At 54.5% G+C, this 69,728-nt stretch overlaps 1 protein-coding gene across 2 annotated transcripts; it reads left to right on the top strand.

Annotated features, from left to right (window-relative positions):
* The first annotated feature begins 2,982 nt into the window (after nucleotides 1-2,982).
* On the top strand, nucleotides 2,983-32,876 carry GFRA2 (GDNF family receptor alpha 2). 2 transcript variants are annotated; one of them, XM_036396757.2, is made up of 9 exons: nucleotides 2,983-3,097; nucleotides 9,972-10,259; nucleotides 13,639-13,722; nucleotides 18,800-19,148; nucleotides 30,662-30,771; nucleotides 30,846-30,986; nucleotides 31,063-31,238; nucleotides 31,995-32,048; nucleotides 32,176-32,876. In XM_036396757.2, exons 1-9 carry the CDS (start codon nucleotides 3,058-3,060, stop codon nucleotides 32,302-32,304), a joined length of 1,371 nt encoding a protein of 456 aa, XP_036252650.1. In that variant the 5' UTR covers nucleotides 2,983-3,057; the 3' UTR covers nucleotides 32,305-32,876. The 2 variants fall into 2 exon arrangements, with proteins under 2 accessions (XP_036252650.1, XP_036252649.1); XM_036396756.2 differs by lacking the exon at nucleotides 2,983-3,097 and having other exon boundaries at nucleotides 9,700-10,259.
* The last annotated feature ends 36,852 nt before the right edge of the window (nucleotides 32,877-69,728 follow it).

The following is a 69,728-nucleotide window of genomic DNA, read 5'->3' on the forward strand; positions in this document are numbered from 1 at the left end:
GCTGTCCCCTGCGTGTCCCCTGCGTGTCCCCTGCGTGTCCCCTGCCTCTGGAGAATCCAACCTCCCCTGCCCCCAGAACCCGCCGTGAGGAGGGACCATGAACCGCGGGGTGCTGCCCCCGGTTTGAGGAGCTCCCAGGCTGCAAACTGGGCTGGAATAAAGAAATTTAATTTTAAATTAATGGAATAAATTCGGGCTGGCTCCCCCAAATGAGAGGCCAGGGAGCTGCCGGTTCCTGGACGGGGAACACTCCGGGATTAACCCCTCGGAATCCATGACCACGATCCCACCCCGAGCTAATTAGCGTGCTCGGGTAATTAGAGGGGGTGTTTCCCGCTGGATCCCACCCCCGGCAGGCTCTGGGGCGGGGGCTGAGGGAATAAAACCGGGGAAAGGCCGGGTGGAGCTGCGCCTTCCCTGCTGGAGCAGCTGCGGGGACAAAACCCCTGCGGGGTCACCTCGGGGGGACTGAGCCCCCTCTGGCACAGCCCCGAGGAGGGGATGGAGCGGGAGAGAGGATCCCGGTGGGATTTATCCAGACATGAATTAACCAGGGGTTATCCAGGCAGGAATTATCCAGGTGGGAATTATCCAGACATGAATTTTCCAGGGATCCAGGTGGGATTTACACAGGGATCCAGGCAGGAATTATCCAGGTGGGATTTATGCAGGGATCGAGGCAGGAATTATCCAGACATGAATTATCCGGGGATCCAGGCAGGATTTTTCCAGGGATCCAGACAGGATTTATGCAGGGATTGAGGCAGGAATTATCCAGGTGGGATTTATCCAGGTGGGATTTATCCAGGTGGGATTTATCCAGGGGTTCAGACAGGAATTAACCAGATTTTTCCAGGGATTCACGTAGAATTTTTCCAGGGATCCAGGTGGGATTTAGCCAGGGATCCAGGCAGGAATTATTCAGGAGGGTGTTACCCAGGGATCCAGGCGGGATTTATCCAGGGATCCAGGAAGGAATTATCCAGACATGAATTAACCAGGTGGGATTTACCCAGGGATTCAGGCGGGATTTATCCAGGAATTATCCAGGCAGGATTTATCCAGGAGAGCATTACCCAGGGATCCAGGCAGGAATTATCCAGAGATCCAGGCAGGAATTATCCAGGTGGGATTTTTCCAGGGATCCAGGCAGGAATTTTCCACGCAGGATTTTTCCAGGGATCCAGGCTGGATTTTTCCAGGGATCCAGGCAGGGAAGGAGCAGGAATTTGCTCTCCTGAGGAAGAGGCAGAGGGGCCTGGCCATGGCCTGAAGCAGCTCCCACTGCTGGGATCCCATCAGAGCGGGAAGGGGAGGGAGAGCAGCGGGATCTGTGTCCCGGGAATGGATTTTGGGAAAGCCTGGCCAAGTGGAAATGTCCTGGTCACTGCTGGGGAACGGGGACACCCCCAGCACTGGGAGCCCCTCCTGCTCCCCAGGGCCTTCATCGAGGTGATCCCAGTGGAGCATCCTCCTCCTCCTCATTCCTGCTTCCCACTATGGGATCCACATCCCTCGGGCTTGGGGGGTCCTGACCCCAAAGCAGGGGCAGAGAGAGGGGTGAGGGGTTCCAGCACCGCACCCTGTTGGGGCTGGGGGATGAGGATGAGGAGGATGAGGAAGGCTGCACCATGGCCCTGCAGGAGGTGGTGGCCCCAATCCCACTCCCAGTGTGGGGCAGAGGGTTCAGGCACTGGGAATGTCCCATGGGAATTTGGGGTTCCCTGGAACCTGTGTGGGTGTGACCCCCAAAAACCCCGCAGTGGGGAGGGCCCAGCCCCGGCTGGGTGCCCCTTTTGGGTGGGGTCCCCCCGGCACCGGGTGGCACTTTGTCCCCTTGTCCCCCTCTGCCACCCCCACCTTGTCCCTGCAGCCCCCTGGTGTCCCACTGTCACCCCCGTGGCTGTCACCCATCCCGGGATGTGGCACCTTGTCCCAGCGTCCCTCTGCCACCCCCAGGGTGTCCCCATTTCCCATCCCCACGGTTCTCACCCACCCATGGATGTGGCACCTTGTCCCTGCAGCCCCCTGGTGTCCCACTGTCACCCACCCAGGGATGTGGCACCTTGTCCCAGTGTCCCCCTGCCACTCCCATGGCTGTCACCCCCCCAGGGATGTGTCACCTTGTCCCTGCAGCCCCCATGGCTGTCACCCATCCTGGGATGTGGCACCTTGTCCCAGTGTCCCCCTGCCACTCCCACGGCTGTCACCCACTCTGAGATGTGGCACCTTGTCCCTGCAGCCCCCTGGTGTCCCTCTCCCATTCCCACTGTTGTCACCCCCCCAGGGATGTGGCACCTTGTCCCATTGTCCCCCTGCCACCCCAGTGGCTGTCACCCCCCCCATGGATGTGGCACCTTGTCCCTGCAGCCCCCGGGTGTCCCCTCCTCTCCCCCCCTCGGCGGGAGCAGCACGGGGGGCCCGGGGGTGGAATTTGGGGAGGGCTGGGGGGGGGGGGGGGTGGGTCTCGCCTTGGGCTCTGCGGCAGCGCGGGAGCCGCGGAGGGGCCGGGCAGGTGCATCCCAGCCAGGACGGACGGACGGATGGACAGATGGATGGATGGATGGATGGATGGGGGCACGGGCATGGAGGATAACGAGCGCAGGTCCGCACCGAGCCCCCCCCGACCCCCGCCCCGGGCGGAAGGGCGGCCCCGGCGGAGGGGCGGGGAGGGGACGGCGGCCCCGCCGGCTCTGCCCCTTCGCCGGGGCTCGGCGGAGCGCAGCCGCCCCTCGCCGCGCCCCCTCCCCGGCAGCCGGAGCTCGGCAGAAGCCGGCGGGAGCCCGGCGGAGCCCGGAGCGCGCAGCGGAGCCCGGCGGGGATGCGGGAGGCGGCGAGCGGCTGAGGACCCGGCTCCGGCCGGGCGGAGCAACCCCCCCTTCCTTGCCTCCGCTTCGGATTTGGGATCTACCTGACCGCCTTGGGAATTATTACATTTTTTTCCTCCCCCCCCTCCCCCCCCTTTTTTTTTTCTTTTTTTTTTTCTTTTTTTTTTTGCGCCTGATTTTTTTAACATAATTTTTTCGCACACGTGGAGGAGCGCGTGGATTTCCTACCATGATCTTGGCAAACGCCTTCTGCATCGTCCTCTTCGTAGGTGAGTGGCCCCGGCGGGGGTGCCGGGGGCGGGGTGGCGGCTGTCGCCCGGCCGAGGTGGCGCGTCCCCCCCTCCCTGGGCGAGGGGCTGCGGGGCTGGGGCGGGGGGCGAGCCCCTCCGAGCTGGCACCGCCGCTGCGGCAGAGAGAGAGAGAGAGAGGGGTTCAACTTCATCCCCTATTCCCCGTCAACTTGAAACGGGGAGGGGGGCTCGGGGGACACGGGGGACACGGGGGACACCAGCCCAGCCGCCCCCTCGGGGCCGGAGCGGGCAGGATCACCCAGCAGCGCAGCCCTGCCCGTCTCCCATCCCCGCTCCCCTTGGCAAAGCGGGATTTGCCTTTCGGGGGAGATCTCCCCCTCCCGCTGCCCTCCGTCCTCGCCCCGATCATTCCAGAGCTTGGGAACGCGCTGTGGGCACTCGGCGGGCAAAGTTGAGCTCGGTGGCTCCGGTTCCTGCCTGGGGAAATCGCCGTCCCCGCGCCCGGATCGAGCCGGAGCCGCGGGCTCGGCTCGGAGCTTTGTGCCCGGAGAACGCCCCCGATCCCCGGCAGCAGCCGCTGGCAAGGGGAGCACCCGCAGACCGCGCTGGGTTTGGGGCGAAAAGGAAAAGAAACGGGCAATGCTGGGGCTTCGCCCTCCGCGGCTCGGGCGTGCCGCGCTCCCGGGGCCGCTCCCGGTTCCCGCAGCCCCGCGGCTGCCGGGGATGCGATCCCGGCTCGCTGCAGCGCCCGGAGAACTTTGCGGAGCCATCCTGGGCTCGGGGACAGGCACAGGGGACAAGGGACGAGCGACAGGGACAGGCACAAGGGGCTGGAGGCCGCTGGGGGAGACTTGAAGGTTGGCACAGCCTCGTCCCGGGGGGCTCCCGGTGGAACGGGGGGCTCGGGCTCTGCCCGGCTCCCAGCGATGGACGGGCGCCCCCCAAACCTTTGGGGAGGGGGGACCGAGCCCTGGGTTGGGGGAGCCCCTGCCCGGGGGGTGCCGGGGTCGGGGGGCTCGGGTGGAGCCCTCAGACACAGAGAAAGGGGCACTGGGGTGGGGACACGAGTGGGGACAGCCCCGTGCAGAGCGGGGGAAGAGTGCTCCAGCCTGGCTGGGGGCACATCTGGATGGCTCGGGGGGAAATTTGGGGCACAGGGACCTCCAGGGGGACAGGGGTGCCCGACCTCAGGCATCCGAACCAGGGCCCACCCGCCCTCACAGCGGGGTTGGCATCAGAGCGGGACCCTGCACCCCCATTGCTGGGTGTCCCCCCCACATCCCTGGGTGACCCTGAGCAGGGACTCTGCACCCCCAGATCGAGGGATGGGGTGACCACGGTGTGGCCTCGCACTGAGGATCCTGGAGCAGGGAACATCCAGCTCTTCCCAGCCGGGATCCTTCTGTGGGGTTGGCATCAGAGCAGGACCCTGCACCCCCATTGCTGGGTGTCCCCGAGGTTCTGGGGACCCCGAGCAGGGACCCTGCACCCCCAGATCCAGGGATAGAGTGGCCAAGGTTCTTTCCACGGCTTGGCCTCGCTCTGAGGATCCTGGAGCAGGGAACATCCAGCTCTTCCAAGCCGGGATCATTCCCGGGAAGCCAGAAAATCCCTGGCTGGTCCTGGCTGGGAATCTGCGTGTTCCGGCGTGATCCTCGCCAGGAGAAACATTTCCCTCTAAAGCTGCCGAGTGTCCGGAGGTCTCCGGCAGCAGCAGAGCAGGAGAACATGGATTAGAGCTCGGGAAGAGGCTGCTGGAGCCGGGAGAAGCGGCAGGAAAAGAGGCCAGCGCCTTGTGCAAATCCTCGCTGTGCTCCGGCACCCCCGAGCCTGCCGGGGATTAGCCGGGAATTCTCTGCAGATGTTTCAGCGCCGGGAGTTCGGCTCTGTCGGGAAGGGTTAATTTTTATTGGGGATAGAAAATCATCCCCCTCCTCAGCTTCCCCCTCCGCACAAACTGCTCGGTGGGAATGAGGAGCGGGGGGCTCCAGGGAAAGTGGCCAGGCTGGGAAAAGCCCCAATCCTGCGGGATTTGGGGGCAGCACAAAGGGCTGAGCCTGCCCTTCCCACTCCCGGCTCCGGCGGTGCCACCGAGGGGCCGGCAGGACCCCGTTCCCTGCAAAACTGCGGGGGAAAAGTGGGAAAAATGGCAAAAACCAGGAAGATTTGGGCCAGCTCGCCCACACAGCTCATCCCTGCTGCTCCCCAGGGTTGGATTTCTTGTGGGGCTCCCAACACGGCCCAGCTGGCACCGGGAGGGCACCCGAGGATGTTCCAGGTGGTGCCAGGGCGAGGATGTGGCCCTGCCCTGCCCATGGGGACAGGAACGTGGCTGGAGGAGGGGATTTTTGGGGAGAGGCTTCTGGAGAAGTGTGAGCTGGAGCTGGAGCTGAGCTGGGAGAGGTTGGAACGTGGTGGAGCTCTGGAATGGTTCTCCACGCCCAGCAGAGCTCTGGAATGGTTCTCCACATCCAGTGGAGCTCTGGAACGGTTCTCCACATCCAGTGGAGCTCTGGAACGGTTCTCCACACCCAACAGAGCTCTGGAACGGTTCTCCACATCCAGTGGAGCTCTGGAACGGGTCTCCACGCCCACCGGAGCTCTGGAACGGTTCTCCATGCCCAGCGGAGCTCTGGATGGGTTCTCCACGCCCACTGGAGCTCTGGAACGGTTCTCCACACCCAGTGGAGCTCTGGAACGGTTCTCCACGCCCACCGGAGCTCTGGATGGGTTCTCCACGCCCACTGGAGCTCTGGAATGGTTCTCCACACCCAGTGGAGCTCTGGAATGGCTTTTCACACCCAGTGGAGCTCTGGATGGGTTCTCCAAGCCCAGCAGAGCTCAGGAATGGCTCTTCACGCCCAGTGGATCTGTGGAATAGCTCTCCATGCCTGGTGGAGCTCTGGGATGGCTCTCCATGGCCATGGAATTCTGGAATGGCTCTCCACACCCGGTGGGGCTGAGGGATGAATCTCCAGACCTGGTGGAGCTGTGGGATGGCTTTCCACACCCGGTGGAGCTCTGGAAAGGCTCTCCATGGAATTCTGGAATAGTCTCCGTGCCTGATGGAGCTCTGGAACAGCTCTGCACAGCCAGTGGAGCTCTGGAATGGCTCTCCATGGAATTCCGGGCCAGCTCTCTGTGCCTGGTGGATCTCTGGAATGTCTCCAATGCCCTGGAGTGGTTTCCCTGTGGCCATGGCTGCAGCAGGAGCAGTTTTTTCCAGTTTCTCATTTTTTGGATGCCTCAGGATGGGATTTCCTGGTGTGTGGAAGCGCAGAGTCCCAAGGCATCACCCAAAGGCATCACCCATGGCGTGGTGAGGGTCTGGCACTCCCAGCCCCGGGATCAGCGTTTGGGGTCCCTCCATGGATCCTGTGTGGAATACAATCCTGCCAGGCCTGGCCTGGCCTGGCCTTCCCAAGGGGGATCTGCTGCTCCAGCCTGGATCTAACGTGGCTGTGGGGGCTCCTGGGCGCTCTCCAGACCTGCCAGAACCCAGCGGGGCCCGTCTGGGGACATCGGCCGGACACCGGGATCTGTGGGATCTGCTCCTTGGAGTGACCGCAGCCAGCGGAGCTGTCCCCACCTGGGCACTGCCCACCCTGCTCCTGTCCCTCCTCAGAGGCCCCCGAGGTGCGCAGAGCTGCCCAGGGACCAGCTCCGGTGCCAGGGACCCGCTCCGGTGCCAGGGACCAGCTCTGGTGCCCTCTCCAGAGCCAGGGACCCTCTCCAGAGCCAGGGACCCACTCCGGTGCCTGCTCCAGTGCCCAGGGACCCTTTCCAGTGCCCGGGACCCGCTCTGGTGCCCAGGGACCTGCTCCGGGACCCGCTCCGGCGCCAGCCGCTCCCGAGGGGCGGGCCCCGTGCCCAGCCCCGGGGGTGGCAGGGGAGCCGCCCCGCCCGCTGGGGGGGACACACGGGTGGCCCCTGTCGCGTTCCTGTAGGTGTCACTGTCCCCCTGCCAGACCCGGGCTGGGAAGGGGCTGCCAGCGGTGCCAGGCGGGAGGGGACAGGGACGAGGGGTCACCCGTGCCCACCGCCCTCGGGGGGCACCAGGGCGGGCACAGAGAGGGGCCCAGGGTCCCCTCCAGGTCCTGTCATTCCCATTTTTCCCTGCTCCAAGGCGGGGGAGCTGTGGGAATGCGGGGCAGGGTCCGAGCGGGGACAGGGACAGGAGCCGGCCGGGCGGGCACAGAGAGGGGTCCCCTCCCCATCGCCCCCGGAGCAGCTCAGGGTCCCCTCCAGGTCCTGTCATTCCCATTTTTCCCCGCTCCAGGGCTTTCCCTGGGAGCTGGGGGGTGGAGGAGGGGCCGGCAGTGACAGCGGGTCCTGTCCCCACCACCCTGGGGACGTGGGGGGACCAGCGCTGCCTGTCCCCAACCGCGCCGAGAGGGGACAAGCCAGGCTGTGCCTGGGCTGGATTTAGCAGCAATATTTTATTTCCAGGGGGAAAAGCAGATGCGGAAATGCTGGGGATGGCGGGGGAGAGGTGGGAATGCGGGGGCAGGGTCCGAGCGGGGACAGCGACAGCGACAGGAGCCGGCCGGGCTGGCCCGGTGCCACCCGAGGGGGAAGCGCCTGTTGGGAGCCGCAGCTGCCCCGCGGCCCTGCCAAGGCTCCAAAAACCATGAGTCAGATGCCCTAAAAATCCCGTGACGGGGATGGGAACGAGGAGCAGCCAAAGGCGGAATCGGGAATCGGGATGGAGCCGCTGCTTCCCGGGAACGGGTCGGGGCCATCGATCCCTTTGGATGGAGCAGGGAACATCAGATCCCCCGGCTGAGGCGCGGGGTTAACCCTGCACCTTCCCACCCCCACCGGGGAGTCTCGGCTGTGGGGAGAGCAGGAGATTCCACTTCCCTGGAAGTGCTGCAGGACAGGATTTTGGAGCCCCGCGGCCCTGCCAAGGCTCCAAAATCCGTGAGTCAGACGCCCTAAAAATCCCGTGACGGGGCTGGGAACAGCCAAAGGCAGGATCGGGAATCGGGCTCGGGATGGAGCCGCTGCTCCCGTGGCTCCGGAGAGCTCCGAGAATGGATCGGGGCCATCGATCCCTTTGGATGGAGCAGGGAACAGTGGTGGAGCAGGGAACATCAGATCCCCCAGCCGAGGTGAGGGGTTAACCCCGCACCTTCCCACCCCCACCAGTTTTTCCCAGTTTCCCATTTTTTGGGAATCTCGGCTGGGGGGGAAGCAGGGACATCCCTGGAATTGCTCCAGGACAGGCTGGAGGGGGCTCCCTGCCCGTGCTGGTTTTAAGGTCTCTTCCAACCCAAATCCTTCCAGGATTGTGGGGTCTCGTTCCAGCCCCTGCCATGGGCAAGGGCACCTCCCACCATCCCAAGGCGGCCTCGAGCACTTCCAGGGATGAGGCAGCCACAGCTCCTCTGGGAATTCCATCCCAGACCCTCCCAGACAGGAATCCCTTTCCTTTCCCCCCTTTCACTTCCTCCCCTTTCCTTTCCCTGTGTTTTAATCTGAAATTCCTTGGGGTTTTACCCTGAAATTCCTGGGATTTTCATCTGGGGTTTTAATCTGAATTCCCTGGGGTTTTAATCTGGATTTCCTGGGGTTTTCACCTCAGGGTTTTAATCTGAATTTTCTGGGGGTTTTTATCTGAATTTTCTGGGTTTTTAATCTGCATTTCCCTCCCATTTTTTCCTCCTGGAGGTCCCCATCTACCCTATCTGAGGTGCTCATCTGAGGGTTTTAATCTGAATTTCCTGGGGATTTAATCTGAATTTCCTGGGATTTTCATCTGGGCTTTTAATCTGAATTTCCTGGGGTTTTAATCTGCATTTCCCAGTGGTTTTAACCTGAATTTCCCGGGGGTTCTAACCTGAATTTCCTGGGATTTTAATCTGGGGTTCTAACCTGAATTTCCCTGGGTTTTTATTCTGAATTCCCTGCCCATTTTCCCTCCTGGGGCCTCCATCTGCCCTATCTGGGGTGCTCACGTGGGTGTTTGAATTTGAATTTCCCGGAGATTCTAACCTGAATTTCCTGGGGATTTTCCCCTGAATTTCCCGGAGATTTTCACCTGAATTTCCTGGAGATTTTCACCTGAATTTCTTGATGTTTTCACCTGAATTTCCCGGGGATTTTCACCTGAATTTCCTGGGGATTTTCACCTGAATCTCTTGATGTTTTCTCTAAATTTCCTGGGCTTTTAACCTGAATTTCTTGATATTTTCCCCATCTACCCTATCTGGGGCGCTCCTTCATGTCAACGCTCACCTTCCTCCCTAACCCATTCCCTCCTCTCCCTCCCCGTCCCAGACGAGATGCTGCACTCGCTGGCTGGGCCGCCCCCGGTGGTGCCCGTGGACTGTGTGTGAGCCACGGAGCTGGGCTGGATTAAAACCCCCCAGATCAAACCTGGGTGTTTTAATCTGAACTTCCTGGGGGTTTTAACCTGAATTTCCCAGGGGTTTTAATCTGAGCTTCCTGGGGGTTCTAACCTGAATTTCCCTGGGTTTTTAATCTGAATTCCCTGCCCATTTTCCCTCCCGGGGCCCCCATCTGCCCTATCTGGGGTGCTCACGTGGGCGTTTGAATTTGAATTTCCCGGAGATTTTCACCTGAATTTCCTGGAGATTCTAACCTGAATTTCCCGGAGATTCTAACCTGAATTTCTTGATGTTTTCACCTGAATTTCCCGGAGATTCTAACCTGAATTTCCTGGGGATTTTCACCTCAATTTCCTGGGGATTTTCACCTCAATTTCCTGGAGATTTTCACCTCAATTTCTTGATGTTTTCTCTGAATTTCCTGGGAAAATTCAGGAAAATTGAAGTTTTCCCCATCTACCCTGTCTGGGGCGCTCCTTCATGTCAACGCTCACCTTCCTCCCTAACCGTGCCCTCCTCTCGCTCCCTCCCCGTCCCAGACGAGATGCTGCGCTCGCTGGCCGGGCCGCCCCCGGTGGTGCCCGTGGACTGCGTTCGAGCCACGGAGCTGTGCGTGGCGGACGCGGGCTGCAGCTCCCGGTACCGCACCCTGCGGCAGTGCCTGGCCGGGCGCGACAGGAACACGCTGCTGGCCAACCGCGAGTGCCAGCTGGCCCTGGGCGTGCTGCAGGAGAGCCCCCTGGAGCGCTGCCGCTGCAAGAGGGGCATGAAGAAGGAGCTGCAGTGCCTGCAGATCTACTGGAGCATCCACCTGGGGCTGGCAGAAGGTACGGGGGGGATGAAGGAGGGGTTTGGGGTGAGGGGGGAAATGGGGAGAGCCCGATGGATCAGCGTGGGGTGACGGGGATGGGGAGACCCCAAAGGAGAGTTTTGGGGTGGGGGAGAACCCGAAGGAGTGCCCTGGGGGTGATGGGGAGATCCCAAAGGAGCATTTTGGGGTGTGGGAGACCCTAAAGGAACACCCTGGGGGTGATGTGGAGATCCCAAAGGAGCGTTTTGGGGTGGGGAGATCCCAAAGAAGTGTTTTGGGGTGGGGGAGACCTCAATGGATCAGCGTGGGGTGATGGGGATGGGGAGACCTCAAAGGAATGTTTTGGGGTGTGGGAGAACACAAAGGAGCGGTTTGGGGTGATGGAGAGATCCCAAAGGAGTGTTTTGGGGTGATGGGGATGGGGAGATCCCAAAGGAGCACCCTGGCAGTGATGGGGAGACCCCAAAGGAGCGTTTTGGGGTGATGGGGAGATCCCAAAGAAGTGTTTTGGGGTGAGGGAGACCTCAATGGATCAGCGTGGGCTGATGGGGAGACCCCAAAGGAGAGTTTTGAGGTGATGGGGATGGGGAGACCCCAATGGATCAGCTTGGGATGATGAGGATGGGGAGACCCTAAAGGAGCATTTTGGGGTGGAGGAGACCCTAAAGGAGCACCCTGGTGTGATAGGGAGACCCTAAAGGAGCGTTTTGGGGTGGAGGAGAGCCCAAAGGAGCGTTATGGGGTGGGGGGAGTGGGGAGACCCCAATGGATCAGTGTGGGATGATGGGGAGACCCTAAAGGAGCACCCTTGGGTGACAGGGATGGGGAGATCCCAAAGGACAGGCCTGGGGAGACCCCAAAGGAGCACCCAGGGTGGTGGGGATGGGGAGACCCCAAAAGAGCATTTTGGGGTGTGGGAGACCCTAAAGGAACGCCCTGGGGGTGATGGGGAGATCCCAAAGGAGAGTTTTGGGGTGGAGGAGGCCCCAAAGGAGCATCTTGGGGTGATGGGGATGGGGAGGGGTTTGCTATCTCTAGATAGAACAGACGTGGAGCCCAGGGGGGAAAAATGGGCGCCGCAGGAAATTCAGGTGAAAATCCCAAGGAATTCAGATTAAGACTCCAGGGAATCCAGATGGACACCGCAGCCCCAGCACCGAGCCCCCAGACCCACCTGTGCTCGTGCCAAAATCCCCTGGGCTGCTGGCAGAGCTCCCTGCCCGTGGCAGGCGGGGCTTGGGATGAGATTTTTAAGGCCTTTTCCAGCCCAGATCAGGCCAGGAATTCTGGAATCCTGTGGGAAAGGTGTGGCTGAGGGTGGGGAAGCTGGAGCTGAGGATGGAGGAGTTGTGCCTGAGGATGTGGGAAAACTCTTCCAGAGGGTGGGAAAACTCTTCCAGAGGGTGGGAAAACTCTTCCAGAGGGTGGGAAAACTGGGAAAATCTGTTCCAGAGGGTGGGAAAATCTGTTCCAGAGGTTGGGAAAACTGGAAAAACTCATCCAGAGGGTGGGAAAATCTGTTCCAGAGGTTGGGAAAACTCTTCCAGAGGATGCGGGGGAGCCGTACCTGAGCCCAGGCCCCCCCTGGGTGAAATTCCCCCCAAATCTGGGTCAGTGCAGGAATCAGAGCCCCAAACCCCGGCCCAGAGCAGGAATTAGGCCCTGATTGTTTTTCCCTCTCATTAACTGCCCTCATTGAGCAGCTTCCCAGGGTTTTTTTTGGGAGTGAATGAGGGAATTGGGATGGCAACTGCACCTGGAGGAGGAGGAGGAGGAGGGAAGAGCAGCGATTAAACCGAGGTTTAGGGAGGCGGGGGGGAAGCTTTGTGGCGATCCTTTGTGGCGCTCAAACGCAAATTTGTGCCTTTTAGCGGAGATTTTGGGGTTCCCCTCCTCCCCCCCGAGCTCTCCCTGCCATTAGGGAGGCTCCAGCCTCCTTCCCGGGGGTTAATTGCGGCTGCAGGCAGGCCCAGCGCCCCGTTAATGCTCGGTAATTTCCCCGGCGAGCAGCGGGAGTCAAGCGGGTGTTTAATTATTGATGGCAGCGATGGAGCTCGCGGGGCCGCCCGAACGCGCTGGGCTCGAGCGGGAGAGGCGGGGAGGGGAGAGGGAACGGCCGGGAGCGGGGTTTGGATCCCGTTCCCGGTCCTGGGCAGGGGCGTTGTCCCCCCAGTGCCATGGCCCCGAGAGCAGCAGAGCAGCGCTGGGAGCCCGCGGGGAGCAGGGACATCCCAGCAGGGCCTTTTCCTCCCCAGTTTGCCGGGAATAGCCTGGAGCAGGGTGTGGATCCTGATCCCGTTCCTGGGGAGGATCAGGAGGAGCCCAAATCCCAAATCGGTTGTCCCCAAATCCCATCAGTCCCCAGAGCAGCGCTGGGAGCCCACGGGGAGCAGGGAGATCCCATTTCACTCCCAAATTTCCCTCCAAAATCGCCTGGGAATGGGGCCAAGGAGCAGGATTTGGATCCTGTTCCCATTCCTGGGGAGGATCAGGAGCTGCCCCTGGGGTGTTGTCCCCAAATCCCATCACCCTGAGAGCAGCGGTGGGAGCCCATGGGGAGCAGGGACATCCCAGTTCCCTCCCAAATTCTCTCCTTTCCCCCCCAGATTTCCTGGGAATGTCGCTGAGGAGTGGGATTTGGAACCTGTTCCCATTCCTGGTCAGGACCAGGAGCTGCCCTTGGGGTGTTGTCCCCAAATCCCATCGCACTCGGGACAGGGAGAACCCAGCCCAGCATCCCAGTGGGGTCTTTCCCTCCCAGATTTTGGGACTTCCCTCCCAAATTTCCCGGGAATGTCACCGGGCTCGGAGCAAACCCTCCTGCTTTGCTCCCCGCTGGGATTTCCACACAGGGGATTCCTGAATTCCGTTTTTAGGGGATTTTGTCGCAATAAAAGAATCCAGAGTTAAGAACGGGTTTTTTAGGTGTTTTTAGGGTATTTTGTCACAATAGAAGAACCCAGAGTTGAGAACACGTTTTTTAGGTTTTTAGGTATTTTAAGGGAATTTTGTAGCAAGAACCCAGAACTGAGAACAGGTTTTTAGGGTTTTTTAGGTTTTGAGGGGTTTGTAGGCATTTTTAGGGGAATTTGTAACAACAAAAGAACCCAGAGTTGAGTGGGGACCCCAAAACTTCCAGCCTTGAACTCAGTCCCTGGAATATCCCAACCCCAATTCCCCCCGCCCCTGGAATCCTTTGGGATTGGCCACCACCACATCCAAAATTCCCAGAACCTCTCCCAAACCCCCTTTTCCCTTTAATCCCAGTGCCTGGAACCCTTTTTTGCTTTTCCCTCCCCAAACCAGGGGGCTGTCTGTTTCTGGAACTGGCTGAGATTATTCACCACAAGCTTTAATTTGCTTTTTTTCTCTCCCTTTTTTCCCCCCTGCCAAAGGAGAGGAGTTTTATGAAGCCTCCCCGTACGAGCCGGTCACCTCTCGTCTCTCTGATATATTCAGACTCGCTTCAATTTTCTCAGGTAATAAAAGCTCCGTGTTTTATCTCCTGCCTTGAGCACAGAGCTGCTCCCAGCCAGGGAAATCCTCCAGCCCTCACCTCCCTCCCTCCATCCTCTTTTGCTCCTCCAGCCTCTCCTCCCCTTCTCTTCCCCCCAAATTTGGGGTCCTGTGCATCACTCTGATGCATTTTTGGGGTGGGTTCTTTCTGTTTCAGATCATCCCAGGCTGGGATTTAGGGTTTTAGCTCTTTGCTTCCAGTATTTATTTATTGGAGGGTCTTCCCAAAACAAATCCTGGTGTTTATTCATTCTAGGGTCATCCCAAACCAGATCCTGGTGTTTGTTTATTGCAGGGTCTCCCCAAGAGTTCGTTCCAGTTTGGGTTTCTATAAAATGGCTGGAAAATGTGGAATTCCCGGGATTCCCTGAATCTGTGCCGTCCCCAGCACTGGGGGAGGCACAAAGCCAGCCCTGGCCCCATGGGGGTGCAGCTCCTCCCATGGAATTCCCCATGGAATTCTTGGTGTTCCGCAGGATTTGGGACCCTCAGGATGGGAGAGGGATGCTGAGACCCTTGGAGCATCCCTGGGTCCCTTTGGAGCATCCCTGTGTCCCTTAGAACATTCCTGTGTCCCTTGGAGCACCCCTTTGTCCCTTGGAACCCCTTGGAACATCCCTGTATCCCCTGAAACCCCTTGGAGCATCCCTGTGTCCCTTGGAAACCCTTGGAGCATCCCTGGGTCTCTTGGAGCATCTCTGACCCCTTTAGGCCATCCCTGTGTCCTTTTGGACCATCCCTGTGTCCCTTAGAACATCCCTGTACCCCCTGGAACCCTTTGGAGCATCCCCGGGTCCCTTTGGAGCATCTCTGTATCTCTTGGAACATTCCTGCGTCCCTTGGAGCACCCCTTTGTCCCTTGGAACCCCTTGGAACATCCCTGGGTCACTTTGGACCATCCTTGTATCCCTTAGGACATCCCTGTATCCCCTGAAACCCCTTGGAGCGTCCTTGTATCCCTTAGAACATCCCTATGTCCCCTGGAACCCCTTTGGAGCATCCCTGTGACCCTTTGGAGCATCCCTGTGACCCTTTGGAGCATCCCTGGGTCCCTTTGGAGCATCCCTGTATCCCTCAGAACATTCCTGTATCCCTTGGAGCACCGCTGGGCCCTTTGGAACCCCTTGGAGCATCCCTGTGTCCCTTGGAAGCCCTTTGGAGCATCTCTGAGCCCCTTGGAACATCCCTGGGTCCCTTTGGAGCATCCCTGTATCCCTCAGGACATCCCTGTACCCCCTGGAACCCCTTGGAGCACCCCCGAGGTTTTTGGGGTGACGCTGCCACTCCCCGGGCCGGCCTTTTTGGGATTACGTTGGTGTCAGAAAAACCTTGGGAGCTGCAAAATCTGTAACAATAAAAGAATCCAGAGGTGAGAAATTTTAGGGTTTTTTAGGTTTTGTTTAGGGGATTTTGACACAATAAAAGAACCCCGAGTTGAGAACAGGTTTTTAGGGGTTTTTATTTAGGTTTTTAGGAGATTTTGTAAGAACAAAAGAACCCAAGCTGAGAACATGCTTTTAGGGTTTTTTAGGTGTTTTTAGGGGATTCTGTCACAGTAAAAGAACCCAGAGCCGGAAATCTGAAAAGCAGCGAGTCTGGAGCGGGGATTAGACGCCGAATTATCCGGGAGGCGCAGGAAAAGCCGCGAGGGGAGATTTTGGGAGTGGGGGAAGGTGGGGAACGGGGCTGTGAGCGCCGGGGCGGCCTCGCTGCTGCTGCCACCCCTTCCCTGTCCCCTCCCCGGGACCTCCGGGGCCATCGGCGAGCGCTGAAGCGAGCGCGTTCTTGGAGCCGTTCCTGGAGCAGGAGCTGTTAATTGCCCGCAGGGATAATTGGGAGCGGAGGGATGGCTGCGGGAGCTGTGCAAGCCGCGCGTAACCTGCGCGTAACCCGCGCGTAAAGAGCGCGCAGCGCCCGCGGAGCCCCATCCCCGCGCTGCGGGACCCCCGCTCTGGGCAGGGAAGCCCGGGACGCTCATCCCTGCTGGATCCCGAGGAAATCACAGCCCGTGGAAGACGGGAGAGGCTCCAGCTGGGAATTCTCCACACCCAAACCCCCCCCACCCCCGGCAGCGCTGCCCCATCTTCCTCCTCCTCCTCATCCTCGTCCCCTGTCCCCAGCGGCCGTGGGGACGCGCAGAGGGGACAGCTGGTGGCCCCAGCCCCCGTCCCCAGCTCCTCGGGCCCCGCTTCCGTCTCCGCTCATGAAATTTTCATGCTCGTGCTTTATTAATGAGCTCCCCCACAGGAGCGCGGCGCTTCCAAAGCCGCGGCTCCATTAAGATGCAGCCGGGTCCCCGCAGGTCTCGGGCAGGGCAGGAGCGAAGCTCCCGAGGAGGAGACAATCGGCTGCCGCTTCCCACGGATCCCCGACGCCCGGCTTCGTGCCGGGAATCCGCTGCTCGCCCCTCCAGGGCTCGGGGCTGGGCTGCAGGGAGGGCTCCATGCATGCCCCAAAACCAGGGGAGTGAAGAGACCCTGCTGTCCCCCGTCTTTTAAATCCTCCTTTTCCCCACGTCTTCAATCCCCTTTTCCTCACTGCTTCAATCCCCCTTTTCCCACCTCTTCAATCCCCCTTTTCCCACATAAATCTTCCTTTCCCTCACCTCTCCAATCCCCTTTTTCCCACCTAAATCCTCTTTTTCCCACATTTTCAATCCCCCGTTTTTTCCCCACCTCTTCAATCCCATTTTCCCCACCTTAATCCCCTTTTCCCCCACCTCTTCAATCCCCTTTTCCCCCACCTCTTCAATCCCCTTTTCCCCACCTCTTCAATCCTGTTTTCCCACCTAAATCCACCTTTTCCCACCTAAATCCACCTTTTCCCCACCTCTTCAATCCCTTTTTCCCCACCTAAATCCACCTTTTCCCCAAATAAATCCACCTTTTCCCCACCTAAATCCTCCTTTGCCCCACCTCTCCAATCCTGTTTTCCCCCTTGATGTGTCCATCCCCTGTCCTGTTAATTAGCAGCACCCTCCAATTAGGCCAATTAGGAGCTTTCCTTGGTGCCAGCAGAAGCTGGGAGGCGATGGAGGAGAATCGATGGATTTGGCTGGGATGTGGAGGGAAGGGAATGAGGGATGAGGAGAATTCAGAAGCAGCACCTGGGCTGTGGAGGGTGATCCATCATTCCCAGCAAAAAAAAAAAAAAAAAGGAAAATTCAGCATTTGTTCCCAAGCTGGGGCTTGGCCTCATCCGTCCTCTCCTGAGGGATTTGTGGGATGGGATTTGCAGGATGGGATTCCTGGGGTGGAACTCTCAGGATGGATTCAGGATGGGATTCCTAGGAAGGATGTGGGATGGGATTGCCAGGATGGGATTTCTGGCATGGGATTCCCAGGATGGAGGCGGGATGGGACTCCTAGGATGGGACTCTCAGGATGGATTTGGGATCGGATTCCTAGGATGGGTGCAGGTTGAGATTCCCAGGATGGGATTCCTGGGATGGATATGGGAGGGGATTCCTGGGATGGGATTCCCAGGATGGATTCAGAGTGGCATTCCCAGGATGGATGCAGGATGGGATTCCCAGGATGGGATTCCCAGGATGGATTCAGGGTGCCATTCCCAGGATGGATTCAGGGTGCCATTCCCAGGATGGATTTTGGATGGGATTCCCGGGATGGACACGGGATGGGATTCCCAGGACGGATTCAGGGTGGCATTCCCATGATGGGATTCCCAGGATGGATGTGGGATGGGATTCCCAGATTAGATACGGGATTGATCCTCTTGTCCCTTTCCTCCCTGTCTGGAGCTGTCCCACTTTTGGGGAGCCCCAGGAGGGGCTGTGGGAGCCACACTGGAGTTGGGTTGATTATTCCACTTTTGGAGTTGAATAATCATTAAATTAATTAATAATTAATAACCATTCTTTGAAGAATTGACGATAGGACAGAAACGTTGCAAATTCCCGGCCTGGATTCTGCCCAGAGGGCCCCGGTTCGGGGGGTGTTGATCCCCCAGATTGTGCCTGGAATGGGATGGGGTCAGCCCAGGGATGGGATGGGGTGGAGATGCTGGGAGGTGACACCGATGCCACGGAGGTGACACGACGCCTGTCACACCTTCCCCAGGTTGAGGGACTTTCCCCATCCTGCTTTTGAGGGCATCTCCTCATGGTTTGAGGGCATCTCCCGGGGTTTGAGGGCATCTCCCGGGGTTTGAGGGCATCTCCCGGGGTTTGAGGGCATCTCCCTGGGTTTGAGGGCTTTTCCCTGCCCCAGTTTTGAGGACATCTCTTCAGCTTTGAAGCTTCCTCCCCATCCCAGGTCAATGGTATTTCTTCACCCTGGGTTTGAGGGCATCTTCCTGGGTTTTGAGGGCATCTCCCGGGGTTTGAGGGCACCTCTGCAGTTTTGAGGGCATCTCCCCGGGTTTTGAGGGCATCTCTTCAGGGTTTGAGAGCGTCTCTTCAGAGTTTGAGGGCTTTTCCCTGCCCCAGTTTTGAGGACATCTCTCCAGCTTTGAAGGTTCCTCCCCATCCCAGGTCAATGGTATCTCTTCATCCCAGGTTTGAGGGCGTCTCCCTGGGTTCTGAGGGCATCTCCTCGGGTTTTGAGGCCATCTCCCTGGGTCTGAGGGCTTTTCCCTGCCCCAGGTTTTGAAGACATCTCTCCAGCTTTGAAGGTTCCTCCCCATCCCAGGTCAACAGCATTTCTTCATCCCAGATTTGAGGACATCTCCTCAGTTTTGAGAAATTCTCCTCATCCCAGGCTCAAGGATATTTCCCATCTCAGGTTTGAGGGCTTATTCACAGATTTCAGGGCTTCTTCCCATCCCAGGTTTGAGGGCATCTCCCAGTCCCAGTTTAACGCTGTTTTTGAGGGCATCTCCCCAGCCTTGAGGGCATCTCCTGGGGTCAAGGCCAATTCCCTCTCCTCAATCCCACCTTCCCACACTCCACCTCCCCAACTTTACACCATCCATCCATCCATCCATCCATCCATCCATCCATCCATCCATCCATCCATCCATCCATCCATCCATCCGTCCCTCCCCACCTCCCTGACCCCAAATATCCTCTTCCCTGGGCAGGAATGGACCCGGCCACCACCTCCAAGAGCAACCACTGCCTGGACGCGGCCAAGGCCTGCAACCTCAACGACAACTGCAAGCGCCTGCGCTCGGGCTACATCTCCACCTGCAGCCGGGAGCTCTCGGCCACCGAGCCCTGCAACCGCCGCAAGTGCCACAAGGCCCTGCGCCAGTTCTTCGACCGCGTGCCCGGCGAGTTCACCTTCCGCCTGCTCTTCTGCTCCTGCAAGGACCCGGCGTGCGCCGAGCGCCGCCGCCAGACCATCGTCCCCTCCTGCTCCTACGAGGACAAGGAGAAGCCCAACTGCCTGGACCTGCGCGGCGCCTGCCGGGCGGATCACCTGTGCAGGTAAAGGGCGCGCCACGGGGGTCTTGGGGCGTGGGGCGGGTGTGGTGTCACCTCCCTGGGGTTGGTGTCACCGCCCAGCCATCAGTGTCACGTCCTTGGCGTTGGTGTCATTGCCTGGTCATCTGTGTCACCTCCCTGGGGTTGGTGTCACCGCCCAGCCATCAGTGTCACGTCCTTGGCGTTGGTGTCATTGCCTGGTCATCTGTGTCACCTCCCTGGGGTTGGTGTCACCGCCCAGCCATCAGTGTCACTCCCTGGCACTGGTGTCAGCCCCCAGTCATCAGTGTCACCCCCTGGCATTGGTGTCACCTCCCTAGCATTGGTGTCACCTTCCTGGTCATCAGTGTCAGCCCCCAGCCATCAGTGTCACTCTCCTGGCATTAGTGTCACTACCCAGCCATCGGTGTCACCCTCCTGGCATTGGTGTCACCCCCTGGCCATCAGTGTCACCCTCCTGGCATCGGTGTCACCTTTCCAGCCACCAGTGTCAGCCCCCGGCCATCTGTGTCACCTCCCTGGCATCGGTGTCACCGTTTGGTCATCAGTGTCACCTCCCTGGCATCGGTGTCACCTTTCTAGCACTGGTGTCATCTTTCCAGTCATCAGTGTCACCCTCCTGGCATTGGTGTCACCACCTGGCCATCAGTGTCACCTCCCTAGCACTGGTGGCACCTTCCCGGCCATCGGTGTCACCTCCCTGGAATTGGTGTCACCCAGGCATTCTGTGGCCTTCTCCCACGGCCCAGGTGTTGGTGTCACCCCCCCTTGGCACTGGTGCCACACCCCCAGCCTTGGTGTCACTCGCCCCAGTATCAGTGCCACCCCCCTGTATCGGTGCCACCTCCCAAAATCAGCGTCACCCCTTCGGCATCAGTGTCACCCCCTGGCACTGGTGTCAGCTGGGCACTCTGGGGGCTTCTCCTGGCATGGTCCTGGCATCAGTGCCACCCCCCAGTATTGGTGTCACTGCCCTGGCATTGGTGTCACCCTCTTGCCATCAGTGTCCCCCTCCTGGCATCGGTGTCTGTCCCTGGCTTCAGTGTCACCCGCTGCCACTGGTGCCACCTGGGCACTCTGGGGGTTTCTCCTGGCACCCTCCCAGCATCAATGTCACATTGGTGCCACTCCCCAACATCAGTGTCACCCCCCGGCATCAGTGTCACCCCCTGGCATCGGTGTCACCCCCAGTATCAGTGTCACCTCCCAGGCTCTGTTTTCCCCCCTGTCTGGCTCTGGAAGTAGCACTGGGACAATGCCCTGGGGACACTCAGGGGACAGACCCCAGGGATGGAACTGTATCCCCCAAAACCTTCCCCGGCTGTCGAATTCCCGCTGTTTCCCCCTTGGCAGCGCAGAGCTGGGCACCGAGGCTCCTGCTCCTTCTGTCACCCGTTTGTCATCAGGCACGACCCCTCCTGTCCCCCTCGGGAGCCGGATCCGCTTCCCGATGGCTCCCGCCAGGAGCGGGATCTTCTCCCGTCAAGGTGATGGAGCTTCCCAGCGCTCAGCAGGGAAATAAATGCGAGCTCCGGGCCTTCCCCAGGCTGCGAGCGGAGATGTTTGAAATGTGGGAATGTGGCTTTTTATCAAAAAGTAATCCAAGGAGCCGGTGGCCATGAATAAAAGATACCCGGGAATGGCAGCTCCTCTCCATCAGCGCGCTCCGAGGCGGATGCTGCCGATGGATCCGCGCTCCGAGAGGGATAACGGGGCTGGGAGAGCTGGGGGGGCTGCAGAGCTTTAATTCCTGCATGGAATGAAATCCCCACACCAGGAGGGAAAGGGGGAAAGGGGCAGGAGCCGCTGGGAGGGTTTGTTTGCTCCAAGGTTTTTTGGGAGAAACGTGGGAGAGCCGGGACGGGGGCTCTTGCTCTGGAAAATGCCCAAATCTGGGGTTTATTTGTGTTGGTTTTGCTGTAGAGTTTTGCTGGAACCTCGGGGATTTTTTTCCTTGGGATGGGGCAGGGATGCATTCCTTGGATCTGGGTTTTCAGGAGAAAATCCCATCCCATCCACTCCCCTCCGGCATCTCCACCTGGGAATGGGACACGAAACCCCTGTGTCCCCTCACCCTGGGGAGCAAGGCAGGGCCATGGGATTTCCCATTTTCCATGAGTTTATCCAGCCAAGCTCCTCCCGATCCTGGAGGACAAGGCAGGGCTGGGCTGTGCCATGGGATTTCCAATCATCCAGGAATTTATCCATCCAAAACTCCTCCCCATCCTGGAGGACAAGGTGGGGCCATGGGATTTCCAATTTTCCACGAGTTCACCCACCCAAAACTCCTCCTGATCCTGAAGGACAAGGCAGGGCCATGGGATTTCCCATTATCCAGGGATTAATCCATCCAAAACTCCTCCATGTCCCCTGATCACAGAGGACAAGGCAGGGCCATGGGATTTCCCATTTTCCATGAGTTTATCCAGCCAAACTCCTCCTGATCCTGGAGGACAAGGCAGGGCCATGGGGTTTCCAATTATCCAAGAGTTTATCCAGCCAAAACAACTCCTGATCCTGGAGGACAAGGCAGGGCCAGGGGGTTTCCAATTGTCCATAAGTTTATCCATCCAAAACTCCCCCATGTCTTCTGATCCCAGAGGATAAGGCAGTTCCATGGGATTTCCCATTTTCCATGAGTTTATCCATCCAAAACTCCCCCATGTCTTCTGATCCCAGAGGATAAGGCAGTTCCATGGGGTTTCCCATTTTCCATGAGTTTATCCAGCCAAACTGCTCCTGATCCTGGAGGACAAGGCAGGGCCATGGGATTTCCCATTTTCCATGAGTTTCTCGATCCGACATCCCAGCCTGATGCTCATCCCGATCCGACAGGGGCCTGGTGAGTCTCTGGAGCCAGAGCAGATCCCGAGTGCTCCCAGAGCTGGAGGTGACAGGAGATGAGATAATTCTCCTGCCGGAGCAATTAACCTGCCAGGGTAATTAATTGACCCTCCTGGCTGAAAGCCTAATGAGGGAAAACCCTTTCTGGCGGGATAGGATTTTCCGGAGGGATTTTTCCTGCATGGAGATTGATCCAGGGGCTGCTGCTCCTGTCAGGCAAGAATTCCACACCGAAAAAGAGCAGAATAATTGGAGGAGAGGGAAAATGAATATTCCAGCATGGAAAACAGCCCTTCCAGAGCTTTTCCTGCCTCTCTTTGCTGTTCTCCAGCTGTGTGGGGCTGCTGGCGTTGGACACCAGCCCTGTCCCCTCGGTCACAGAGGTCACAGGGAAGCCACCAGCTGCTCCATCCTGCTGGGAATGGCTCTGCATGTGGAATGTTCTGGATGCAGGAGGGGTTTAACTCTTCCCTGTTGTCCTTGTGAAGGCACGGAGGGTCCGGGATGTCCCTCCTTGTGTCCCCTCAGGGACTCAGATCTGGGCGAGGGGACAGGATCTTTGGAGCGCAGCATCGGGTTTGTCCTGGGCTGAAATCCCAGTTCGTTTCCTCCATATAAATCTATTCCAGTGGCCTTGACTCGGCCTCAAATCCCAAGGGAGCTGCCCCAGGACTCTGTGAACAACCGAGCTGGGATTTGTGCAGCTCGGGATGCTTTTCCCAGCTTTTCCCAGCTTGGGAAGCTTTCCCCCATCACTATTTTCCCCCATCCTCTTTCCCCCATCTTTCCCCCCATTTTTCGCCCTCCTTTCCCCCATCATCTTTTCCCCATCATCTTTTCCCCATCATCTTTTCCCCATCATCTTTTCCCCATCATCTTTTCCCCATCATCTTTTCCCCCATTTTCCCCCCATCACCTTTCCCCCCATTTTTCACCCACCTTTTCCCCCATCGCCTTTTCCCCCATCGCCTTTTCCCCCATCGCCTTTTCCCCCATCGCCTTTTCCCCCATCGCCTTTTCCCCATCACCTTTCTCCCCATCACCTTTCTCCCCATCACCTTTCTCCCCATCACCTTTCTCCCCATCACCTTTCTCCCCATCACCTTTCTCCCCATCACCTTTTCCCCATCACCTTTTCCCCATCACCTTTTCCCCATCACCTTTCCCCCCATCACCTTTCCCCCCATCTTTCCCAGCTCACAGGAGCTGACAAAGTCCCGGAGTTTTTGTGGCTGATTGCAAGGGACAGGTTTTAGCTCCCGGAATACAAAAACCTTTGGCGAAGCACAAACCTCAGCGAAGGGGAAAGGGAAGGGAAGGGGAGAAAAGAGCTGATTTCAGCAGCTGCAGCTCGCTGGATTTTTCATCTTGCATCAGCAAGTCGGGAGCACAAATAATCTGCTCTTACACGCTCCAGTGGTGCCGGTGCCGGAGAAATTCCCAGCCTCCACTGGCTGGAGCTGCTCAGCATCCAAACTGGGGATGTTGGGTCATTTCCAGGATTTTTATCCCAGTTTTTGGTGTGTTCAAATCCAAGGGGTGAGGGATGCTCCCTCTTACAGGATATTTGTGTGAAGAGGATTTTGGCTGGGGCTGGAACATCCAAAGTGGGGATGTTGCATCATTTCCCTGTTTTTAATTTTAAGTTTTTGTTGTGTTTAAATCCAGGGGGGATGTGGGGATGTTCCCCCTCTTGGGACATTTGTGTGAAGAGAATTTGGCCAAGGTTGGGCTGGAGTTCCTCAGCATCCAAAGTGGGGATGTTGGGTCATTTCCAGGATTTTTATCCCAGTTTTTTTGTGTGTTCAAATCCAAGGGGTCGAGGGATGCTCCCTCTCACAGGATATTTGTGTGAAGAGGATTTTGGCTGGGGTGGGTAATTTCACTGATTTTTTTTTTCTTGTCCCATTTTTTGGTGTGTTTAAATCCGAGGGGGTCAGGGGTGCTGCCCCTCTCGGGATAGTTGTGTGCAAAGGATTTTGGCCAAGGTGGGGATATTGGGTCATTTCCTGTATTTTTTATTCCAGTTTTTGGTGTGTTTGAGCCAAGGGGTATCAGGGATGCTCCCTCTTACAGGACATTTGTGTGAAGAGGATTTTGGCTGGGGATGGAGCATCCAAAGCGGGGATGTTGGGTCATTTCACTGATTCTTTTATCCCACTTTTTGTTGTGTTTAAATCCGGGGGGGTGAGGGATGCTCCCTCTCACAGGATATTTGTGTGTCAAGGATTTTGATTGGGGTTGCAGCATCCAAAGTGGGGATGTTGCATCATTTCCCTGTTTTTAATTTTAAGTTTTTGGTGTGTTTAAATCCAGGGGGGATGTGGGGATGTTCCCCCTCTTGGGACATTGGTGTGAAGAGAATTTGGCCAAGGTTGGGCTGGAGCTCCTCAGCATCCAAAGTGGGGATGTTGGGTCATCTCCAGGATTTCTTTATTCCAGTTTTTGGTGTATTTAAATCCAAGGGGGTGAGGGATGCTCTCTCTTATAGGATATTTGTGTGAAGAGGATTTTGGCTGGGGTTGGAGCATCCAAAGTGGGGATGTTGGGTCATTTCCCAGATTTTTATCTCTGTTTTTGGTGTGTTTAAATCCAGTGGGGTGAGGAATGCTCCCTCTTATGGGATGTTTGTCAAGCGTTTTGATTGGGTTTGGAGCATCCAAAGTGGGGATGTTGGGTCATTTCCCTGATTTTTATCTCTGTTTTCGGTGTCTTTAAATCCAAAGGGGGTCGGGGATGCTCCCCCTCCCAGGACATTTGTGCAAAGAGAATTTGGCCAAGGTTGGGCTGGAGCTCCTCAGCATCCAGAGTGGGGATGTTGGGTCATTTCCCAGATTTTTATCTCTGTTTTTGGTGTGTTTAAATCCAGGGAAGGTCAGGGATGCTCCCTCTCACAGGATATTTGTGTGAAGAGGATTTTGGCTGGGGTTGGAACATCCAAAGTGGGGATGTTGGGTCATTTCCAGGATTTTTCTCTCTGTTTTTGGTGTGTTTAAAGCTGAGGGGGTCAGGGATGCTCCCTCTTACAGGATGTTTGTTTGTCAAAGATTTTGATTGGGTTTGGAGCATCCGAAGTGGGGATGTTGCATCATTTCCCAGATTTTTTTTTATCCCTGTTTTTGTTGTGTTTAAATCCAGGGGGGTCAGGGATGTTCCCCCTCTTGGGATATTGGTGTGAAGAGAATTTGGCCAAGGTTGGGCTGGAGCTCCTCAGCATCCAGAGTGGGGATGTTGGGTCATCTCCCAGATTTTTATCTCTGTTTTTGGTGTGTTCAAATCCAGGGAAGGTCAGGGATGCTCCCTCTCACAGGATATGTTTGTGAAGAGGATTTTGGCCGGGTTGAAGCCTCCAAACTGGGCATGTTGAGTCATTTCTCAGATTTTTTTGTTTTTTACCCCCACTTTTTTTTGGTGTATTTAAACCCAAGGTGCACAGGGATGCTCCCCCTCTTGGGACATTTGTGCACCAAGCATTTTGGCCAGGTTTGGGCCGGGGAAGGAGGGAGAGGGGATCCAGGCTGGCTGGGGATTGATGGAGCACCAAACATGGGAAGGGAACGCGGCGGCGGCTCCGGGCGCAGACGAACGCCGCCCGTAATGGATGTTCCCTTGATAAACAGCAGCTCAGCTCCTCATTACTCCCTGTAATGAGAGCCTGTCTGGGAAGAAGAAGGAGCAGGGGAAAAAAATTGCTCCGGGATTTAATGGGAGCTGGGAGAGCTCGGGTGCTGAGGGACAGGACGTGGAGGGGCCTCCAAAGATTGGGAAATGTGTGAAAACCCCCAAATCTGGTGGGTTTTGAAGTGGAGGGGCAGCAGCAAGGGGGTCCCTTATGTGAGGAGGTGGCTGGAGAAGAAGAGGAGGAGGAGGAGCAGGGAAAGAAGATGGAACAGGGAAAAATTGCTCCAGGATTTAATGGGAGCTGGGAGAGCTCAGGTTTGGAGGGGAGTGGAGGAGCCTCCAAACCTGAGAAATCGGTGAAAATCCCCAAATCTGGTGGATTTGGAAAGCCAAGGGGCAACACTTGTGGGGGGGGGGGGGGTCCCTCACTTGTGGAGGCAGCTGGGGAAGAAGAGGAGAAGAGAAAAATTTCTCCTGGATTTAACAGAATTCTGGATTTTACAAAATTTCTCCTGGATTTCACAGATTTCTCCAAGCTGGGAGAGCTTGGAGAAATCTGTGAAAATCAGCGAAAATCCCCAAATCTGGTGGATTTGGAACACCAAGGTGCAGCGCCAGGGGGTCTCTCACATGAGGAGGAGGCTGGGGAAGAAGAAAAGAAGGAGCAAGGGAGGAAGGAGCAGGGAAAGAAGGAGGAACAGGCAAAGATTTCCCCTGGATTTAACAGGAACTGGGAGAGCTCGGAGAAATCTGTGAAAATCAGTGAAAACGCCCAAATCTGGCGGATTTCGAAGCGGAGGGGCAGCACTGGGGGGGTTCCCCCGCATGAGGAGGAAGAGGCTGGGGGAGGGCTCGGCTCCCTGCGGGCTCGCCGGGGCTCTCACCACGAGAATCAGTCAATTCCCGCTGAATAATTAACTCGAGAGGCTTCCCAAGTATTGACTTAACGTGACAGCGAGTCTGTCTTGAGCCGGGCTTTGCTTGTGTAAACACAATCTCCTGTTGGGCTCAGTTAGCGGCTCAATGGGACAGAACAGGCCCGCAATTAAAATCAAACGGCGCCCGCGCTCCGTCCTCCCCTTCCCGGGGAGCTTCAGGGCTCGGGGATGAAAGAAAATCCACCCAAAAAAGGCCTTGGAGTCACCGATCTCAGCGCCGGATCGAAATTTGGCGGCCCGAAACAGGCGTGGAGAACGAAATTGTTAATTAGGAACTGCCGGCTTTGAGGTTCTGCGCTAATTGTTTTGCCTCTTGCTGGGTTTCCTCTGCTTTGGGAGTTTCTCCCCGGGTTTGTTGTGGGTTTGGGGTTTTCCCACCGTGTCCACAGCCCTGAGCAAGGGATTGCAGAGGCTGGAAGAGTCCTCCAGGAGCAGAGTCCAACCTTTGGTCCCCACTTTGTCCCCAGCCCAGAGCTCTGAGTGGCACCCCCTGGTGTTCTGTGGGCACCTCCTGGGGTTCCTTGGGCACCTCCAAGGGTTCCCTGGGCATCTCCCGCTCATCCTTGGGCACCTCCTGGCATTCCCTGGACACCTTGAGGGGTTTCCTGGACACCTCCAAGGGTTCCTTGGGCACCTTGAGGGGTTCCTTGAGTACCTCCAGGGGTTCCTTGGCCACCTCCAGCTGTTCTTTGGATACCTCCAGGTCATCCTTGGGCACCTCCAGGTCATCCTTGGGCACCTCCAGGGGTTCCTTGGGCACCTCCAGGTCATCCTTGGGTATCTCAAGGGGTTCCTTGGGCACCTCAAGGCGTTCCTTGGATACCTCCAGGGGTTCCCTGGACATCTCCAGACATTCCCTGCACACCTCCAGGGGTTCCTTGTGCACCTCCAGGCATTCGTGGACTTGTCCAGGTGTTCCTTAAGCGTCTCCAGGCCATCCTTGAACACCTCCAGGCATTCCCTGGATACCTCCAGGTCATCTCTGGACACCTCCAAGGGGTTCCTTGGGCACCTCCAGGTGTTCCCTGGACACCTCCAGGTGTTCCCTGGACACCTCCAGCCACGGAGACTCCAAACCTCCCACGGGCAGCCCCTTCCCAAGCCTTGACCCCCTTTCCACATGGAAATTCCTCTGGAATTCAGGCCGAGAGCCTCAGAACTGCAGCAAAAATTTCCCTTTCTCCCTCCAGCCTCCCGCGGCTCGGCCCAGAACAGGTGACTCCTCTCCCCAGACAACTTCTCCTGGATAAAACAAATCCATCCATTGATCTTTCTTTCCCCTCCCCTGTGAACTCCTCGCTCGATTTGGCAGCGGGTCATCCACAAAAGCCGACTTTTATATTCCAGCTTCCCTCTTTCCTTCAGCCGCTCCCCCTCCCAGGGACTCTTTGAATTTACCTGGGAGCGTTTCGAGGGGAATTTTTTTTTTTTTTTTCATCTCAGCATCTCCCAGCTTCAAAGGAATCCCTCTCCAGCAGGATGGGAATGTTGGGAGGGCGATGCCCAGCGGGATTTTCGTGTCTCGCCGAGTTTTTTCCGTGTTGTCGCAGCTTCCTGAACATCCCCAGCTGGGCAGGAGAGGGGGAGCAGATTTTTTTCCCAGCTTTTTTTTTTTTTTTTATTTTAAATTCCCTCAGTCCCCATAAATTGCCTGTTAAAAAAAAAAAAAAAATCCACTTCTGGAGGAATCCCGGTGTCTTTCCCATGAAATATTCAGGAGCAGGATGCTGTTGGGTTTGATGTGTGCTGAGTTATCGCCGCGGCTGGGGGGGATGGGAGTATTTAACACTCAATTAAGAGCTTTAAAAAAATCACTAAAAAAAACCCCCAAACCCATCCTAAAACCTCCCTGTTTGGTAAATTTTAATGTCAAAGCCAGTGGGGTTCTGGTGGTGCTGGATTCCTGCAGAAAAACAGGGAATGGGAGAGGAGCTGGAGGCAGGTGGGCTCTGTAGGGATGATTGAAATCCTCTAAATATGGGATTATGTGCGCTGGGGGCGGGAGGACAGGAATAAAAATCCCCTAAATTTGGGATTTATGCACCTGGGATAAATGCACAGGTACCAAAAAAATCCCCTAAATTTGGGATTTATGCACCTGGGATAAAAGTAGAGGTACAAAATGTCCCCTAAATTTGGGATTATGTGTGCTGGGGGCGGGAGGACAGAAATAAAAATCCCCTAGATTTGGAATTTATGCACCTGGGATAAATGCACAGGTACCAAAAAAATCCCCTAAATTTGGGATATCTGCACCAGGTGTTTGTGTAAGAACCCACAGAGTCCCTTAAATTTGGGATTCAAGCACTTGGGATAAATGTACAGGTGCACAGAACCCCCAGAATTTGGGATTTATGCACTGGGATTTAAAGGTATGGAATGAAAAAGCCCCTTAAATGCAGGATGTTTAGGGGATCCAGGGATCCAGGTGCTTGGGAAGTGCCTGGATTTGGGAGCAGGGCCTGTTCAACCCCAGGATCCTGGGGCTGCCTTTCCTGGCATTTTTCCTTCAGGAATCCAAGAGGAGCAGTTTGGAAGCCCCTAATTGGGAATCCATCCTTGGAGCGGGTTTGGGATGGCAGATCTGAGTGTCTATCCAGAATTAATGTTTAAAATCCCTTTTCTTCCACTCCTTTGGGTTTTTTTTTTTTTTTTTGGGGGGGGGGGAGAGGCAACTCTTAGGAAAATCCTCCTCCATCCCTCATCCAGAGCCAGCCCAGCTCTTCCCAACTTTTCCAAGCCATCCCCACCTGCCTCCTCCAGCTGCCAGCAGCGACTTGGCACCGATCCCTCCTTGTTCCCGCTAAAATGGACTTGGCTCCTTCTCCTTTCCCTTCTTTTTTCATTCCTTTGGAGCCCTTGAAAGCCAAAACCCGCCGGGCTGGGGCTGAGCTTTTATTCCTGGCAGCGAATCCCATCCAGCATCTTCCGAAGTCGCCGTGTCCAATGGGAAGAGTGACATCTGGCTTGGATATTCCTGAAGGATTTCCCAGCTGCATCCTCATGGGTTATGAAAGGAATAACATTTGCCTCGGAGGATGCTCCAGGCCGGGAGTGGAGCCCCGGGGAGCAGCGGTGACAAATTTTCCTGGCGCTCCGCGCTGAACTCGCCGCGCTTCCTGCAGGGAATTGACGTCCCTTCGCCTCGGATTTGGGAAGAGAGGGAAATGCTGTCGGAAAGTTTTATTCCTCTCCCGCGGAGAAGCTGGGGGAAGGAGCAGGTTTTTGGATTTCTGCCATTCCCACCCTGGTGCTGAGGTTTGGCTGCAGGGAGGGTGGAGCGTCCCCAAAAAATAAAAATGCTGGAAAAGCTTTTCTGGGCTTTGTGCAAGGAAAATTCCCTTTTTCCCTCCTCTCTTCCAGGAGTTGAGGATCTGCCCCGGGAATGGGAGTGGGATGGAGCCTCTCTGCCCTGTGGGGAGTTTTCCATGGGCTGAGTCACAAGGAAGGAAAATAAACATGGAAACAACGCTCCTGGTGGGGGAGTTTTATTTCCAGGAAGAAGGAGGGGGAGAAAGTTTTCTCCTCGCCTCACGCATCATTGCAGTGCTTCAGAATCCTGGTTTTCCCTGAAATTCCTGCTTCTTCCTGAGCTCTTCCTCCTTCCCCATCCTCCCATCCATATCGTGGAGCAGCCCCTCAGACCTCCCCAATTCCATCCCTTCCTGAGGATGATGGGGGAATTTTATTTCCAGGAAGAAGGAGAGCAAGAAAGTTTCCTCCTTGCCTCACTCACCACGGCAGAACTGCAGAATCCTGGTTTTCCCTGGAATTCCTGATTCATCCCGAGCTCTTTCTCCTTCCCCATCCTCCCATCCCCACCACGGAGCAGCCCCTCAGACCACCCCAATTCCATCCCTTCCCAAGGACATTCCTCTTGTGTTTTTGCTGTTCATTGGGATCTGAGCCGTGGATGAGCATGGCCATTCCCAGGATCCTGTCTCCTCTTGGGAGCGCTTGGATAACCCAGCTGGAGAGCCTGAATTGCCCTGGAATTCCACAGCCACTGTGTGCGGATGTTGGGAATGGGGCACTTTTCGCTGGCCGCGGAATCACTCTGGGATGGAATTGGCGCTAAAATCCCATTGTTTTCCCACTTTTCCTCCTCTGCAGATCCCGGCTGGCCGATTTCCACACCAACTGCCAGGCCACCTTCCAGTCCCTGACCAACTGTCCTGGGGACAACTTCCAGGCGTGCCTGGGCTCCTACGCAGGGCTCATCGGTGAGTGCCGGGAGTCGGGATCGGGAATGGCTTTTCCCACTGGGATTTCATCTCCATTCCCTCCTCCTCACCAGGCTTTGACATCACCCCCAACTACGTGGACGCCAGCACCACCAGCATCACCATCTCGCCCTGGTGCTCCTGCAAAGGCAGCGGGAATATGGAGGAGGAGTGTGAGAAATTCCTGCGGGATTTCACGGAAAATCCCTGTCTCCGTAAGGCGCTTCCCCGCCCCGCCCCTTTTCCCTTGTCCTGTCATTCCCATCCTTCCTAAATCTCTCCCGCCGCCAGGAAACGCCATCCAAGCTTTTGGGAACGGCACCGACGTGAACCTGGCTCCCAAAATTCCCAATCCCGCTGTGACAGTGCTGCCGAAGACGGAGAAGAGCCCGGTGCTGCCGGACGACGTCAACGACAGCAACACCGCCTACGACACGAGCGTCATCAGCACCTGCACCTCCCTCCAGGTGTGGCCCAGCCCCTGCCACAAACTGGGAGCACTGGTGGGGGTGTGGGACACCGGCCGCATCCCGTGGGATTGGGGAAATGTCCTGCTTGGAGTCATCCGGGGGCTTGAGGGATCCAGGCACTGTTTGGGGTGGGAAATGGGATTCCCCACCCGTCTTACCCCTCACCTGCCAAGGTGGCTCCCTGAGCCTGACTGCTCCTTGTTTGGGAGCTGGAATTCCAGGGTTTTTTGGGAAATCTGGGAAATCCGTGTTGTCTTGCCCAAGCGCTGGGCTTGGGCGTCCATGTTCTGTTCCATGGGTGGAAAAGGAGTTGGAGGGAAACGGGACTGGGGAATGGCTGGGGATGTTCCGGGAATGGGAGAAAAATGGGATTGGGGAGTGGCTGGAGATGTCTCAGGGATGGGAGAAAAATGGGACTGGGGAGTGGCTAGGGATGTTCCAGGAATGCAGGGAAATGGGATTGGGGAATGCCTGGGGATGTCCCAGGAATGGGATTGGGGACTGGCTGGGAATGCAGGGAAATGGGATTGGGGAGTGGCTGGGGATGTCCCAGGATTCCAGGCAGGGTCACAGTGGCAGTGAGGCAGGACCCACGGAAGCCCCTGGGCTCCCTGTGGAGATGGGATGAGCCATTCCAAAACCTCCCTGCGCTCCATCACCCGCTCCAAGCTGATTCCCAGAGGGAAGTTCGGGATCCCAAACCAGCTCCAAGGGCACATTCCTCCCCTAACCATTCCCGATTTCTCCTGCCAGGAACAAGGCCTGAAGCCCAACCAATCCAAGGAGCAGAGCTTGTGCTACTCCCAGGTACTTGGGCGATCCCGGGGCTGGGAATTCTCTCCCAAAGCAAACATCTTGGGAATGCCATCCCAGAGGTGTCTCCCAGCTTTGGGATGCTTTTCCCTAAAACCCCACTCCTGTCCCTCCTCGCCAGGCCCAGCTGACCACGGATGTGATGCCGGACCAGAAGACTTTCATGGATCCCAAGGCGGGAAGCAGCCGGCAGCGGGAGAGCCGGATCCTGCTCCTCATTCCCATCCTGATCCCAGTGCTGGGGCTATAGAGGGGCGGGAAGGAGCGGCCGGTGGGACGGGGACGCTCGGACCAGTGCCCACCAGTGCCCACCAGTGCCCACCGCCGCCGCGCTCGTGCCGGAGACTGGAACGCTCCCAAATCCCGGGAATGCCGAGCTCTGGAGAGGCAGGAGGAGCCTCCACCACGCTGAGAAACTTTGGTGGTTTTCTTCCTACTTTTCGTTTTTTCCCGTTTTTTTGGGGGATTTTTTTTTTTTTTTTTTTTTGGTCTTTTCTGGGTTGGTTTTCCCGAGCGGCTCCTGGGAAAACTCCCTGGAATGGGCCTGGAATGGGGGTCTGGAGCTGCCAGCGGTGCCGGGGAGGGGAAAAAAGTCGGAGAAAGGCGCTGGGAAAGGTGAATTTCAGGATTCTTTGCACTGGGGTGGCCCCAGGGACAACGAGGATTCCGCATGGGAACATCGTGGAGGATGAAGGTGCCATCGGGAGCCACCTGGAGGGGACTCCTGCTGCTCTTCCCGTTGGTTTTTTTGGGGGATTTTGGTTGGGGTTTTTCCTCGGAGAGTTTCCGAATGGAAGAGAAAAGAAACTGGTGTGAAACGTGTGAGGTTGTGCTGATGTTTTCAATCATTCCAGGGGAAGAGGTTCCATTTTCTTTTTTTTTAATTTTTTTTTTTTAATTTTTTTTCATTTGGAATTTGGGTTGGGAGTGGAATTTGACCCATCCAGGGTCAGAATTCCCTGTTTTCCCTCTCCATGTTATTTCCTATATACATATAACATATGGATATTCCCATATACATAACCCTTACCCATGCTGTGGCTTTTTAATTCCCATTTTTCCCTTTATTTTCCCTCTTTTTTTTATATTTTTTTTTTAAATTCCTCCGATTCCCGCAACAACTTCCAAATGTATTCTTGGAAAATTTATTTTTTTTAACGATGTCTATAATGGAAAAAAAGAAAAACCAAAATAAATCAAGGAGAACAAACCAAGGAATGAAACAGCCCTAAAATCCAAGATTCCATAAAAATCCCCATATCTGGGGGCAGGGGGAAAATGGGAACCCTTCAGCTGCAGGAATGCCAAGATTTGGGTTGGAAATCAGCAATTCCCAGCTTTTTTAACCTGCAGGAGACAACAAACAGGAAAAAATTCCCAAGGAGCTGCCACATTCCCATTTTCTGGTGGTATTTTGGGAATTTTTATGTGCAAGAATTTCAGGTTTCGAATTCCCATCCCTCCCTTGATGAGGTTTGGAAATTTTTTCTCCCAAGGCAACCTGGCAGTGCTGAAAATGTTGGGATTTGGGGCACAGGAAGAGTGTGAGGGGCTGGAGATTTTTATTTATTTGGGATTTTTATTTGGTGCAGCGGATTTTTATTTGGGGACAGGAAATGTCAATTCCCATCCAGCTGTGCACGTGTGAAAAAAGGGATTTTGGGAATCTTGGCAGCCTGGGGATGGTAAAATTGTGGAATCACAGAATTCCAGACTGGGATGGAGTTTAAAATCATCTCATTCCAGCCTCTGCCATGGACTGGGACAATTCCCATTATCCCAGCTTGTTCCAACGAGGCCTTGGATGTTCCAGGGATGTGGAAAATGGGGATGGAAGGATCCCAGAGCTGTTTTCTGGGAGCTGGAGCTGGCTGAGAGAGGAGGGAGGGACGAACATTCCCTTTTCCAGCATGGAAAATCCAACGGGGGGATGTGGGAGCTGGCACAGGAAACATAAACAAATCCCGCCTCTCCTGGAATTCCTGCCGCAATCCCAAGGCTGCTTTTTTCCGGGATGGGGCAGCTCTGAGCTGGAGCCGGGTGTGGGGCAGCCAAAAAAAAAAAGGGATTTGGGAGCTCCACGGCAATATCTGGGATCCCTCCTTGGGGTGATTCCCAAATCTGGGTGTTCTCAGTGCGGGCTGGGAGCCCTGAGTGCTGCTGGGTTTCCTTGGGAAAGAGGCTGGAAAATCCAGCAGGGATTTCTTCCTGGTGCTGGGGGCGTTTCCCTGGGAAAGCTGGGAGTGCTCTGGGATTTTCCTGAAGGAGTGGGAACCGCTTGGAAAGGTCAGGGAAGCATCTGCATCCAGCACCACTGGGCATTCCCAGTATTCCCTGCCCAGGAATTGTGATCCGTGGAGATCCTGGGGTTACTGGGAAGTACTTGGAATGGGGATTTGCTCCAGGATTCTCTCCAGGAATGGTGATTCCAGGATTCCCTCCAGAAATGGCAATTCCAGCACTGGAAGTGGGTTTTGCTCCAGAATTCCCTCCAGGAATGGTGGTTCCAACATTGGGAATGGGGTCTTGATCCAGGATTCCCTCTGGGAATGGCAATTCCAGCACTGGGAATGGGGAATTGATCCAGTATTCCCTCCAGAAATTCCAGCACTGGTATGGGGATTTGCTCCAGGATGCCCTCCGGGAAGAGGATTTGCTCCAGGAATGGTGATTCCAGGATTCCCTCTGGGAATGGCAGTTCCAGCACTGGGAATGGGGTCTTGATCCAGGATTCCCTCTGGGAATGAGGAATTGATCCAGGACTCCCTCGGGAATGGCAGTTCCAGCACTGGGAATGGGGAATTGATCCAGGATTTCCTCTGGGAATGATGATTCCAGCACTGGGAATGTTCTTTTTTCCACCCCGAGCTTCCCTTTTCCAGCACTGGGAATGGGGTCTTGATCCAGGATTCCCTCTGGGAATGGTGGTTCCAGCACTGGGAATGGGTTTTGCTCAAATATTCCCTCCAGGAATGGCAATTCCAACATTCCCTCTGGGAATGGCAATTCCAGCACTGCTCTGTGCCCCGGTTTGGAGTCATTCCCATCCCCTCTCCACTCAGATTCCCAAAATCTCCCCAACTCCACCCCAAACCCTGGTGCTGCCTCCACCACATTCCCAGCACTTTAATTACAGGAGAGGAGAATTCCCGTGCTTTGTGTGGAAGTGAAAAACGCTGGGATGTAAAACCCCGGCTGCCAGGATGGATAATTAACTCTGGAGATAATTCCCTCTTCATTTGGACTCAATTACTTTCCCGATAGGAGAAAGTGCTGAAAACACAATTTTTTTTTTTTTTTTAATTTTTTTTTTTTTTTTGGGAGGATGTGGCATAAAATAATAATGGGAAAAAATCCACTCGAGCTTTTCCTGGGAGAGCTTTTCCTTCCTGGGATAAAGCAGAGGATAAATCCCAGTTAATGCTCCAGAATTCCAGCTTGGCATCGCCCTCCTGTCCTGGGAATTTTTGGGTTGGGGTGGGGGGGGAAAAGAACATTTTGGGGGTTTTTAGGATGGATCAGCTGGGGTGGGAATGTCACAGGGTTTGCTCCAAGGAGGAATTGCTGAGAAATGAGGTTTTTGTGGGACACTTTGGAATTCTGGAGGAGTTTTAAGGAATATTTTATGTCCCCGGGGTCATCTTGTGGTGCCCTCACAAAAACTCCTACAAATCCTCAAATCCCGATGGATAATTCCATGAGGAATTCCCCCTATTCCCCAGGTGGAATCTCCCATTCCCAGCCATTCCAAGGGGAATAAAAAGCCATTTTAACCTCTTCGGAAAGCAAAGCATTTCCTGGAATATTCCCCATGAATTCCCAAGCTTTTTCCTCCTGGCCACGTCCAGATTTCGTGACGGGAATTTTTGCCTCCTTAAGGAATTTTTGCCTCTCCAGGTGTTTTTATTCCTTCTCCCTGTGCTCAGGGCTGTAAATCCCAGCTGGGCCCTTCCAAAAGAAATATTCCAAGAGGGGATTTTTTATTTTTTTTTTGCATCCAGGTTTTTGGAGCAGCTAAAAAGTCCCCATGCTCTTCGGAGGAAATGCCAAGCAGTGGGAGCAGGGAGGAAAAAATAGATGGAAAAGGGTTTTAGGGAGGGTTTTAAAAATAGCGGATCTTTGGAGGAGAAATCTGGGAAGACGTCAGGAGGGAGCCTCAAACCCGAGGGGGAAAGAATATTCTGGAAAATTGGGATTCATTCATTGCTGGATTGGAGCTGTCCTGGTGTTTTGGGGTTCTCTCCTCAAAATCCAAGGAAAAGGGGTGAAAATGTGGGAGGGGGATGGGAGGATTTGCAGCTGTTTGGGATGGGAGGGGGAACATTGCTGGGTTTTCATCCAGGGGATCCAGGAGAGCTGGAAAAGGGATGGAGGGGACAGGACACAGGGAATGGATTCCCACTGCCAGAAGGCAGGGATGGAGGGGATTTTGGGAAGGGATTCCTGGCTGGGATGGAATTCCCAGAGGAGCTCTGGCTGCCCTTGGATCCCTGGAAGTGCCCAAGGCCAGGTTGGGATCACCTGGGATAGGGAGAGATGTCAGAGCTGGAACTGGCTGATCCCTAAAGTCCCTTCCAACCCAAAGCATTCCAGGATCCCGTGATTCTCCCAAAAACTTTGCAGGAGAGACCAAACCTTCCAGTAGAGGAGGTTTCAATCCCAGTAAATTCCAGTAAAATGCCTGCCTGCTCCTTGGGGAAAAAAAACAAAACCAAGATCCAAACCAGGATAAATGACAGCCATGGAAGCTCTTCTGTTTAACCTCTGGCCTTGGGAAGAAATCCATGAAAATGAGGAAAAGCTCCCGGGATTCACACGGGGTTCAAGACAGCAAATCCTGGGATGTGCCAGCAGTAATTCCCTGCCAGCTGGGACGTTGCCCTGCAGTGGGAGTGGGGGGCACAGCCAGCAGCCTTTTCCAGGAGGGGAATTCGCAGAATCATGGAATGCTCCGGCTTGGGAGAGACCTTGAAGCTCCTCTCATCCCACCCCTGCCAGGGGCAGGGACACCTCCCACGATCCCAGGGCGCTCCAAGCCCCTGCCTTCCAATTCCTTGGATTTGGGTGCCTTTTAAAAGGGTTGGAAAACCGGGAAAAAACAGGGGGAGGTTTTGCGGTTGTGGCCGGGGCAAGGCCCGCGTGGAGCCTTTTCCGCGTCCTCCTGAATTATTCCGGAATTATTCAGGAATTATCCCTGCCTCCCGCTCCAGCGCTGCATCTTTGCATCCGTTAATTAGGCTCGGTGGGTGAAATGAGTCCCGGCCCTAATTCCCTGTCTGGATGTTCATTATGGAAGCAGCAGCAGCAGCCGGGATGTCAAGGAGGATTAAGGCAGGAGCTGGGAAGTCACAGGTGGCTCCAGCACGGATTTCAAACCCGTGCATGGAAAAGCTGATGGATCCCGCTGGAATCAAACCCAAAATCATCCCAATTTCCCTGGGGCAGAGCGGGAAATTCCTTCCCAGCGCTCCCATTTTCCCCCAGGCTGGTGCTGAACCGGTCACGGCGTCCTGCTCCCTGTTTTTCTCGGGGATGGCCAATGGGGTTGGATCCCCCCCCAGCTCCAGGAATTCTCCCGGCCCCATTCCCAGAGCTCGAGGCATAAAGGCAGCATTTTCCAGAGGATGCTCCAGCCCCGGGATGGTCCCCGAGGAGCCCCGGGAGGAACAAGGGCTCCCCTGTCCCCGTCAGCCCCGCGGCCCCGGGGTCCTCTGGATGACCCCGCGCGGTCACTCCTGGAGAAAATCAAATGGATAGCAAGCGGGAAGGGGGGGGAAACTTGGAATTTCCCCCCTGGATCTGCTCCCAACCCCTCCCCGTGCCTTGATGGGGGCGGGGGTCGAGCACCGACCGCAACTCGGAGCGTTTGGGAATCAATGAATCAATCCCGGCGCTCATTCCGGGGATTTGGGATTCATTCCCAGCCCCATTCCCCGCGCGGCAGAGCGGAGGTGTCCCGATATCCCGAATTCCCGGCGTCCCGGGGAGGCAGCTCCGGGCCGGGGTTTAATTAAGCGCTGAACATGACGCCGGTTTTAATTCCGTGCGTTCGGAGCTGCCCACACACCCCCGGTTGCCGTGGCAACCTTAATTTGTTTTGGAGCCTTCGCTCGGGTAGATTTGGGAATTTTATTTTTTTTTTGTTTGTTTGTTCCTCGCCTTTTCCTTCCCCCTCCTTTTCCTTCCCCCTCCTTTCCTTCCCCCTCTCCCCCTTCCATTCTTCCCATTCCCTCTCTCCCGACTTTTCCCCCTTATTCTCTCTCCCCACTCCGATCCCCTGAATGAAAAAGCACCGAAAATTCCTTGCGTGGAATAAAAAATTCCATCCGCATCCCACAGCCTCGGATTTCCCGGGGTTTATCCCAAATTATCCCAGCTGCCTTCCCAAATCAGGCTCCTGCTCCCAAAACCTGAAGAGATCCATGGTTTGCCTTTCCCACACCCTGTCCCGGGTGGAAAACTGGGAATAAATCTTTTGGAAGGCCTGGCTGTGGTGCCTGGGTTCCTTGGAATGTTTGAAGGGAATTTTCAGGATCCCTTGGAATGTTTGGAAGGGATTTTTGGGATTCCTTGGAATGTTTGGGAGGGATTTTCAGGATTCCTTGGAGTGTTGGAAAGGGATTTTCCATCTGCTGAACTGGTGAGGGAGAGAAATTAGGGGAAAGAACCAAGGGACGCTCATTTCCCGCTCTCTCCATCCATAAAATCCAATGGCAAAGGGATCAATCCACAAATTTCCTTGGGAATGATGGAAAAGCAGCATCTGGGGCAGCTTCTCCTCTAATTAGGGTAATTAGGAGGAGCAGCTTCCAGAGCCATCCATGCTTCATCCTGGGAGAAGCTGGGTTAGGATCCAGTTCCCATTTTAGGATCCAATTCCTGATTTAGGATCCAACTTCCATTTCAGGATCCAATTCCCATTTTAGGATCCAATTCCCATTTTAGGATCCAATTCCCATTTTAGGATCCAACTCCCATTTCAGGATCAAATTCCTGATTTAGGATCCAATTCTCATTTTAGGATCCATTTCCCATTTTAGGACCCAACTCCCATTTTAGGATCCAACTCCCATTTTAGGATCCAATTCCCATTTTAGGATCCAATTCCTGATTTAGGATCCATCCCAGAATGGATTCCCAGCCTGGGTTATGGGAGGTTTTCCCAAAAGGCATTGAAGCACTGGGATTTTTGGGATTTTTGCTTCCCACTCCTGGCTGGAGCAGGATTGAGCCTGGAATTCTGTCCTGCCCTACTCTGGGAATTAAAAGAGGATCCATGGATATCGCAGGGAAGAGAAAAAAACGGGAATTTTTGTCCTTCCAGTGGGAACCACGCATGGCTCTTCTCCTCTCCAATGGAAAATTCCCATTTTTTGAGCTCCTGAGCCTCACCCCAAATCCCAGATTTTAAACCAACACCCGCCTTCGCCTCCCAGAAATCCGTGGATTTGCCCAGGCCGTGTTTTCATGTGGATTAATGATTCCAACACGGAATTTCTTGTTCCATAATGGATAAATTCCCTGTTCGGGGAGTGCCAGCCGTTATTAATTAAGCCCAGCCCAAGGATTTGTTTGCTTTGATGTCTAAAGCTGCAGCTTTTCTTTTTTTTTTTCCTCCCTGCTTGTTAAACTTAATCAAAAGCAATCAAAAACGCTTCCCTAAATTAGAGCAAATTAATTCCCAACAAAAGGAGAAAGTCTCCGGTAGCACAAATGGAAAAGGAATTAAAAATAATTGGAGATGGGAGTCGGGGTAATCTAAATTTAAATATCAGGTTTGGCTCCTGGGCTGCATTTTGGAGGGGTGGGGCAGGGTCAGGAAAGGTTTAAATACTGCTTTTGGTACTGGGTTTAATTTTGAATGGATAAGGCAAGAATGGTGCAGGGTTTTAATCTGAGCTTGGTGCTGGGTTTAATTCTGGATAGGATAGGAAAGCTTTAAATGCTGGGATTGGTGCTGGGTTTAATTCTGGATGGGATAGGAAAGGTTTAAATGCTGGATTTGGTTACTGGGGTTTATTTTGGATGGGATAGGCCAGGTTTAAATGCTGGGTTTGGTGACATTCCTGAGCCGGAGCTCCTGGATCCCAGCGAGTTCCTGAGGCTCCTGTGTCCGTGTTTATCCCTGTTTATCCTTGATCCTCCCTGGCACCACCTGCTGCTGTGTGGGAAAAGCCGGGAAGTCGCGGCTGCCCACGAAATCTGGGAGCAGGAACCGTGCCCAGGAGTTGTTCCCAGTGCCTGGAAAATCGGGATTTGGGGAGGAGGAGTGGCAGCCTGGATGTCAGCTGCTCAGGGAGAATCATGGAGCTGTGGAATTCCAGAGTGGTTTGGGTGGGAAGGGACCATAAATCCCATCCACGTCCGACCGTGACAGCTCCCACTGTCCCAGGTTATCCCAGCCTGGCCTTGGGCACTGCCAGGGATCCAGGGGCAGCCACAGCTTCCCTGGAAATTCCATCCCGGCCCCTCCCCACGCTCATTCCTTCCAAAAATCCCACCCCAGTCTCACTTGTCCCAGTTTGGAGCCATTCCCTGTGTCCTGTCCCTCCATCCCTTGTCCCCAGTCCCTCTCCAGCTCTCCTGGAGCCCCTTCAGGCCCTGGAAGTGACTCTGAGCTCTCCCTGGAGCTTCCCTTTTCCAACAACTCCAAGTCTTTGCTCATCCCAAGACTCTGTTGGATTTCTGGGTCAAACTGAGCTTCTCATCCCCCAACACCCCAAATTCCTTGTCCAGCCTGTCCCTGGGCTTGGAGCCACCTGGCATGGTGGGAGGTGTCCCCGCCCATGGGTCTGGCTGGGATTTAAGGTCCTTTCCAACCCAAACCATTCCAAGACCCCATTGCGACATGGAATTGAGAAATCCTGCTCCGAGACCAAGCTCTGGAGGGTTTTGGTTAAAGGAAAAAACTAATTCCTGAAATTGAGGAACATTTAATGGGAATTTAAATCTCCCCAGTTGTTCCATAAACCCCCAGTGAGGAAACATCCCAAATCCACCCCTTTCCGTTTGGAATTCCCTTCCCCAAAACACGCTGGGAGCCACACTTAAACCATTGGGATATTCTCCAAGCGGGGTTTTATTGGAATAATTACCAATATAGCAGGACAGGACCTGCCTGAGCTTGTCTGGCCCTTGGTGCTGAACCAAACAGCAGCACTGTGGTGTTTCACCCCACGGACACTTTTGCCTGCCTGGGTGTGTGGTGTTTCACCCCACAGACACTTTGGGCTGCCTGGGTGTGTGGTGTTTCACCCCACAGACACTTTGGGCTGCCTGGGTGTGTGGTGTTTCACCCCACAGACACTTTGGGCTGCCTGGGTGTGTGGTGTTTCACCCCTCAGACACTTTGGGCTGCCTGGGTGTGTGGTGTTTCACCCCACAGACACTTTTGCCTGCCTGGGTGTGTGGTGTTTCACCCCACAGACACTCTTTTCTGCCTGGGTGCTGCAGCTGGGCCCTGCAGACAAGTCCAGGCCTGCAGGAGCTCTGGTGCTGCTGGGATGGAGCTTCCCCCCATAACAGGGGCTGCTCCTCAGGTTTCCCTCTGTGGAGAAGCTTTCAGGCCATGGTGAAGGAAAGGAGTCGGTTCTGAGGGAGGGTTTGGATCCAGAGCTTTATTCTGGCCCTCAGGCCTCTGAATGCAGCACCAGCTCCCACAGAACTCCCTGAGCCCGTGGCTGCTGCTCCTTTGAACCCCGGGGAGAGGGGCAGGGAAGGGGCAGGGAGCCACCAAGCAGGGACAGGAGGGGAGGGACAAAGGGACAAAGGACACCTGGATGGCCCAGGGCCCCCCAGGGGTAGAGGGCATCCTTTGCATCTGCCCAATCACTCGAGGCCCTTCTGGAATGCCAGGACTGGCCAACAGTGCTGGGAGGGGAAGGAGAGGTGACTGACACACCTGGCAGGGAATTATCAGGGGAGGCACCCGGGGTTCTGAGGTAAACCCTGAAATCCCAATGCAACAGGGCTTCCCAGTGCCAGACACCCGGGGTAATCCGTTCAGGCACCGCGGGAATCCGCTGCCACCAAGGGCCGTCCCCGGTGTCACCCGCGCTCAGCGTCAGGGCCCGCTCCTCGTTAGCGCCAACGCCGAACACATCCCGCTGCTTTCCCGTCTCCGGGAGAGGGGAAAAAACCCTTCCTGACAGCTTGGATAACCTTTCCCTGCTCCCGTTCTCACTCGGGAAGCGCTGACGCTCCCGGTTCGGGGCAGCTGTGAAGAGCAGAGGGCGGCGAGCGGGGGGTGGGAAGTGTGGCTAAAAATACGGCGAGTCTGGCACGTTCTGCCTTTTCCTTGGAATTCAGAATCCCTCCTGTGCTGCTCCAAGGGTGGCCCTAATTAGGGGTGTCAGAGCGTGAACAGATTTTTTTGGGGTGTGGGGATTTTTTTATTCCCCTTTTCCCACCGCAGATTTTTTTTTATTTTTGGGAGGGGGGGTGTTAGCAGCAAATCACACTCAGAAAGAAGGGAATGGCTTCCCACTGCCCCAGGGAAGGGATAGAGGGGATTTTGGGAGATTGCCAGAAAAAAATCTGTCTGCCACATCCCTGGAAGTGTCCCAAGCCAGGTTGGAATCACCTGGGATAATGGAAGGTGGAACAGGATGGGATTTAACTCCATTCCCACCCCAACCACTCTGGAATTTCATTCCTGGTGCCGTTTCCTGCTCCAACAATCAACTGGCAGGAGGGCCAGGAGCCTTTGTGTCCCCTCCTGGTGCCGGTGACGTCCTTGCAGAGGAAAAGCCCCCAAACAAAGCCAGGAGTCGTCAGTTAATTGCGTTTTAACAGCAAAATAATTCCGTGAGTCAAAGCCATTGATTGACTTGATCCCGTCCTTCTGCGGGGGCTGAGGATTTGGGGGTTGTTTATTCCCATTAAATTCCTGCCAGGGAATGTATTCCCATTAATTCTCCTGCCAGGGGATGCAGGAGAAGGTGATGGGAGGCCCACAAAAGCTGCTTGGTTTGGGGCAGATTTGGGGTTTTGGGGCTGTTTGGGGAGGAACCCAACAACTGCAGCATCCCCGATCCCCAAATCCGCGCCCTTTCCTTTTTCCTCAGCCTCGGGATGGACCCCAGCTTTGGGGTCCTCCCATGACCTCCCTTCTCCCAGACCAGCCAGTGGGAGGCGAGACCCTTCTGGAAGTGCCTCTTTTCCCCCTTTTCCCCCCCGTTCTGACTCGGGTGACTCACGCAGCTCCTCCAGAGAAAGCTTTTCCTCGGGGGAGCTGCAAAATCCGCGGCACTTGAGGAACAGTGGAGCTTCAAACCTCGCCTTGTGTTGGCAAACGCCGGGCGGCGAATCTGGCCTGGGATTTTTTCAATTAAGCTTTTCTTTTCGGGGTTGGGTTTTTTTTTTTTTCCTGTGTTTTGTGGGTTTGTTGATTTTTTTTTTTTTTTCTCCTCTCTGTGAGGCGAATTAATTGATATTTGCTCAGTGTGTCAAAATAGCTGCGGTGCGTTGGAGTGCCGCGCTCGGATCGGGGAGGGAAGGGAAGGGAAGGGAGGGTGACTCAGTGGGAAGGGAATTAAAAGCAGCAGCTCCTGCTCAAGGCCAGGCTCGGTTCTGCTCCGAGGAACGGGAGGGGAGCACGTGGATTGCAGGGAAGCTGTTCCCAGGAAACTGGCCCCGAGCTGCTTTGGGGGGGATTCACCTCGTTTTGCCTCTTCCCAGGGTTTGATGGAAAAGTTGGAGTGCGGGGTTGGGGGCTGAGGCAAAGTGGGGTGGGATTCCTGGAGAAAGCGTGGCTGCTCCATCCCTGGAAGCGTCCAGGGCCAGGTTGGAGCCACCTGCAGTAGAGGGAGGTGTCGTGGATGGGATTTAAGGCCCTTCCGACCCAAACCATTCCAGGGTGTTGTTTTCCCATCCCTCTGTGGGTGCTGCAGGAACAGCCCTGGACACTAGGAATCTGCTGGGAAGGAGAGCCTGGAGTGCCAGGACACAGGGAATGGCTTCCCACTGCCAGAGGGCACAGGGAGATGGGATTCTGGAAGGAATTCCTGGCTGGGAGGGTGATGAGGGGCTGGGCTGGAATTCCCGGAGCAGCTGTGGCTTCCCCCAGATCCCTGGAAGTGTCCAAGGTCAGGCTGGAGCAACTTGGGATAATGGGAAGTGTTGGGATTAGAACTGGCTGGGATTTAGGTCCCTTCCCAATCGAAAGCATTCCATGATTCCCTGATCCTCATCATCCATGGAGGATGAGGAGGGGCTGGGCTCCTGGATTGGGAAATGCCATGCATCCATTCTCATGGCTGGATAAACATATCCCTGGATTTGTTTGCTCTGGCAGAGACACTGTTCCTTGGAGGGGGTGAACCCTCTTAGAAACTTTAATTCTATTAAAGGTAATAATTAAGAATCTATTAATTCTATTATTTTGTCTCACCTGGGTCATCCCCAGCCCCACCTGGCAGCAGGAAAACCCCTGGATGTGTTGAATTCCAGCTTTCCCAGCTCCCATTGCAGAAAGCCAGAATCCCCAGTTCCAGGGGCTCCGGCTTTCCCCAACAAATCCCGTTTTTTCCGTGCCCTCCCTCCCTCCTCCTGCTCTGCTCCCATTTATCTGCCCTCATTTGTCACCTTGATCCGTTCCCAATCTCCCACCGGGGCCGTGGGGTTGAGCGCGGGATTAGGGGGAGTTTAATTGGATCTCCCTCCCACCATCAGCTCAAATAAAACTTTATGGAAAGATAAAAATCTCCCAGGGCTCTCCGGAACAAAAGGGGCCGGGGAGGGGACTGGGATCACTTTTTCCACTTCCCATTTCATTTTCTATTTTTTTTTCCGGTTAAATTCTCTGCCAAGCCGCGTTTGAGGCTGATTAAGCAGGGGAGGGAGGATTTCTGGGAGCTGTGTTATCCCATTTTTCCGTGTGTAAGCACTCGCTGGCTGCTGCTCTCGCCCTCTCGCCGTGATTCCCCCTGACAGGAAGATGAATTGGGCTCCGGCCGGGGAGAAAATAACATTTATTTCACATGGAAAAAGTGCTGAGCCGCGGGAGAAGGGGGAGCAGGGAGGTCAGGATGGGGGAGCGGGGATGGGAAGGGAGGGATGCGCCTGGATTTGGGATCCTTGGGTGTTGAACCCTCGGTTATCCCGGTTTGGGGGCTCAGGTTTAACATTCCAGGCACTGGGAATGTGTTATTCCAGTTTAGTGGAACACCCCTGGTCATCTCCAGGCATTTGGAATGTGTTATCCCAGTTTATGGAACATCCCTGGCGATCTCCTGGCACCAAGAATGTGTTATCCCAGTTTAGTGAAATGTCCCTGATGATCTCCAGGCACTGGGAATGTGTTATCCCGGTTCAGCAGCTCCTGTTTAACATTCCCAAGGATATCCAGGCATTGGGAATGTGTTATCCCGGTTTGGTGGAACATCCCTGATCATCTCCAGGCACTGGGAATGTGTTATCCCAGTTTAGTGGTGATCTTCAGGCATTGGGAATGTGTTATCCTGGTTTAGTGGAACATTCCTGATGATCTCCAGGAACTGGAAATGTGTTTGGTGGAACACCCCTGGTGATCTCCAGGCACTGGGAATGTGTTATCCTGGTTTAGCAGCTCCTGTTTAACATTCCTGGTGATCTCCAGGCATTGGGAATGTGTTATCCCGGTTTAGCAGCTCCTGTTTAACGTTCCTGGTGATCTCCAGGCACTGGGAATGTGTTATCCCGGTTTAGCAGCTCCTGTTTAACGTTCCTGGTGATCTCCAGGCATTGGGAATGTGTTATCCCAGTTTAGCAGCTCCTGTTTAACGTTCCTGGTGATCTCCAGGCACTGGGAATGTGTTATCCCGGTTTAGCAGCTCCTGTTTAACATTCCTGGTGATCTCCAGGCATTGGGAATGTGTTATCCCGGTTTAGCAGCTCCTGTTTAACGTTCCTGAGGATCTCCAGGCACCGGGAATGTATTTCCAGCCCGTAACTTCCATGGGAAGGCACGATGTGGTTTTTTGGGGGACCTGGGGCCCCTCCAGCCTCTCCCATCCTGAATCCCCATCCCGTTGTGCTCATCCCATCCCATTTTCCCAGCACACAGAGAAGATCCCACTGTCCTCATCCCGCTCCTTTTCATCCAGGGATGACTGAGGCCTTCCAGAGGGATCTGGGATGGATGGGAGCTGACTGGGGCCGCCTGACCCTGGGGAAATCTGGGAATGATCCCAACTCCCTCATCCTCCACCACGGAGCCCCAAGTCTTCCTCTGCTGGGGGCTCTCCCAGCCCTAAGCAAAATTCCCAGGAAAAATGGGAAGTGCCACCACTCCAGAAGAACACGAGGAGCTGCTGGATCCTTGCAGAAAAATCCAATTAAAATCTGGGAAAAATCTGCCCTTTCCTTGCTGGTTCTGCTCCCCTCCCTTATCCCAGGAGCTGTTCCTGGTAGGGAGAAAAATCCAACCCTAATCATTAGGGTGGGAATTGTTCCCATTCCTGTTAAAAATAATCCTGGATGGGTTTTTTTTCCTGCTGCTTTTGAGTCTTTTGGGTTCTCGGCCCAACTTTTTCTTCTCCTGCAGTGACATTTGGAGGAGAAAGTGGGAGAAGTGTGAAAGGAGGAGGTGGAACAAAGGAAGGGCACAAAAATATGGAAAATTGGGGGTGGATGGCGGGGAAAGAAGGAGGGGAGAGCTTGAGGCTCTTGTGAAGTGAAATTCCCATCCCAAAGCCCCCAAAAAACAGGGAAAAGGCTGCAGGGAAGGTGCTTGACCCTGCAAAGAGGATCCTGCTGGGAATTGAGGGGTGGGGAATGGGGCTGGAGCATCCAAAGGGGGAGGTTGGGGTTGGAGCATCCCTGGGATCTGGGAATGTTGGGGTTGGAGAACCTCTTGGAGCAGGGAATGTTGGGGTTGGACCATCCATGGGGACAGGGAATGTTGGGTTTGGAGCATCCCTTGGGGCACATTTCCCGTGTTTTTCCCTTCCCTTCCCTTCCCTTCCCTTCCCTTCCCTTCCCTTCCCTTCCCTTCCCTTCCCTTCCCTTCCCTTCCCTTCCCTTCCCTTCCCTTCCCTTCCCTTCCCTTCCCTTCCCTTCCCTTCCCTTCCCTTCCCTTCCCTTCCCTTCCCTTCCCTTCCCTTCCCTTCCCTTCCCTTCCCTTCCCTTCCCTTCCCTTTGGGAAGCATCAGGCCGGGAACTGGAGACAATTCCAGGCCGAGAGAAAATTCCTCTGCCGGAATCAGAAAGGACCTGGATTCACTGCCAGCTCCTCCGGGGACAGCGGTGGGGACAAAGGGACCTTGTCCAGGCCTTTCCGGCCCCAAATCCGGATTTTGTCAGAGTTTTTTTTTTTTTTGTCAGAGTTTTCCAGACCCCAACTGGATCTGCCACAGGCCGAATATCCCAGCAGGGAACAGGGGCTGGAACTGCTCTGGTGGGATCAATTTTTGCCCAATTTGAGTTTTCAAAATGTGTATTTCTACACAGAATTATTCCATGCCTCAGTTTCCCCCTGCTGACTGCCCCAACTCTTTGTTTTCTTGTTCCCCTGCTCCCACAATTCTGATTTTTTGGGCCCAGACGGTGAAACTTTGGGGCTTTCACTGCCTTTGGTTGGGGTCTCTCCGAATCCCACCGCTCCCTGGTGCTTTTTGGGGCTGCCCTGTGCAGCTTTCCCACCCCAGAGCTCATTCCAGAGGTTTTCCTGCCTGGAGAGGCCTCCCCAAGGGGCTGCCTAGGAGCTCCGGAGCCTTCATCATCCAATTCCCATTTTCCAGGGAGAACGCAACGCTTTTCCTGTTCAGCACCTCCACCCGCTCCCAGGAGCTGCTCCAGAGGGAAAATCCCAAATTCCTTCACCTCATGGTGCCCGACCTGAGCAGCCCCAGCTGTGCCAGGCTGGATCAGCCCCATCTCCGACCCTGGGGGTCTCCAGCCTCGGCTTTTGGAGCAAAAAACAAGGAAAAAACCAGAGAATTTTGGCTGATCAGTGCAGGGTTGGGGGTGCGGGGCTGCGATCAGCGCTGATCCAGGGATGCGAATCACCCGGGAGCGACCCAGCAGCATCAAGAGATGAATTAATTGCTGGCGAATCGTTAATGAGGCATCGCTGAGTCAGCAGCGGTTTGATCTCGGGCATGCGAGGAAGGAGCTGCTGTAGGAGGGTTTGGATTGGAGATGTTGGGAAAGGGTTTGGATTGAAGTTGTTGGGAAAGGGTTTGGATTGGAGTTGTTGGGAAAGGGTTTGGATTGAATTTGTTGGGAAAGGGTTTGGATTGGAGTTGTTGGGAAAGGGTTTGGATTGGAGTTGTTGGGAAAGGGTTTGGATTGAATTTGTTGGGAAAGGGTTTGGATTGGAGTTGTTGGGAAAGGGTTTGGATTGGAGATGTTGGGAAAGGGTTTGGATTGGAGCTGTTGGGAAAGGGTTTGGATTGATATTGGGAAAGGGTTTGGATTGGAGATGTTGGGAAAGGGTTTGGATTGGAGCTGTTCCAGCCCCTCCATCCCACGGGTGGGCACGGGCTGTGATTGCAAATGAGGCTCCTGGAGCATCCCAAAGCCCCTCAGGGTTTCCAAAGGAAGCATCCCAAACCTTTTGGTTGGTATTCCCAGCTCTGTAGGATGCTCAGGATGGCGCTGTCGCTGGCCCCAGGCCATCCCATGCCACCATTCCCACCTGGAGCTGCTCCAGCTCCTTTGGAATCCACACCAGGAAAATCCAGCCCCGGGCCTGCTGTGGCTGTGAGGGCTTCTTGGTGTGAATCCTGTGCTGAATATTCCTAAAATTATCCCTTAAAATCCACCCCCAGCAGCGCCATGGCGCTCCCAGAGCTGCCCCGAGCCTCCCACGGGGTTGGGAATGTGACCCCATGGAGGGGTTGGTGGCACTGGGGACATCTCTGGGCACTGGGATCCCCCTTCCCACAGTGGGATTGGTGGCACTGGGGACACCTCTGGGAATTGGTGTCCTCCCCGTGGAGGTGTTGGTGGCATTGTGGACACCTCCAGGCACTGATCCCTCTTCCCACAGCAGGGTTGGTGGCACTGAGGACATCACTGCACATTGGTCCCTTCCCCAAAAGAGGTTGGTGGCACTGGAGACATCTCTGGGCACTGATCCCCTCCTTATGAAGGGGTTGGTGGCACTGAGAACACCTCTGGGCACTGGGATCCCCCTTCCCACGGTGGCACTGGGGACATCTCGGGGTACTGGTCCCCTCCCCGTGGAGGGGTTGGTGGCACTGTGGGGACATCTCTGGGCACTGATCTCCCTTCTCACAGAGGGGTTGGTGGCACTGGGGACATCTCTGGGCACTGATCCCCTCCTTATGAAGGGGTTGGTGGCACTGAGGACACCTCTCGGCACTGATCCCCTCCTGATGGTGGCACTGAGGACATCTCTGGGCACTGGTTCCCCTTCCCACAGAGGGGTTGGTGGCACTGGGGACATCTCTGGGCACTGATCCCCTCCTTATGAAGGGGTTGGTGGCACTGAGGACACCTCTCGGCACTGATCCCGTCCCGATGGTGGCACTGGGCACATCTCTGGGCATTGGGATCCCCCTTCCCACAGTGGGATTGTTGACATTGGGGACATCTCTGGGCATTGGTCCCCTCCCCGTGGAGGGGTTGGTGGCACTGCGGGGACATCTCTGGGCACTGATCTCCCTTCTCACAGAGGAGTTGGTGGCACTGGGGACATCTCTGGGCACTGGGATCCTCCCCATGTAGGGGTTGGTGGCACTGAGGACACCTCTGGGTGTTGGTCCCCTCTCCAAAGGGGGTTAGTGGCACTGTGGGGACATCTCTGGGCACTGATCCCCCTTCTCACAGTAGGGTTGGTGGCACTGGGGACACCTCTGGGCACTGGGATCCCCCTTCCCACGGTGGCACTGGGGACACCTCTGGGCACCTCTCCCTGCGCAGAGATGGTGGCGCTGATCCCCTCTCCTCAGAGCCGCCTCTCCAGGCAGGAAAGCCTCTGGAACGAGCAGAAAATCCAACATTTCCAAAGCTCTCCAACATTTCCAAAGCTCTCCAACATCTCCGACGCCCAGGGGCGGCGGGCGAGGGCGGGCGGCTCCTCTCAGCCGGGTAATGGCTCGTGGCTGACAAGGAGCCTCTGTTCTCCTCCTCGGAAAAGCTTTTAAGAGCCCCGGGAAGAGGGACGGGCAATTACGGGAAGGTTCGCGCTCTCCACGGGGCGTTGCGGATCGCTCGTGGATGTTTTGTTGAGCAGGGATAAAAAAAAAAAAAATTGAAAAAAAAAAAAAAAAGAAGGGATTTTGGAGAGAGGAAAAAGCGGCGCGGTCAGAGGCGGCCCTGGCGCTGCTCCTGGGGTTAATGGAGCTCCGTAATTAGCGCTGTCATTAGCGCCGCTCATCAGGGGAGGGGGAGGGGCTCGTCCACGAAAATCCTGGAGAGATCCAAAGGGTAAAGCCGGGGAAGAGGGGGAAGCGAGCCAAGGAATTTGGGGGTTGGCTCAAAGGGCGAGCGCAGCCGGGCCCGTGGCCTTTGCAAGGGGTTGGTGGCACTGGGGACACCTCAGGCCATTGGTCCCCTCCCCATAGAGCGGTCGGTGGCTCTGGGGACACCTCTGGGCATTGTTCCTCTCCCTACACAGGGGCTGGTGGTCTGGGGACAGCTCTGGGCCTGCAGCCTTCACCAAGGGTTGGTGGCACTGGGGACATCTCAGGCCATTGTTCCCCTCCTCATAGAGGGGTTGGTGGCACTGGGGACATCTCTAGCAACTGGTCCCCTCTTCCCTGGGGTGTTGGTGGCTCTGGGGACACCTCTGGGTACTGGTCTCCCCTCCCCTAGAGGGGCTGGTGGCACTGGGGACATCTCCAGGCCTTGGTTCCCTCCCAAAGCTGGGGTTGGTGGTTCTGAGGATGCCTCTGGGCCTGTGGCCTTCCCCAAGGGTTGGTGGCACTGGGGACATCTCAGGCCATTGGTCCCGTCGTCCCTGGGGTGTTGGTGTCACTGGGGACATCTCCAGGCATTGGTCCCCTCCCCCAAAGGGGTTGGTGGCACTGGTCTCCTCTTCTTGGAGGGGTTGGTGGCACTGGGGACACCTCTGGGCCCACGGCCTTCCCCAAGGGTTGGTGGCTCTGGGGACACCTCTGGGAACTGGTTCCCTCCTCCCTGGGGTGTTGGTGGTACTGGGGACACCTCAGGCCATTGGTCCCCTCCCCATGTAGGAGCTGGTGGCACTGGGGACAGCTCCAGGCACTGGTTCTCCCACAGAGGTGTTGGTGGCACTGGGGACACCTCTGGGAACTGGTCTCCCCTCCCTTAGGGGGGTTGGTGGCTCTGGGGACGTCTCCAGGTCTTGGTTCCCTCCCAAAGCTGGGGTTGGTGGCACTGGGGACAGCTCTGGGCACTGGTCCGCTCCCTGTGGAGGGGTTGGTGGCACTGGGGACATCTCCAGGCCTTTGTCCCTTCCCTACACAGGGGTTGGTGGCTCTGGGGCACCTCTGGGCCCACGGCTTTCCCCAAAGGTTGGTGGCTCTGGGGACACCTCCGGGCATTGGTCCCCTCCCCATGTAAGAGTTGGTGGCACTGGGGACACCTGCAGGCCTCGGTCTCCTCCCAAAGTTGGGGTTGGTGGCACTGCTCTCCTCTTCTTGGAGGGCCTGGTGGCACTGGGACATCTCCAGGGCCCCTCCCCATGGGGACAGCTGAAGTCTGGCAGGAATCCCAGCCTCCACCAAGCCTTTCCCGGGATTTTTCCCAGCTGGAATTGTGTCAGGAGCAGCTCCCAGAGCCGGGAGCTCGGCAGCAATTTTAATTTTCTCTGTGAAATTCCCGCTGCTCGGAGGTGCCATCCTGATTTATTCCAGGGATTTCCAACTTGCTGGAGCCACTCCCGGGATCCCCAGAGAGCCGTGCTGGAGGCTCCCAGAAATCCCAGGAAATTCCGGGATTCCAGAGGCTGGAAAGCCCCAGTGCTTCCCAGGAAATTCCGGGATTCCAGAGGCTGGAAAGCCCCAGTCCTTCCCAGGAAATTCCGGGATTCCAGAGGCTGGAAAGCCCCAGTCCTTCCCTGCCCATCACCCGGCATTGGCGTCATTCCCGATTTCCTGCTGAGCCACCAGTGGGGAAAGTGGCATTGGGGGATTTTTCCTCCTCCTCCCATGCTGTGGTTTTCCGCACGGCTGGGAATTGTGGCTGTTTCCATGTGTTTTCACTGGAATCCTAATTCTGGGAAAAAAAAAACAAAACCCCTTTGCATACGGAGCTGATTTAATTCCCTTTCTCTTGGCTCTGCTTTCCCTTTTCCAGGGGCAAAATTCCCTGTGAATCCCTGAGATTCCTCCTGGAGAGGAAAAGTGGGAGCAAAGCAAAATTCCCAGAGCCTGGATGAGGCCTTTTTTTGGGATCAAACCACTCGGCTGCTGCCCTCCCTGTTAATTCCGTGTGCAAGCTGTTTTTCCAGGGAATTTCTTGGCTCTGCTTTCCCTTCAATCTGCCACTCTTTCCTTTTTCCAGGGGCAAAATTTCCTGTGAATCCCTGAGATTCCTCCTGGAGAGGAAAACTGGGAGCAAAGCAAGAATCCCGGAGCCTGGATGAGGCCTTTTCTTGGGATCAAACCATTCTGCTGCTGTGGTTAATTCCATGTGCAAGCTGCTTTTCCAGGGAATTTCTTGCATCACCGGCATCCCAGCAGGGCTCCATCCACCTCCTGTCGCTCGCCTTTCACATGGAAAAGGTGATGGATGCTGTTCCTGCTGCCAGCCCCTTCCCACACGGATCCTGTCGCTTCCCAGGAGCCGGAAAAATCCACAATAATTCCCTGCGTCACCTTCTCCGGGCTGCCAAGGCCCAGGGAAGGGAAAAAAAAAGCCGTGGAAAAAAAGCTGGATTTTATAAAATCCTAAAGGTCAGGGCAGCTGTCAGGAAATCAATGGTGTGATGATTCCATAAATCAGCTGGAAAAACAAGGTTAGGGCAGAGGGAAAGCGGGAGCAACAGCAGCTTGTGGGGCCAGGGCGGGAAAAAAATAAATCCTGGGATGTGTTGGAGGACAAATTCCAGGAAAAGAATCGGATCCAGATGGCCAGGGCTGGATGTTGGGGACGGGAATTGTGCTTCTGGAGCCAGATCCAGCTGGAACGTGGGAATTCTGTGTTTGTCCCTGATTATTTCCACGCGCTGGGGATTGTTTTTCCCACCAGGAGAAGGTGGATGCTCGGCTGTGCTCCGTTCCAGGCGGGATCAGCCCTCCACCCTCCTCACCCCATGGATCTCTGCTGGGCGGGTAATGAGTTCCTGCTGGGCTCTGGAATTCCTGCTCCGGAGAGGAACTGCAGGAGGAGCAGGGCGGCTCCGAGCCCCAGGAATTCCCGATCAAGGTGCAGTTTTCCAGTGGGAAATTTTCCAGCTCCTGCCTCTTCCAGCAGTGCCAGGATTTGGTGGAAGATCCATCCACGTTTGATGGAATTCCGTGGAAGATCCATCCAAGTTTATGGGGATTCCGTGACAGAATCATCCAAATTTACCAGGATTTGGTAGTGGGTCCATCCAAATTCACTGGGATTCAGTGGTGGATCCATCCAAATTTACAGGGATGTGATGGCAGATCCATCCAAATTTATGGGTATTCAGTGGCAGATCCATCCAAATTTTCTGGGATTCCATGGTGGATCCATCCAAATTTATGGGGATTTCATGGCAGATCCATCCAAATTTACCAGGATTTCATGGCAGATCCATCCAAATTTACGGGGATTTGGTGGCAGATCCATCCAAATTCTCTGGGATTCCATGATGGATCCATCCAAATTTGCTGGGATTCAGTTGTGGATCCATCCTAATTTATGGGGATTTGGTGGCAGATCCATCCAAATCAAGCAGCCCAGCGTCTCCAGGAGAATTCCTGGATTCTGTGGAGCCATTCCCAGGAACCCACATGCGTTGCTCCCCTCCTGCTTTTCCTCACTGTCCCAGATTCCTCGTGGGATTGGGATTCCCACTGGGACTGGGATTCCCACTGGGACTGGGATTCCCACTGGGACTGGGATTCTTCCCTTCCCACCCTCGGAGCAGGAGCTGGGACGTCTCTGTCACCTCTGTGTGTCCCAAAATTTGGAGGATGCTGGATTTTGGCCTCAGGATTCCCACAAATCCCTGGGATCCCCTTGGAGCTGCATCCCACAGGCTCCAGTCTCTGCTCCCCACCTCCCACGGGATCCCATTGGAATCACCGTGGTCCTTGTGGGATTTTTCCCCGTTTAACGAGCAGGGAATGGTGGCAGGATTTGCCTCTGGAGGGGGGGACGACAAAAGGGAATGAGGGGCCAGCAGGACTTTTCCAATCTTTTTTTTTTTCCCCCTAAAAATCTGGATCTGATGATCCCAGTTTGCTGGTTCCCATTATCCCTCCTGCTCATTAATTAATTACCAGTCCTGTTCCACATCCTAATCCCTCGCTAATCCCTGGATGGGGTTGCTGCCAGTTGGAAGTGCAGAATCCCAGAGGCAACATTGATTTCCCAGTCCCGAGGAGCATCCCACGTGTGAGCGGGGAGAAATTTTGGAAAAAAAACATGAAAAAAATTGAAAAATTTGGAGAGGAGGATCCCAAGCTGTGGCTGCCCCATCCCTGGAAGTGTCCAAGGCTCCAGAGGTCTCCCTCAGGTTCTTTTGAGTTTGGATTCATCCCATCAGAGCTGCTGGTGAAATCCTGGAGCAGCCTTGGATTTGTCCGAGCTTTTTTTTCCCATGGATTTGCAAGCTCATTACACGGCCAGGCCTGACGGCGTTCCAGGGAGGAGCAGAGCGGGATAATCCCAGCACGATCCCCAAAATCCAGCCCGGAGCTCCACAGAGCCGTGTCTGGGGGGGAGCTCCAGGCAGGGGGATGTTCCCACATCCCACATCCCAAACCCCACATCTCACATTCCAAACTCCACATCCCACATCCCAAACCCCACATCCCACATTCCAAATTCCAAAGTGTCTCCAAACACCTCGGAAAGAAGAATTCCCACCCAGCCATTGATTTGTGATTCTGATCCCTAAAAATGCTCCAGAATACCAGGATTCCCAGGATTCCAGGATTCCCAGGATTCCAGAATTTCCAGGATTTAAGGAGCAAGAGGAGGGATCTTGGATAACCAAGGACACACACAGCTGGGGGAGATCCTGGGAAAGCACAGTGGATCCTGATTCCTGCTGCTGATTCCAGGGATCCCTGATCCCTGGAAGTGTCCAAGGCTGGGTTGGAGATCCTGGGATGGGGAAGGTGTCCCATTCCAGGGATGGGCTCCAAGATCCCTTCCCATTCCATGATTCCACAATTCCCAAAGAGGCTCCAGGAAAGAGCTGCTGATTAAACCCCCCCCCGACCCCGCTCCGATGCTCCTGGGGCTGTGAGATCCATAAAAACCAGGCCCAGGGAATCAATAATTCCAAGGAGCTTCTGGGAGGCGGCAGGCAGTGCTTGGAGTGCTGAGGGCACATTCCCACTCCATGGCAGGATCCCGAAGGCTGCGGGAAAGGTTTGGGAATTCTTTAATTAATGTGATTTATGTCCCTTCTCTTGATTGAATCCCTGGAGCCTCGGGAATCCGTCAGAGGGAACAGGCGGCATCGATTCCGCGTCCAGCCTGGAATCCAGGTGGATGTGGGGTGGTAATGAGGAAAAATCCCACTGGAAAAGCAGCTGGAACGTGCCCAGATGGACCAAACTGGGAATGAGGGTCAGGGATCCAACAGGAGCTGGTTGGGCCATCCCTGATCCATCGGGGCAGCCTGGGCGGATCCAGAGGATCCAAAAGGAGCCAAAATCAGGGATGGACAAACACCTAAGGAGCCAAAAACTGGGATTTGCTTAAAATCAGGGAATCAAAGCCAAGGCTTTGTGTCCTTGGGAGCTGAGGAAATGAGGGATTTGTACCTCAGGATGAGGAGAGGAGCTCTGGAAGCTCCTGGATGTCCGGGATCTCAGCCCCATTCCCACATCCTGCTGGAACTCTTCCCTTCCCCAGCCTCCAGCCCCATTCCAGAGCTCCCAGCTGACTTTTCCCCCCTTATTTTCTGGGATTTGGGTGAGTTCCTCCTCCCTTATCCATCCCAATAAAAACAGAGGGAAAGTGGAATTTGGAGAGGGAGGACGGAACGAGGCAATCGTTTTGTGCTTGGAAATGATTCCCTAATTGTGCCAGGAGCTGTGTCCAAAGGGAACCAATAAAGGGATTTAATTGGATTTGGGAAGGGAAAGATTGCAGAACGAGCAGAACTCATCGCTTGGGACGTGCTGGAGTTTGGAGTGTCCCACCAGGAAAATTTGGGATTGAATCCATGGATTTGGGGAGCTCAGAGGAAATTCCCTAGGAATGCACAGCTGCCTTTTCCACAGGGATCCTCCTGGGATGCAGGAGAAGCTTTGGAGCAGCCTGGAGCTCTTTTCCATGCAGGAATGGTGGCACCTGGATCCGGGGATCACTGCAAATGCCCTGATCATGGAAGGGGAAACTGAGGCAGGCGTGGATCATGGGAATATCCAGCTCTGGAAAATGTGGGAATGAGACGGGAATCCACCCCCACCCCCCAGGCAGATGTGAGGGGATTTTGGTGCTGGATTTGGAAATTCTGGGAAGTTCTGAGGAAGGGAAATAGCGAGTGAAGCATTCCCAGAACATCCGAGGTCCTGCCTGGAATTTTCCCACTGCTCCTCATGGAATAACCAACAGAAATCGGGAATAACCATGGTTTTCCAGGACTTGGGAATTCCTACATGGGGTTTTTCCCTCTCTCCTGGATCCCACCTGGATTTTCCTCCACTTCCATCCCCTCTTTGCCACCTCCACACTTGGATCCAGCATCCCCTGGAAAAGTGGGAATTGCTCCTCTCCCACCCACAGCTTTTGGAGCAAGGAGTAAATCCAAGCCTTGGATAATTATTTTAATGAATTTTCACCTTCCTAATTAATTCCCAACAGCTTCACTCGGAGCATGGAGCGATGGAGACTCCAGAGGTGGAGATTCCCTCCCATCCCAGGTTTTTAAGGAGCAGGAAATCCGAGCAGGAAGCGGCTGCATTATTTAAAAATGCGCTGCTGAATAATTTATCCCAGGAGTCTGTGCACGTTGGACAATATTCCATTACAATATTCCATTAAAAAAGAAATCAATTACAATTTATGGAAAGAAAAAAAAAATTAAAAAAATCCTCCCTTCCCGGGCTCGTGGAAAAACGCTGCGGAAGCAAAGATCCTGAGGTTTTTTTGGGATCAGGGATGGCTTTTTTCCCCTAAAACTGCTCCTTTTCCACCCAGACCCTGTCCCAGGGGAAAATCCTGAGGTTTTTTTGGGATCAGGGATGGTTTTCTGCTTAAAACTCCTCCTTTTCCACTCAACCCCCGGTGCCAGGGGAAAATCCTGAAGGATTTTGGGATCAGGGATGGTTTTTCCCCCTAAACTGGCTCCTTGTCCACACAACCCCCTGTGCAAGGGGGAGAACCCAAGGTTTTCTGGGATCAGGGCTGATTTTTTTTCCCTATAACTCCTCCTTTTCCACCCAGCTCCTGTGCCAGAGGAAAATCCCGAGTTTTTTTTGGGATCAGGGATGGTTTTTCTCCTAAAACTGCTCTTTTTCCACCCAGACCCTGTGCTAGGGGGAGATCCTGAGGTTTTTTGGGATCAGGGCTGATTTTTTCCCCCAAAACTCCTCCTTTCCCACCCAAACCTCTGCTCCAGGGGGAGATCCTGAGGTTTTTTGGGATCAGGGATGGTTTTGTCCCCTAAACTGGCTCCTTGTCCACACAACCCTGTTCCAGAGGAAAATCCTGAGTTTTTTTGGGATCAGGGATGGTTTTTCTCCTAAAATTGCTCCTTTTCCACCCAACCCCCTGTTCCACGGGGAGATCCTGAGGTTTTTTGGGATCAGGGCTGGTTTTTTTCCCTAAAACTCCTCCTTTTCCACCCACCCCTGTCCCAGGGAGCGATCCCAAAGTTTTCTGGGATGTTTTCCCCCCCCCCCCCCCCCAACCCAGCTCCTTTTCCCTATAAATGCAGAGCAAAGCAGAAATTCCCAGGAACAAGTGGCAGGAGCAGCTGGCAGCCGTGACCTGCAGCTCTGGGAACGCGTTCCCAATAATCATCCGTGTTTATTTAATGGACAATAATTCCGTGCCGAGCGCCAGCGGAACGCGGAGTTCATTAAAAATGGCTTTGGAATCCTCCTCCTGGGAGGAGATTTTGGGTTATCCAAGGATTTTTTTATTCATGCTTCTTTTTTCTGCTTCTCTCCCCTCCGGCCAGCCCTGCTGCTGGTTTCATTTTTCCTTTGAATTTTGGGACAGGTTCCAGGTGGATTCCCCATGGGAAGTGGGCACTGGAGGGGGTTTGGGTTTCATCTCCTGGGATTCGGGGGTTTTTCCCTCTGGGAAATGGTGAAACTTGACCTCATTTTTCCTGGGATTTGGGGCTGGGATGGAGGGGTTGGGTGGGATCACCGAAGGTTCCCCTGGGAGGGAATTCCAGCCCCTTCCCCGCATCCCTGCTGGGGTTTGGGAATGCGGATGGAGGCACAGCCCAAAAGGCAGGAACGGGGTGAGATTTTGGGGAGACTGAGGTTCATGGAGCCCATCCAGGCTGGCACTGAGAAGATTCCGGCGCTGTCCCAAACCTGGGTGGGTCATTCCCATGGGGATCAGCATTCCCTGTGACACATCCCTGTCCCAGGCCCCCTTTATCCCATCAATCCCCACTGGATGCCTCCATGGGATCTGCTCCTCTTTTCCAGAGCTCCTTGGATGCGTTTTATCCCATCAATCCCCACTGGATGCCTGCATGGGATCAGAATTCCCTGCTCCCTTTTCCCAGATTTCCTTGGATGTGTTTTATCCCATAAATCCCCACCAGGATGCCTCCATGGGATCTGCTCCTCTTTTCCAAAGCCCCTTGGATGTTTTATCCCATCAATCCCACCGGGATGCCTCCATGGGATCAGCTCCTGATTCCCAGATTTCCTTGGATGTGTTTTATCCCATCAATCCCCACTGGATGCCTCCATGGGCTCACCATTCCCTGCTCCGCTTTCCCAGATTTCCTTGGATGTGTTTTATCCCATCAGTCCCCACCGGATGCCTCCATAGAATTGGAATTCTCTGCTCCTCTATTCCCAGACTTCCTTGGATGTGTCTTATCCCATAAATCCCCACCAGGATGCCTCCATGGGATCTGCTTATCTTTCCAGGTTTCCTTGGAAGTTTTATCCCATCAAACCCCACTGGATGCCTCCATGGGCTCACCATTCCCTGCTCTGCTTTCCCAGATTTCCTTGGATGTGTTTTATCTCATAAAAGCCCACTGGGATGCCTCCATGGGATCTGCTCCTCTATTCCAGACCCCCTAGCAAGTGTTTTATCCCATAAATCCCCACTGGATGCCTCCATGGGATCACCATTCCCTCCTCCTCCTCTTTCCCAGGCCCCCTTCGATGTTTTATCCCATAAATGCCCACCAGGATGCCTCCATGGGACCCGCTCCTCTCTCCACTCTTCCTTGGAAGTTTTATCCCATCAATCCCCACTGCGATGCCTCCATGGCGTGTTCATCCATGGAATATTCCCTCATCCTCCTTCCCACCGAGTCTCCAGGTGGGAACATTCCCCCTCTGGAACACCAGCAGCTCCATCAGCACCAGGCCGCGGAATCAGAGCCGGGGAGGCACAGCTGGGAATAATTCACTGCGGGCTTCAGCCACGGAGAAGACGAACCTGGAATGCCATGGGAGGACACCCCTGTTTAAGTGAGAGTGAGAGACTGGCGCGATTCCCGTGGCTCGTTGATGTGAATGCGCTGCTGTCAACCCACTGCTGCTCGTCCCCCACTTCCAGAAAGTTCTGTGCTCCCTGTTCCTCCATTGGCTTTCCCTGAGAGACCCCTCCCACTCTGCTCCCCCATTGGTGGATCCTGTGTCACCCCACCTTAACTCCACCCCTGACTCCCTTCCCCATTGGATAATTTGTACCCTGACCCCGCCCACCTTCCCTCAGTTACACACCCTGGCCCCAGCCCCGCTCCTGGCTCTTCGCCCTCGTTCCCTTCTGTCGCAGACATCTTTCATGGAAAATACTTTCCTTAGGATTTTTCCTCCTGAGAAGCTGAGAGGCCTCAGGAACAAACTGTAACCAATGGTTATCTGCTGCTGTGGAATGCAACAGGTGCATCTGGGATTGGGCTCATGTGGTTGTTTCTAATTAATGGCTAATCACATCCCAGCTGGCTCGGACAGAGAGTCTGAGCCACAAACCTTTGTTATCATTCCTTCCCATTCTATTCTTAGCTGGCCTTCTGATGAAATCCTTTCTTCTATTCTTTTAGTATAGTTTTAATGTAATATATATCATAAAATAATAAATCAGCCTTCTGAAACATGGAGTCAGATCCTCGTCTCCTCCCTCATCCACAAACCCCTGTGAGCACCCTCACACCCTTCACCCGAGGCTGTGTTCCTGCTTGCTCCCGTTTCCCTCCCCATCCTCACCTCACCTGGACCTTTGGATTTCCCCTTAATAAACCCTGCTGGATCTGCCATGCCAAGAGTGGGGAATAATCTGGGTGCCTGACGCCGTGGTTGGTGCCGATTCACCTCCAGCCTGGCGGAATTCCCGCGGGAAGGGGGCTCGGGATCATCCCGCTCCTGTTTCCTTGGAGCAGCCTCTTCATCCCTGCGGATCTGATCCCTCCTGATGCTCCCTAATGGCTCCCCTGGTTTTTTCCCTCTTTTTTTTCTTTATTCCTGTCTCCTCTTGTTTGGATCAGGTGTTGGTTGCATTATCCCACTGTTTTTTTATTTTTCCTCCGGGATTTTCTTGGTGTTTTGGAGCACTGGCTTGGGATTGAAACCAGAGGAACCATCCCAAGAAATCCAAGCAGTTCCAAATAAAAAATTTAGGGGAAGGTTGACCCAAGATCCGGATGAATCCAGGTTTATCCCAAGAAAAATCAGCCCCCACTTTGCTGTTTCCTGCCCTCCAAAAAAGTCCAGGAGGGAAAAAAACCCCATTTTTTTCTCCTTTTCCCTCCACTCCAGGGAGAAGAAAAGGAACAAAAAACCAGTCCAGGCTTTTTTTATCCAAACACTTTCCAAGTTAATTTCCAAAAGCTCGGAGCACTCGATAGTTTTAATTAAGCTGCTGCCTGGGGAAATCTAATTTGTGCAGCCAAAGCCTCTCGCTTTCCTTGGATAGGGATCTCACTCCTGGGAATGCTGATGGTTCCGGCAGCAGTGACTCCAGGGATTTGATTTTATTCCATTTTATTCCATTTTATTCAATTTTATTCAATTTTATTTTACATTTTATATTTTATTTCGCCGTGGAAATCCCGCGTTTCCCGGTTATTTCAGACTGGCTGGGTTGTGCTGCTGGAAAGGGGAATCCAGATTTTTCCAGGGATCATCCTGGAGTCCATGCGGGAACAGCTCATTCTCCCAAACTTCAAATCAATTCATCCTAAATTTGATTTTCCCCCTCAGCAACCACCCAGGTTTAATTCCTGATGGGAGCATGCAAAACACTCCAGGATCATTGGAAACACCAATGGGGTTGGGATTGGGGTTTGTTCTTTCCTAATGGGAATTGCTGATCCACTGGAATTAATTCAAGTGACCCAGGAGAAGAGAAAATCCTGGATTTGGGCAGCAATCCCACTAAAAACTCCAGCTCAGCTCCTTCCCGAGCCTCGTCCTGCTGCAGTTCCAGCTTTTCCAGAGGCTGCCAAGGAAAAGGGGCATTTCTGGGAATATTTTTAGCCCTGGCACCTGCCCGTGGAGAGGGAAGGTGGGATGTGCCAGCTGACTCCGGGCGGGATTCGGGAGCAGATGGAGCTCCCTGGCTGCTGGCAGGGCTGGGAGGAGCAGCTTGAATTGGAATTTTGGGAGCCTCGGGTGCTTTTCCAGGCGGGTTTCTCCTTCTTTTTCATGGAAGGGTTGGATTCTGTTCGTTTTCCCAGCCAGCAGCTTCGGGGCAGAGCTACGGGAATGGGAATTGTGATCTGGGAAAATTCCTCTCCCTGTTCACCCATTCCAAGTCCATTTCCTTGGTACTTTTCCCATTAAAAAAAAAAAAAAAAAAGAAAAAGGGGGTTTAAAGTCTCCTACTGGGATCAGTTGGAGCTTTAGGATCCCCCTTTGCATGGAGGTTTTTTTTTTTGGGGAAAACAGGAGGTCTAGGAGTCTCTAAAATCAAATTTTGAGCCTGAAATAAATTGAAAAATCCCCAAAAGCAGAGCCTGGAGCAGGGCTGAGCATTCCTGCAAATTATCCGCGGCCAGGGAGAGCCGGAGACACCCTCAGGAGCGATCCCTCTTCCCGGAACATATCCAGTCCATAAATATTCCCCCCAAAAAAGCAGGACAAAGCCTGATGGATAAAAGAGTGGCTGGAGGATGTGTTATGGCACTCACAGCAATCCTGTCCGGGGGAATTTATGGCACCGATAAATTCCCTGCAAAAGGAGCTTGGAGGAGTTCAATCCATCTCGGATCCCTGGCGAATTCCCAATGTTATGGTTTGCCCGTTTAAAGGGGAATTGGGATCGAGTCTTTGGGGGATTTGGAATAAAGAGAAAATCCAAACAAACCCTAAAAAACCTCACTGAAAATCCCGGTGGCGCCGTTTGTTCCGGGGCTAATCCATTGGGATCCTTCCCGTTCCCACAGCAGGGATGGGGGTTTGGAGGGTGGGAAAATGTTGGGAAGGAGGGAATGGGGCGGTGACAGCGAAAATTCCTGGTTTTAGGGTGGCAGAATTTCCCTGGGAGCAGCTTTTGCACTCCCACCCTGGTGCCCGTGTGGGTTTTGGGTGGGATCATGGAGAAGCTGCTGCATCCGTGTGGGATCGGCCTGTCCTGGGGATCAGAGCGGTTCCCAGGACATCTTCTCATGGATTCTGGGATCCCATGCCTGTTCTGCAGCTGATTTTGGAACTTTCCAGAAGGTTCGGGACAGGGATGGGAATGGGAATGGGAATGGGAACGGGAATGGGAATGGGAATGGGAGTGGGGATGGGAATGGGAATGGGAATGGGAATGGGAACGGGAATGGGGATGGGAATGGGGAATGGGAATGGGAACGGGAATGGGGATGGGAATGGGAATGGGAATTGGAATGGGATAGGGGCTCTTCTGAGCTGGAACAATTCCCATTTTATGAGCAAGGAAAGGTAAATCACGGATGAGGGATGAGGAGGAATGCTGGGATGGGACAGCAAGGTCCTCCCACTGGAATTCCAATGGAATTGGCTCCATTGCTCCCTTCCCACCAGTCCTGCATGCCCCATTCCCGCCTCTCTCCTGGTCCTTCCCAGGACTCATCCCAGTGGGAATGGGATGTGGAATTGTCATCATGGGATGCTCCAGGAGGATGGAGCCGGGCAGGAAGGGTGGCATTGCCACCACAACTCCCGCTGGACATCAGGATGCTCCAAGAGCGACATTCCAGGGATAATGGGCAAAAGGAAGGGATGAGGGCTGGGAATTCCCACTGCTGGATGAGCCGGAGCTCCCCCACTCGTGGATTCGGAGCTGATGGGAGCAGCGAGCCCTGGAGAGGGTTAAAGGAGCAGCTGGAGCACCGGGGAGCTCAAAACTATGGAAAAAAAAAGGTGGGATTTATTCCCAAACCCCACATATTCCGCAGCAATTCCAGCCCCGAGCCTGCGCTGAATTTCCCAGTTCTTTATGGAGGTGACATTTGCATGGAAATGGGATTGGAGAGCGCTTTCAGGGGAGTGCATTCCCAGCTGTTCCTGCTGCTGGAGGACCCGGAGGGATCATCTGGGATGAGCTGCATCTGTGGGAGGTGGGATGGGATGATCCCTGATCCTTCCCATCCCTGCCATCCCTCCCTTCCCAGACCCCCTGGAAAACCCCAAACCCTGAGCTGATCCTCTTCCATGCATTCCAGCATCAAAATTTGGTTTAATTCCTTGTTTTCCCCTCATTCTTTCCCTCATTTTCTGCTCCAAAACAACCCTGGCCAAGTGCTGCTCTTCTGCTTCTGCTTCCTCCCCTTCCCTCCTCATTCCCAGTCCCATTTTTCCCCCTTTTCCCCTTCATTCCTGCATTTTCAGCCTCCTCACATGGAAGCTGCTGCATTCCCAGCTTTATTCCGAAGAAATTTGGCCTTGGCCCCATTCGTGCTGAGCCATTTTTAAATCACATCCTCTCATTATTTACACTTTAGAACCCGCTGTGTTTTTCCATGTCCTCTTCCCATCGATTTTTGGGGAGGCAGGAAAGGAGCTCAGCTATTCCACACAAACCAACGTTTTTTATCCGCAGCAGGTTTGGGGTTTTTATTTTTTTTCATTTTTTTATTTATTTTTTTGTGTGTGTTTGACATTTTTAGAAAATCAATTCCTGGTGGTTGGGTTTGTTCAGACTCTGGGGCCGGAAGGAGCTGACACAAAGCCGATGTTTATTCCAGGAGTATCCATCCAAACCCTCATCCCGGATTTATCTCTGGCCCAAACATTCCCAAACTCTCCTGGCTGGGTTTTGGATGCCTGAGAGGTTGGGAAGTGCTTCTTTTACTTAAGGAAAAAAAGGAGTAAAACCTGAAGTTTTTTAGGGCTAAAAAGTAAAAATTAAAACAAAAGTAATGAGAAAAATGAAATTAGAATTGGAATCAAAATCAAAATCACAATGGAAATTGGAATAGGAATAGAAATAGAAAAATAGAAATAGAAACAGAAATAGAATTGAAATCAAAATTGGAATTGGAATAGAAATAGAATTGAAATCAAAATTGAAACTGGAATCAAAATCTAAATTGAAATTAAACTAAACTTGAAAACGAAGGGATTAATTGGCTCCAAATATTCCCAGTTTTCCTCTCCTGAAAGATCCTGAATTCCAAGGAGAGGAAAATCCATTTTCAATGGGCAAGAATCCCCTAATTTATTGATTTTCCAGATGGGATGAACCCCCAGCACAAATCTTTCCCATCCCGGTGTTTTCCAGCACAAGCAGAGGGGGGAATCCATCATTAAAGCTGCCGTATGATTAATTACCATGCTGTTAATTAGCTAGGGGAGGTCAGAGCTTGAGCTGGGCTCGTTTCTGATGAGTCCAGCAGTTCCCGTTCTCCCAAAATCCCAACCTGTCCCAAGACTTCCCCAGGCAAAGGATTTTATGATTTCCCCTAATAATTCCCCCTTCTCCACTAATCAGCGCTAATTAGCGCTGATTAGGGTTGGATTTGTGAGCGGGTGCAGCGTGGGGAGGGGACGGGGTCACCGGTGTTGTCCCCAGTTCATGGGAGAGGTTTTTCTGTCCCTTCCCAGGGATTCCTTGGTGAATCCATGCCCTCGTGCCCATTCCCAGCTCTTTGGGATCCCGGGAACGCCTGGGGTGGGTTCTCCCCATCCCTCTGGAAGGACCCATCCATAAAATCCAGCGGGAATTCTCCTTCCACGCCTTCCTGCAGGCAAAATGGCACCAACAAATCAAAACCAGCGGCTGGAGAATCCTTCTTTTGGGAATTCCAGAGGGAGAGGAGGGGTTGGAGCGGGAGCCTGGGTTGTTCTGGTGCTGGGGGGTTGCATTTCCTATGGATTTATCCTGAATTTTCCTAATTTTACTGCTTCCATTTTCTCCCTCCCCCAGGTGATGTTCCCCATCACTGTCCGCTCCTGGAGAGGGCCACAAACCCATCCCTGTCCAGTCTGGTGTGACAAAGATTAAAAAAAAAAGAGGGAAAGAAACCAAATAACCCGAAATGAACAGAGGACACCACCCCACGGAGCTCGGGGTGCTCGTCCCGAGCCTTCCCCACAGGTTTAGGGGCTGCTGGAGGATCCAGGCAGGGCAGGGACATCAGTGGGGACATCAGCGGGGACAAAGGACAGCCAGTGCTAAATAAAGTTCCCATTATCCCTGGGCAGGAGGAGGGAGGGAGGGAGGGAGGGAAGGGAGGGAGATCGACCAGGCTGTAAATTTTCGGAATTGCCCCCAAAAAGCTTCTCCAGGGAGAAAATCCGAGGGAGTGGCCGGGCTGGCTGCAGATAATGGATTCCTTATTAATTAATAATGCGCCGTGATGGAGGCTTTTATTGATCCTTCGATACAAAGCTGACCCCCCTCCATGAATAAAAGATGGATGAAAAATGGGATCGGAGCGCGGAACGGGCTGAGTTACGGCCGGCGATCCCGAAGTGGCCGGGATGGATTGCAGGGCTGCAGGAATCGCTAATGGACGGCAGCCCCTGATCCCCTGGGGTCCCACAGCGCCAGCCTGGGTGTCCCCAAGGCTGGGGGACAGCGGGGAGGGGACAGCACTGCTCAGCCCCTGGAAAGGATTGGAAGGATCCTTAAAAACCAGGATCATGCGGGAATGGCCGTCCCAGCTTGTTGGTCTGGCAGCCCCCCAAGTGCCACAATTGTCCCTTTAGGGGCTCCTTAGGGGTGCTCAGGAGGTGCTGGGTCAGATCCATCCATCCCTGTCCCTCTGCTGGTTTCCATCCATCCATCCATCCATCCATCCATCCATCATCCATCCATCATCCATCCATCCATCCATCCATCCATCATCCATCCATCCATCCATCCATCCATCCATCCATCCATCATCCATCCGTCCGTCTGTCCATCCATCCATCCATTGTTCCCTCTCCCGCTCTTTTGACACCTCATGGAAAATCCATCCTCAGCCACCCCACAGCTCCCAGTTCATGGCAAAGCCATAAAGGGACCAAATTCTTGGATTGCTCTTCCCATGCTCCAAACTTGGCCTGTTTTGGGGAAAATGGGATCCAGGAGCAGGATGGGAACCAGCAGCAGGATGGGATCCAGGAGAAAAGTGGGATCCAGCAGCAGGATGGGATCCAGGAGAAGAAAGAGATCCAGGAGAAGGGTGTGAATGTTGAAATTCTGGGTGAAATTCCACAAAAAGAAAGGATTTAAATAAAACTCTTTGTTTTGCTGCTCCCTCCTCCCCCGCTCCGGCTCCTTCCTCCGCTTCCCAATTATTTCCGGAGATTAATTTGGGAGACAAGGTGAGGGAAGAGAGGAGGTGGGAGCATTTATTTGCTGGCAGAATGAAACTCTGGGATAAATATTTGGAGATGGGAAGGGAACGGGGGCGATGAGGGAGCCACGAAAACTGCCTGGAATGAAAAATTCTCATGGTGCAATCCCGGGAAAAGGGGGGAAAAATGGGATACTGGGAAAAGGGGAAACAATGGGACACACAGGGGAAGGGGGAAATGATGGAACGGCAGGAAAAGAGATTCTGGGATTGTCTGCAGCCCCGGCAGCTCAGAGCCCTCCCTTCCTCCAGCGGGATCCAGGCAGTTGTTGGAGTTAATTAAATGTCGGGGAGCATTAGGAGCTACAAGAGCGGCGGCTCTGGAGCTGCTGGAAAACTCTGGGAACGACAGGGAACAACAGGGAACGATATTTATTTGTCTGATGGGGCTTTTTGGGAATGTGGGGCAGCTCTGCCTCACCAGCTTGGCCTGAAATTCCAAATTATTTCTTTTACCTGCTATACCACCAACGTCATCCCCAATTCCAGGGATTTTCCTGGGATGGATCCAACCTGACTGATCAGCTGTGCTGGTATCGATTGGGATTTGGAGCCTTTATTCCCAGACAAGGACAGCGATGGGAGCAATGGAGCGGAAAATGCCACAGCCCGGCATTAAACTCCCTTTCAGGAATAAAATCCCGGTGTTTTCAGGAATGTTTGGCTCTCCTGGGATCCTCGTGCTGGATCAACATTCCTGGGAACCCACGGCAGAATTTTTAGCTGCGTTCCCATGGGAAGTTTGGAGGATTGGGAAGGGGTTGGGAAGGGCCAGCCTGGCTGGTTTGGGTGGGTCATGGAATTCTGGAGTTGGAAAAGCCTCCAGGGCTATGGGGTCCCAGCTGTGCCCAATCCTTTTGCCACATCTGGGCATTCCCTGGACACACCAACAGCCTCTGGAAGAGGGATTGGGAATGGCCTTGGGGAGGGGAACGTCCCTGCAGTACCAGGAGCACGATCCCAACCCTGGGATCCACATCCCGAGCCCAAATCCTGGGATTTACGAGCAGGAACTGCACCCACAAATCCTCTCCAAGAGCAAGGAGCGACTCCATCCGAAGCTTCCTTTCGGGTTGCAGTTGTTGAATTCCTGAATCCATTTCCCCGGGATCCTGGGAAGCTGCTCGGGATGCTGAGCACGGCCCGGCTGCCGTGAGGAGATGGCTCAGCCCCAGCCCCGGCAGCTGCTAATCCCGACTGTTAATGAGGAGATTTGGGATGAGGATTCCGGCACCGAGGAGGCTCCGTTCAGCCCCAGCAGCTCCTGCAATTTCCCTCCCCCAGAGCCACCCAAACCCTGCCTGCCACAATTCCCTGCCATAATTCCCTGCTATGATTCCTGCCACAATTCCCTGCCACGATTCCCTGCCACAATTCCTGCCACAATTCCCTGCTATGATTCCTGCCACAATTCCCTGCCATGGTTCCTGCCATGATTCCTGCCACAATTCCGTGCCATGATTCCTGCCACAATTCCCTGCCATGATTCCTGCCACAATTCCCTGCTATGATTCCTGCCATGATTCCTGCCACAATTCCCTGCCACAATTCCTGCCACAATTCCCTGCCACAATTCCTGCCATGATTCCTGCCACGATTCCTGCCACGATTCCTGCCACAATTCACTGTCACAATTCCCTGTCAAAATTCTGTGTCACAATTCCTGCCACAATTCCCTACCACAATTCCTGCCATGATTCCTGCCACAATTCCACAATTACCCATCACAATTCCTGTCACAATTCCTGCCACAATTCCTTGTCTCAATTCCCTGTCAAAATTCTGTGTCACAATTCCCTGCCACAATTCCTGCCACAATTCCAGTTACAATTCCTTCCACAATTCCCTGCCATAATTCCCTGCCACAATTCCCAGTCACAATTCCAGTCATAATTCCCTGTCAAAATTCCCTGCCACAATTCCCTGTCACAATTCCTGCCATAATTCCCTGCCACAATTCCAGTCACAATTCCCTGTCACAATTCCCAATCACAATCCCCCACAATTAACACCCAAAATCCTCATTTTAAGTACCAAACTCCCTGCCACAATTCCCACTTGGAGCACCACAATTAAAATCCAACATCCAGAGGTTTTCTCCCACATTTCCCTTTTCCCAGCAGCCACTCCAGGGATCTTTGAGCCACCCCTCAATCCCTGGAATCTGTGACCCCAAATTCCTCCATCCCCACGTTGCTTTTAGGTTTTCATGGAAACTCTGGGACTTTGGGCACATCTGGGCCTTTTCTAAACTCCGGAAAATTCAATCCCACACACCCAGGGGTTGTTTTCCCTCCCTCCCATCCCGTGATTTGCATTCTGCTCGGGATTCACATCCCGGCAAACGGAGCAGCCTCGTGCTCCTCATAAATTCATGAGCGCCGATTCCTGGGGGGAACGGCAGCAACTCCAGCCTGGAAAACTCCTGGAGTAGAAAAAAAGCTCTTCCCTGCTTCCCTTCCCTTCCCAAACCCTGCCCTCGGGCACTTCCAGGGATCCTCTGGGAATTCCATCCCAGCCCCTCTCGGCCCCCGGAGCTCCTGAGGGGATGCAGGGAATGCTCCAGATGGGACACAAGGTGGGAATCCAGGAAAAGGGCAGGGATGGAACCCGCAGGGCACCTCAGGGGTGCTCCTTGTGGAGCCTGGGATCATTTTCCTGCCCAGAGAGCATTTCCCTATCCAGGAAAA

The sequence above is a fragment of the Molothrus ater genome, chromosome 28 (genome assembly GCF_012460135.2).
Source record: "Molothrus ater isolate BHLD 08-10-18 breed brown headed cowbird chromosome 28, BPBGC_Mater_1.1, whole genome shotgun sequence".
In the NCBI taxonomy this organism is placed as follows: domain Eukaryota; kingdom Metazoa; phylum Chordata; class Aves; order Passeriformes; family Icteridae; genus Molothrus; species Molothrus ater.

Coding starts and splice junctions, on each gene's coding strand:
- GFRA2 (XM_036396756.2), top strand. CDS start 9,722: ATGTTTTCACCTGAATTTCCCGGAGATTCTAACCTGAATTTCCTGGGG. Junction 19,149..30,661: donor CGGGCGGATCACCTGTGCAG/GTAAAGGGCGCG, acceptor CCTCCTCTGCAG/ATCCCGGCTGGCCGATTTCC. Junction 31,239..31,994: donor GCACCTGCACCTCCCTCCAG/GTGTGGCCCAGC, acceptor TTCTCCTGCCAG/GAACAAGGCCTGAAGCCCAA.